The 72,089-nt window shown below is 44.9% G+C and overlaps 1 protein-coding gene across 1 annotated transcript; it reads left to right on the top strand.

The window, feature by feature from the left end:
* The first annotated feature begins 13,694 nt into the window (after positions 1-13,694).
* LOC117530551 (basic proline-rich protein-like) lies at positions 13,695-58,258 on the top strand. The gene is made up of 5 exons (XM_034193445.1): positions 13,695-14,247; positions 33,540-33,682; positions 52,884-52,997; positions 57,612-57,666; positions 58,200-58,258. The coding sequence occupies exons 1-5, from the start codon at positions 13,695-13,697 to the stop codon at positions 58,256-58,258; spliced, it is 924 nt and encodes a 307-aa protein (XP_034049336.1).
* The last annotated feature ends 13,831 nt before the right edge of the window (positions 58,259-72,089 follow it).

The following is a 72,089-nucleotide window of genomic DNA, read 5'->3' as shown; positions in this document are numbered from 1 at the left end:
TCATTAAAGGTTTGTTTGGGAGCTAACTGGCTGTGCGGATCTCTCCTTCGTTTTTTTTGTGCTATTCCTTTTTTGATCCTGCACGCCAGTACGGACTGTGATGTGCGTGTCATTTCATTATTTACAGCCTAAAATATACCAGATTTTATGAAGTATAAGCAGTGGTGGGCATAGTTCTGCTAATCCGCTAACCACTAATTAATGAAGCTAATGTTTTCATTATTGGATTAGCTTTTCAGATAACTTTGAAAACCATCATCGGACTAATTCTTCCGATAAATTTTGGTCTGATAATTTTTAGATCGCTAACGTGTTTTTGCAGGCATAATGAATAAAGCTTTAACAGTTGTAAACATTTGTTAAGTCTGATATCCTTTATTTAGTGCCTGCCTGTTAAATCTTTTGTAACAGATAAACAGCTCTATTCTCTTTAAACAGAGGAGAGCTGGTTTCAGAAGAAACCGCTTTATCTTCTGCAGTCAGAGGAAAACTAGCCACAAGACAATTGCTCTTGACACCATATTAACTTACCTGCAATATCACCCAAGTCATCCAGAGGCATACAATTTTAACTTATGGTTAAAATTTTAACCAAACTAATTCCGGACATGTTGTTTAAATTAACGTCACTTCTGAAGTTTTATACAGTGAAAATATCACCTATATGTTTAGTTTTAAAGTATTGCACTGATTTTTAAGGTTTTAGTGTGGACATGCCTTGACGGTGCTAGTACATTATGGGTAAAAGCTCACGACAGGAGAAATACATTTGAGATCTGATCAGGCTCCACACAGACAACAGCATTAAACTCTTTGTATATTGTGCGGTAAAACTCTCTGGGTTTATAGATGTTGTTATTAAGTTTGTTTTATGTAAAAATGCCAGAAGAAGCTCAGGTTGCTTCTCCATTATTTTCAATTAAAATCACTGTGAGTTGCAATCGCTTCCTGTTTGCTCTGTAACATTGTGCTTATTGTCCTTTACAACACTGTTTGTCGTCTTTGTTCCAGAGTAATATATATAAGATGTCTGAAATTTGGTTTTGTGTGTGTGTGTGTGTGTGTGTGTGTGTGTGTGTGTGTGTGTGTGTGTGTGTGTGTGTGAGCTGAGCTCCTCTCAACTGCTTCACTGCTGCAAAATATGTAGTAAACAGGAGCTTCCAGCAGGGGGCAGGACGCACAAAGACAGAAGTGCTGACTAATTGTTTGGGTCTGTGGTCGCAGAAGCGATCGTGGTGTTAAAACTCAAAATCAGCTTGTTAGTCGTTGCAAGTGTACCGGAGACAATACTGACAGTTATTGGTTAGCTGTTGGGAAAGTGTAGTGACACCGACCCACAACAGGGGGCGTAAATGAATGGACAATGAATGAGCCGAAAATAGAACACTTTACTGTTGTGAATGTGCACAACGAAATACAGACGATTACAGAATTTTGTATGTAGTTAATCTACAAAGGTGACGTGTGGGCAGGCTCGAGGATAGAAGACGTCCGTCCAGAGAGGAGACGGAACCCACACGATTTCCACCGACACCGAACCTGGAGAATACTGGAGCCGCCAAGTCCCGAGTCCCCAGGTGGTCACTGTCTCCGGCTGTCGGATCTGGTACTGCTGGCAGGAAGCAGAAACAATCAAAGGTGGGTGTGAGCACACACCCAGCAAACAGTCAGCAAAAACTAGTCTTTAGTTTCCAACGGAGGAAAAACCTCCACCTCCAATCCAGAAACCCAGCACGTGCAGTATCAGTGAGTTACTTAGCGAAGTTTGGCGTGGGTAGCAAAGACGTCAGCCCTCCACGAACCACAAACCCAGCCTCCAGCTGCAAGCACTCACAGAAACGACTGCAAACAATACAGAAGCAAAAACTATATGTGAAAGACTCAAAAATGGCTGAGCAGTTTACCTTCTTGGCTTGAAGATATCTCGGCAGGGAGGTGGAGCTGCTGCCCGGCTTTTATGGAGATGGTGATGAGGTGGTGATGAGTGACAGCTGTCAGGTGGTGATGAGAGACAGCTGTCATTCCCGGCTGCTCCCGTGAGGCAGCTGCACCCTCTCCTGCCTGAAGCCCGCACTTCAGGCAGGGCACCCTCTGGTGGTGGGCCAGCAGTACCTCCTCTTCAGCGGCCCACACAACAGGACTCCCCCCTCAAGAGTAGTGTCGAGAGTAGAAGTCGGCCAGGAGGGTCGGGTCCAGGATGAAGCTCCTTTTCACCCAGGAGCATTCCTCAGGTCCATACCCCTCCCAGTCCACCAAGTACTGGAACCCCCGGCCCTTCCGACGGACGTCCAGGAGCCGGCGGACCATCCAATCCAGCTCCCCGTCGATGATCCGGGCAGGAGCGGCGCCGGTCCAGGAGCACAGAGGGGTGAGGTGTGGTGTGACTTGATCCTGGAAACATGAAAAACTGGGTGGACCCGCAGTGAAGCGCCAGACTGAGGACTTTGAGGATCTTGAATGGACCGATGTACCTGTCCTTTAGTTTGGGTGAGTCCACTTGGAGGGGGATGTCCTTCGTAGAAAGACACCTCCTGCCTGGGCTGGTATGCAGGGGCCGGGGAGCGCCGGCGGTCTGCATGGGCCTTAGCCCTCATCCGGGCTTTCAGCAAGGCAGAACGGGCGGTGCGCGACACCAGACGGAATCTGCGCAGATGGGCCTGGACCGAGGGCACACCGACCTCTCCCTCCACCACGGGAAACAATGGGGGCTGGTACCCCAGACACACCTCAAACGGGGAGAGGCCGGTGGCAGAGGACACCTGGCTGTTATGCGCGTACTCGATCCAGGCCAGATGGGCAACCCAGGCCGTCAGGTGCGCGGATGTTACACAACGTAGGGCTTGTTCCAGTTCCTGGTTAGCCCACCACTGAGCATAAGTCACTTTTTTAATATTTTGGGAGGTCCTGTAACTTCTCCTTCAGTATGACTTGTATTCCGAAAAGTCACACGTTCATTAATAAGAATAATAACTATTTTTACTGGGCTTTTCCAAGAATCACCATGAAGCAAAATACACTCCAATAACAAAATGGTATATGTCAATAAAAAGTACACCACGAGATGTATAAAAATGGGAAATTAAAGACATTAAGCCAGAAAAAGGTGTGACTTATATTCCAGAAAAATACAGTATGCATGATACATGTTACAACCCCAATTCCAATGAACTTGGGACATTGTTTAAAATGCAAATAAAACAGAATACAATGATTTGCAAATCCTCTTCAACCTATATTCAATTGAATACACCACAGAACTTTATTGTTTTTATGCAAATGTTTGCTCATTTTGAAATGGATGCCTGCAACACGTATCAAAAAGCTGGGGACAGTGGTATGTTTACCACTGTGTTACATCAACTTTCCTTCTAACAACACTCAATAAGCATTTGGGAACTGAGGACACTAATTGTTGAAACTTTGTAGGTGGAATTCTTTCCCATTCTTGCTTGATGTACAGCTTCAATTGTTCAACAGTCTGGGGTTGTCGTATTTTGTGCTTCATAATCCGCCACACATTTTCAATGGGCGGCAGTTCTGCAGGCAGGCCAGTCTAGTACCTGCATTATTTTACTATGAAGCCACGCTGTTGTAACATGTGCAGAATGTGGCTTGACATTGTCTTGCTACATGTTTATGTTCCTTAGGTGTTGTTCAGATGTCCCATTCATATTGGATTTAAAGTACATCTGACCTCACTATCTGTTCAGCAAGTAACCATATCCAATTTCTGTGTCCTTACTGCAGACCTCACCTGCCAGCAAATCCACATTAGTTGCTGTAATCTATCTATCTATCTATCTATCTATCTATCTATCTATCTATCTATCTATCTATCTATCTATCTATCTATCTATCTATCTATCTATCTATCTATCTATCTATCTATCTATCTATCTATCTATCTATCTATCTATCTATCTATCTATCTATCTATCTATCTATCTATCTATCTATCTATCTATCTATCTATCTATCTATCTATCTATCTATCATTATGGTCACTCATCATGGGCATGAATGTCATGGTAATTTTGGGCTCTTGATGTCTTTGAACTTCTTTTATCACGGTGTAATAATTGTACATCATTAATGACTTTAATGAATTGGTGTCACAAGTTTGAATTGCTTTTGCTAATCCACCCAGGGATAAAATTATACATACAGGCTCCACTATATATGCATACATTCCCTTAAAGTGGATATGACACTTAAAGACAACATAGTCTTATTACATGTAACAAAGGTTATATAATTTAGTCAACCTAAGCGTTTTGGGAAAATGGACGCGATTATCCCATTATGTATAACATTTGAACGTCCCGTCACTGAAAAATCTGCACACCCCGTGACCAGCTTCTCGCTGAGCACCAAGCCTAAAATATGTCACTACGTTATAGACCGTATCGGCTTGCACGCCTGGTGGCCGTTGTTTACACTTTTTTTAGCGGCAGAAACTTTGATTAAACACAGCTCTTAGGGACTTGTTTGTCGATATGCCTGACCAGTGTGTCACAGCATGTTGCACAAACACAAGGGCGAAAGGTTTTAGCCTTTTCAAGTCCAGGCAGATTGATCGAAAGCCACGGTGGTGTGTGATGCACGAAATGTCAGGCTGCCGCTCGCTCCGCTCGTACACACGCATTTACTCCCGACAGCAGACACTTTCCTCTACCGTCTCCATATTCTCGCACTGCTCACAGGAACACATAAAATGTCAACCCCAAATAATATGTTCACAATAATCTTGAAATGGTCAAGGAACTTATGGAGTAAACACGGTGGTGGCATGTTCACTGTTGTTTTCGTTGGTCTTTTTTGAAACTTTCGCCATTTATTTCCTATTCTTTCATGAAAATAATGTAACTAAACACGGATGAATGCAATGCCAGGCACTTGAAAACGGCAAAAACCCAAAGGTAATGACGGTGGTCCACAAGTAATAGCTACACTATCACGGCTCCGGAACAATAACAAAGGCAGTAAACAGACACTCGAATTGAAAATGCTATACAGTAATTAGAGTGTTATAAACAGCAGCAACAAAAATCAAAGCCTCCCTTACCATTCCATATTCTGCAGCCTTTCAAAATCCATCAGAATTGGCACATCTCTTGCCTTTGCTTCGGTTCTGCCATAAACACTGTCAGCATTATTTTCGCTGCCATAATGCTCCTGGTTTGAATGTTCGTCTGAAAGATACGGCTCCAATCTGTAGGGTCTAATCACTGCTGCGATATCCTCAGGATCTGAGTCAGAAATAATCCACACTTGAAGAGGAGTCAGAAAAGTTCTTGATCTCGTCACTGTCCATGCTGAGGTCCATCTGTTCCTGTTGTTAATCTAACAAACAAAGACGGGACTCTACACGCTGTGACATCACGGCATCACGTGACCGCTGATGGAACGCTACCAGCGCGCTTTTCAAGAAACACACTTTTGAGAAACTGTACAAACTTTATTTCTCAGTGATAATAATTAAAACCACTTTCAACTTACTATACTGTATGTATATTTTGATATTTATATCAGTTTTACCAAATTTTTTAGGTGTCACTTTTAGTAAGTGATACTGAAGGCTATACAAGGGAGCCAGTCTGCTCTGTGCAAGCCGAATCCTGTCTAAGAAGTGGGGCCTAGTTAGTACTTGAGTGGGAGACCTCTCCAGAACGCCAGTGGCTGTGTGTGTTTCTCCAGGTAAAACTGGAGTTGCACCAGAAAGGTCATCTAGCGTAAAAGTTGTGCCAAATGCCAATGTGGCTCTGGCTGTATCCATTAAGGCAATCCCGAACAAACCAGGAGAGCTCTGTCCCTATGGTCCGGTCTGATGCAGGAGTTCCTCTCAGAGTTCCTTCCAGTGTCCGATTACCTCCTCAGTTGAGGGCAACAGAGTCCCATCCTTACTGTAGACAGCTTGGATGGTTCCCCGTTTTCCCCTCCTGAGGTGCCTCACAGTCCACCAGAAGCACAGTGGTGCCGACCGAATATCCTTCTCCATGGTTACTCCAAACTCCTCCCACACCCTCTGCTTTGTCTCCCTCACAGCAGAGACTGCCGCCCTTCAGGACTGTCGGTACCTGCAACTGCTCAGGAGTCGTCCAAGATAACATATCCCAGAAGGACTCTTTCTTCAGTCAGACGGCTTCATTCCTCACCTGCTATCTAATCCACATTAGTTGCTATAATCTATCTATCTATCTATCTATCTATCTATCTATCTATCTATCTATCTATCTATCTATCTATCTATCTATCTATCTATTAGGCATGTGAATCTCATCACTGACAATGATTTGATACGCATCTCGATACACTACCAGCAATATGATATATATCGTGATACATGACAATACTGATGATATGATGCAATACGATTCACCCCTGTTCCCGATTCGATGCGATTTGATATGTATTTGATGGCGACTGAAATCCTCACAATGCGATACGATGCAACTGAACATGATGCAAAGAAATTATACCAAAAATTTAAATAGAAAATAAGAAGCTGCAATTCAGTATGGTACTATGGTATTCTTCTTCTTCTGATTCTACTAGAGGCAGAGAATTTGTTTCACTCCTTATACGCAGCAAATTTACCAGATTCAACATTAAGGAACAAGAATCAGTTCCGTCATATTTGGAACCTGTTTCATCACACTGTCAGAACTTAAACAGTAAACAGTAAAACAACATCACTGTCAATGAGTGACTTAAAGTGAGTCACTCACTGACAGAGTACCGCCTTGGCAAAAGTCATCTGAGATACTTTTCTCACCAGCTTTACTGAGTTATGGGTGCAGTGGCAGCCACAAGCATTTTTCCAAATGACCTGCATCTAGTCACGTTTCCCAACTTTATAAAAAAAAAAAAAAAAGCCCAAAATATCTCCAAACGCCTGATTTGTATGTTTAGGTGCGTCAGAATCTCCTAAAATTGCTTGCACCGTTTCGCGGGACTCCATTTTGAAATAGGTTTGTTGCGGTAGAAATGTGCTTTCAGGCTTCCGTCCGTGGTACATTCAATGTGCGTCAGAAAAAAAAACCATCAATGCAAGCATCGCATTTCATCCATCAATTGAATCGATACAATCGCATTGCACGCATTTGTATCTACATACCGATTTGTATTGATTAATCTCCACATTGTTGTGAAAGTGACGTGACACGGACCCACAACAGGGGGCGTTAATGAACGGACAATGGATAAGCCAAAAGTAACAATTTAATGTTGTGAATCGCACAACAATGTACAGACAATAACAATATGGTGACTGTCAATCATACACCAGGTGACGTGTGGGCAGGCTCGACGATAGAAGACGCCTGGAGAGAGAAGAGCTGGATCCCACACAGCTTCCACCACCAACGGAGCTGAAGAACACCGGAGCCGCCAAGCCCTGCGCCCCAGGTGGCCGCTGTCTTCAGCAGTCAGACCCGGTACTGCTGGCAGAAAACAGAGACAGTCCAGATGAGTGTGAGTTCGCACACTCAGTAATCCACAGTCTGTCTTAAGTAAAGGAGGGGAAAACCTCCACCTCCAATCACACACACTCGTGCAGCTCCTGGTCAACCACTTATCTGAGTTGGGGTGTGAGGCGAAGCCGTCGCTGTCACAACCAAACGCCAATCCTCCAGATAAGGAAACACTCCAGGAAAACGGCTGCAAATAGAAGTTCAGGTTAACACAACACAGTGTCAGGCAGCAAAGAAATTACCTGAATGGTAGTTGATTCTCGGCGGAGGGAGGTGGAGTTGCAGTCCGGTCTTGTAGTGGTGATGATGGGTGACAGCTTGTGTTGATTGTTGACAGCTGTCACCTCCAGCAAAGCCGACGCCCTCTCGTGCTTGAAGCCCGCACTTCAAGCAGGCGCCATCTTGTGGTGGTGGGCCAGCAGTACCTCCTCTTCAGCGGGCCCACACAACACACATCCCTATTATCTAGTAGTATTATCTAGTAAATGTGCAGAGTAAAATATACTGTTGTGAAAGTGTAGTGACACGGACCCACAACAGGGGGCCGCAAATGAACGGACAATAGAAGGAGTCAAATTTGAACACTTTACTGTTGTGAATGCCACAACCATACACAGCAGATTATAGAATGACACAAAGTCAATGGATAAAGGTGTCGTGTGGGCAGGCTCGACGATAGGAGACATCCGTCTAAAGAAGAACCGGAACCACACGATTTCCTCCGCCACCGAACCCGAAGGATACTGGAGCCGCCAGGTCCCGAATCCCCCAGGTGGCCACCGTCTCCGCGTGTCGGATCTGGTACTGCTGGCGAAGAGCAAAGACAGTCAAGTGTGGGTGTGTGTACACCTAGTAACAACAACGGTGGGAATTCCACCTCCACCTCAAATCACACACTCGTGCAGCTCCTGTTTCAGCACTTATCTGAAAGAGTGAGAGGGCGAAGACATCGGCACTCTCACAAACCACCAATCAGCTGACAGGCTCCACAGAAAGCGGCTGCAAAAAGAGTTCAGACTAAGATACAGTTTAGTTTTATGGCTGAGAATATTACCTCCTTAGAAGAACGATATCTCGGCGACGTGGTGGAGGTGTCATCCTGCTTTATCTGGGGTAGGGTGCAGATGATCGGTGACGGCAAGCGCCCCTCTCGTGCCTGAAGCCCGCACTTCAGGCAGGGCGCCCTCTGGTGGTGGGCCAGCAGTACCTCCTCTTCTGGCGGCCCAAACAACAGGACCCCCCCCCCCCCTCAACGGGCGCCAGGGAGATCAGGCTTGTCCGGGTAGCGACGGTAAAAATCGGCCAGGAGGGCCGGGTCCAGGATGAAGCTCCTCTTCACCCAGGAGCATTCTTCGGGTCCATATCCCTCCCAGTCCACCAAATATTGGAAACCCCAGCCCATTCGACGGACGTCCAGGAGCCGGCGCACTGTCCAAGCTGGCTCCCCGTCGATGATACGGGCAGGAGGCGGCGCCGGACCGGGTGCACAGGGGGGTGAGGTGAAGACGTGTTTCAACCTTGAAAACGTGGAATACTGGATGAATCCGCAGTGAGGCCGGGAGTTGGAGCCTCACTGTGGCGGGACTGAGGACCTTGAGGATCTTGAAGGGCCAATGTACCGGTCCTTCAGTTTGGGGGAATCCACCTGGAGGGGAATGTCCCTTGTGGATAGCCACACCTCTCATTTTGGCCCTGTGCGTCTCCCTAGCAATGTCAGCAGGGGGAGCTGTTGCCCCACGGAGCACTGCGGCTGTGGAGCGTGGGGAGGGCGGAACCTTTTTGAACCCGGAAGGGAGAGGGACGGCGCGTGCCCAGCCACGTCCTTCGCCTCGCTCCCGACGGCGTTCCTCCAACCGATTGTCTAACCGTATAACGAGATCGATAAGCCCATCTAAATCCCATGGTTCTTCCTTAGCTACCAGGTGCTCCTTCAGGACCGGCGACAGTCCGTTTATGAAGGCGGCGCAGAGCGCAACGTTATTCCAGCCGGACCTCGCAGCCGCGATGCGGAAGTCGACTGCATATTTGGCTGCGCGCCGGCGCTCCTGTCGCATTGACAGCAGCACTGTTGAAGCGGTTCTCTCCTCTGTTAGGGTGATCAAACACTGTTCTGAACTCCCTCACAAACCCAGTATAAGAGGTAAGGAGCCGTGAGTTTTGCTCCCAAAGCGCTGTAGCCCAAGCGCGTGCCTCACCACGAAGCAAGATAATAACATAAGCCACCTTGCTGGCGTCAGACGCGTACATGACAGGACGTTGTGCAAAGACGAGCGAACACTGCATCAGAAAGTCCGCGCACGTCTCCACACAACCTCCGTATGGCTCTGGGGGGCTTATGTATGCTTCAGGGGATGGTGGGAGGGGTTTTTGAACGACCACTGGAACATTCATATCTTGCACAGGGTCGGCAGGAGGAGGAGTCGCAGCAGCGCCCTGAGTGCTCGCTGCCACCTGTGCGGAGAGAGTCTCCACCCTGCGGTTCAGGAGGATGTTTTGCTCGGTCATCTGATCCAACTGAGCCATAAAGGCGGTGAGAATGTGCTGCAACTCACCAATCACGCCTCCTGCAGACGCCTGTGCACCCTGCTCTCCCATTGGCCGTTCACTCGCTGGGTGACGCCCCTCGGAGTCCATGACGCTGGCCGAGATATCCTGTTGTGAAAGTGTAGTGACACGGACCCACAACAGGGGGCGCAAATGAACGGAAAATAGAAGGAGTCAAATTTGAACACTTTACTGTTGTGAATGCCACAACCATACACAGCAGATTATAGAATGATACAAAGTCAATGGATAAAGGTGTCGTGTGGGCAGGCTCGACGATAGGAGACTCCGTCTAAAGAAGAACCGGAACCACACGATTTCCTCCACCACCGAACCCGAAGGATACTGGAGCCGCCAGGTCCCGAATCCCCCAGGGGCCACCGACTCCGCGTGTCGGATCTGGTACTGCTGGCAAAGAGCAAAGACAGTCAAGTGTGGGTGTGTGTACACCCAGTAACAACAACGGTGGGAATTCCACCTCCACTTCAATTCACACACTCGTGCAGCTCCTGTTTCAGCACTTATCTGGAAAGAGTGAGAGGCGATGTCGTCGGCACTCTCACAAACCACCAATCAGCTGACAAGGCTCCACAGGAAAGCGGCTGCAAAAAGAGTTCAGACTAAGATACAGTTTAGTTTATGGCTGAGAATATTACCTCCTTAGAAGAACAATATCTCGGCGATGTGGTGGAGGTGTCATCCTGCTTTTATCTGGGGTGAAGTGCAGATGATCGGTGACGGCTGCATAGCTGATGAGTGACAGCTGTCACCTTGGCTGTTCCTGTGAGGCGGGCAGCGCCCTCTCGTGTCTGAAGCCCGCACTTCAGGCAGGGCGCCCTCTGGTGGTGGGCCAGCAGTACCTCCTCTTCAGCGGCCCACACAACAGGACTCCCCCCTCAAGAGTAGTGTCGAGAGTAGAAGTCGGCCAGGAGGGTCGGGTCCAGGATGAAGCTCCTTTTCACCCAGGAGCATTCCTCAGGTCCATACCCCTCCCAGTCCACCAAGTACTGGAACCCCCGGTCCTTCCGACGGACATCCAGGAGCCGGCGGACCATCCAAGCCAGCTCCCCGTCGATGATCCGGGCAGGAGGCGGCGCCGGTCTGGGAGCACAGAGGGGTGAGGTGTGGTGTGACTTGATCCTGGAAACATGAAAAACTGGGTGGACCCGCAGTGAAGCTGGGAGCTGGAGCTTCACTCCACTGCGGCCCACACAACATATACCCTGCCAGGAAAACAATTGTTCCCAGTCCAAACAGAGTTAACACCTCTGGGGTCTGAGGGCATTTTTTGGACAGTTCACTCGCCTGGCATAAATGTTTTATTATGGCTGTTAACAGCTCTCCCTGCATCCCACAATCAAGTTTTATGTCTCTTTTTTCAGGACAACCTGTTCTTTCATAATATATATGCTTTTGTTGTGTTTTATAAGTGTAATAAAGGTTTACAATCAAAAATAAAGGAAAAGTAAAGTGAAAAATAATTTTCCATGCACATTTATTCAAAACACACAGTAAAACTATAATAAACAACTGTTTTGACACTTATAAAGGTAATTTGAGGTCTTGTGTGAAAGACTGTACAACAAAAAGTTCAAACAATAAACACAAATGCACATTTTGAACAATATATACAAATGGTCTATGTGTTATTGCTCCAGTCTGAGGAGCGGCCCCTCTCCCTCACCCCATTGATATGGTAAACAGTGCTTTACCGCCAGAGGGAAAAGAGCCACAGAGTTATCCAGTAACATTCAAATGCACACTAGTGGAGCAATCCTGATAGTTACACACCCTTTGTTTGAGCACTTGAGATTGCCATACGAGGCTTTCCGTCTGCTTTCACTTTCACTGTGCGTAATGGCGCAGGGCGCATTGGAGGAGTTAGGGGGCTATTCAAATGGGCCAACTAGTAACATATCACTCCTGAAAACAATTTTTTGGTTTATTCACGTGAGGTAAATCTGCCCTACGATTGGATATTGGAAAACCATGTGACGGTGAACCAATTCCGATTGGACACTCACATTGTGCACGTCATCACATAGCTTCTATGAGGAGTACAAAGATGGCCGACGGTGGATCGAAAGTCTGCGAAGTTAACTGTTCAGCAAAAAAAGTATGTTTTTATCTCATATCATTAAAAAGCTTTTGATAATTTAGTAAAGCTGGTCCCCCGCCGTCGTATATGACAGCATCGGCCACAGAGGGTTAAATATACTCTGTTATAGAGTGAAATCAGCTGTACCATCTTGTCAAGTTTGTCAACTCCAATGACAGCCATTAACAAAATGATAGAGTGGATTTACACTGAATTGATAGAACAATCCCTTTAAATACAGATCAGACACTTGTTAGCACATACACACTGAATACACCCTGCTTTTTGGCTGTTTTAATCACAACTCAGCAGTCACATCATCATTTGTTAATAGTGATTATTTGAAGTGTTCATACTTCCTGTACCCTTTCATTGATGATGTGCTGATTGATGAGTTTGTTAATGCTTCACTGCATAAAGGCTCTGAGTCAGCGCTCATGTCCACCTTCTTGAGAGTAAATTACTTTCCCCATCTTGCTCGGGTGAGGCACTACAGTATAACAGTCCACATCAGGAAGACAGAGGTGTCAGTGGATAATTGAGTTGCCAGCGTGTTATAATTCTCTCTGTCAGCTCAAGTCATTCTTTTAACAGCTGAATGTTTCTACTCTGAATGCGAAACATGGCACATTTCTATTCAGATCAAAGGAATAACTTGTAAAGTGAGACTGTGACAAATGACGGAGTGTATCATGTTGATTACGTCCTGTCATTCATCACCTTGGAAGGACTTTACGGTACTTTTTTTCCCCTGTCTGCATATATAGTGATGGTAAATGCCACACTGGCAGAACCATTTATGAACATTAATACACATGTAGGCATTTATTCTTGCAGACAGAAGGTATGTAGTGCATGAGTGAATGTGGTGTGCGTGTGTGACCCCCAGCCGCCCTTTCCGATCAGGCTACAACATCCTACTCAAACGCGACTGACAACTTCTATCAGGAGGGACCGACCACCAAAACAACACGAAGACAGACAAGAACGAGAGACAAGTGGTGAAGATGATACCTATGAAGTGGGACATCGAGGAGATGGGTCCCCAACATAAAACATGCCAGGACAAACCACCGCACATGAACAACCAGTGACAGCAACAGTCTGTTGTCTAGTTAGTGAGCATTCATACCCTAATCTAGGACACCAGAGTCTTGATCCCCTTGAGAGCACCCAAAACAGAATTGTGGTGTCGGCCACCAACACGTAACCATCCACACACACAGACCCAGATCACAGCTATATATTCAGTCACTACTGTAGCTGGTGTGTTGCGCCAAGATAAAAGTACAGAACCCTACCATATGGCATGGACCACTCCGGCGTGTCGGAAGCCACACGGCTGACCGTAAGCGACGACGGAAATGCGTCCAGGACGCAGGGCCCCAGGAAGAACTAGGCGAAAAAGGACAGCGGAAGGGCACAGGGGCCAGGAAGGGCAGCCAGCAGAGCCACTGAGGCAGCATGACGGACCAACAGGGGAGCGGCCTGACAACACCGGAACACACCCCGGCACCCCCCCTCCCAACGGAGGCACAGGAAGCAACTCCATACCCAAGGGAAGCACACAGGGCGCCAGCATGGGCCCACCAAGGGGGGGGGGGGCAAAACCACACCACCCCGGCCATGGCCCCAAGAGGGAGAAGCGAGCGGTGGCGGGGAGCAAAGGAGCCACTGCAACTGAACCCAGAGCACGGGCAGGGACCACCGGCATACAAGGGTGGGTCCGGCCCCCGGGGAAGAGGCAAGGCCCACCCCCCTGGGCCAGTAAGCACACGAGACCCCCTAGACACCCGAGAACCCCCCCCAGAGCAGCCTGCAGGACCCCCCTAAACTCCTCCCCAGGCCCCAATCCACCCCATCCCGGACCCCACCCCAGACACCAAGCCCAAGAACGGGAGACCGCCAAAGCAAAAACAGGGCAACACCCCACCCCACGGAAACTGCGGCCCCAAACCCACAGCAGCCATCCGCCCCCCAGTGCCAACACTCGCGTCCCACCACCACCACCCATCCCTCCAACGAGCCACAGGACTCCAGGCCCCATGAGCCCCAGAGCAGGGCCCCGAGACCACATCAGAACCGGCGAGGCAGACCACCCCCCATCCCAGAGCCCCAGACATCCACAGCCAGGTGATATGTGGGTACTCCCTTGGCTTTTTCCAGCTACTAGTTTCTTTAGCACTGAAAGACCTCAACAAGTAATGTGTCTCTTGGCCAAAATGCCACAGCTGATGTTCCCCTCATGATGCAAGTGATAATTCTCATCTAAAACCTCCCTAAGTGGCTGCTCATTTTCCATAAAGTCATTTCAGTGGTACCCACTTTTCCCCTAAACAGACTTAGAACTTGTTTAGACTGCCAGTAAAAATCCAATTTATTTGCATATCTGATTTGAATTTGATTCCATGCTTGTGACGTTTCCCAATGTGAGCTGATGGGGGAGCTTTACGTGGTGAGACCTGCATTAAGAATTGTCACCTTACTCTCTGCTCGCTTTGATCAGTTTTCACACAGCTCCAATAACTGCTGCTTTCACAAAAGAAAGAAAGAAAGAAAGAAAAAAAAAAACGTTAACAAAATGCTTGATGTGAAATGTGTTTGATGTGTTGTCAGGTCACAGCCCACAGCTGTAACCATTGTACAGCTGAACAAGAAGAGGGAGGGACAGAGAGTGTGGTGTGTGACATACAGAGAGAGAGAGAGAGAGAGGTGGGGGGGGGGGGGGAAATGCACATAGTCACACGCACACACAAAAACCCAAACTAACTTGTAAATGCACATAGTCAGACACTCCAGGTCATGCTTTAGATGTATGATTGATGTGGTTCTGCTGTGGTATGGGAAAATGGAGCAAGAGATTAATGGTGACAGATAAAGACCACCACCACCAAATAATGCTGTTCCACACTCTGCCCACATGCCCTGCTGGACATTGTGTCATTCCAATAGCAACCGATGTGGATCAGAGCTGTAAGACACACAAATGACATAGATCTTGTCACTTGCTACATACACTCACTGGCCAAAGTATTACACAAACCTTGCGGGTACCGGGTTGGACCCTTTTTTGCCTTCAGAGCTGCCTTAATTCTTCGTGGCATAGATTCAGCAAGGTGGTGTAAACATTCCTCAGAGATGTTGGTCCATGTTGACATGATGGTATCATTCAGTTGCCCATTCAACCAGTCTGTCCATTCTCCTTTGATCTCTGACATCAACAAGACATTATCATCTGCACAACTGCCGCTCACTGGATATCTTCTCTTTTCCAGGCCTCTCTCTGTAAACCATAGAGATGGTTCTACATGAAAATCTCAGTCGAGCAGCAGTTTCTGAAATACTCAGACCAGCCCATCTGGCACCAGCAACCATGACTGGCTTAGTGGTTAGCACTGTTGCCTCACAGGAAGAAGGTCATGGGTTCGATTCCCACCTGTGGCCTTTCTGTGTAGAGTTTGCATGTTCTCCCCATGTTTGCGTGGGTTCCCTCCGGGTGCTCCAGTTTCCTCCCACATTTAAAGACATGCAGGTTAGGTGAGTTGGAAACTGTATAATTTCCCAGGTCTCCCTTGCAAAGAGAGCTCCATCTCAATGGGACTAAGCAGGTTAAATAAAGGTTAAATTAAATGCCACGTTCAAAGTCACTTAAATCCCCTTTCTTCCCCATCCTGATGCTAACTTTGAATTTAAACAAGTCAACTTCAGCACATCTAGATGCCAAAATGTGTTGAGTTGCTGCCATGTGATTGGTTAATTTGCTGTTTGTGTTGACAAGCAACTGAACAGGTGTATCTAATAAAGTGGAGAGTGGTGTATAATGTAACAGATTTGAATCAGATTTGTAAAAAATCTGATTTGAATTAACAGTCTGAACAAAGTCTTAGTTTCAAAGCTATCCATTTGTTGCCTTGGGCCACTGGTCGCATCCAAGTCATGTGAACAAACTCACTGGTATCTTGTATCTAGTATCTCACTGATACACAACTGGTGCAGAGGAAGGAGAGACACAAAATGCACAAAAACAGGCGAAAAGGCAATAGCGTTCTCATGTGAAATCTGACTGAAGCGGTCCTCCCGACACGTGTGCACACGACAGCAGACTGTCTGCTGAATGCTGTCCAGAGTGGTGGTAGAAATACGGCCACAGATCTCAAGCAGTCTGCACACATACCATGTGAGAGCCACGCAGCACATATTCAAAAGTCGAGCGGCAGTAGTGCGATCTTTGCAGGCCCAAGGATTTACATGTGAATACCACGCGGCATTCTTACGGATGTTCAGTGCCACTGGTGCGGCTGAAATGACCCCGTTTCCACGCACAGTGCTCCGGATGGCTGTGGACTATTATGGGCCTTTCACACTGAATACGTCAGATGCGTCAAATGCATCAAAAATCAGTCTAAAAAGCATTATTTTCAATGAGATGCGTTGCTTTTTAGATGCGTCAGAAGGGTTGCATCAAAAGCCGAGCTAAACCGACACTTCTGACGGGAGCGCGCATTGCCGCTTGTCAGCAGGCTGACGCAGTCAAAGTTCAATCCATCCAACTTTCGATGCTCTGAGCTTTGACGTACCTTTGCATTGTCCAATAGGAACGACGCGTCGGGCCAAAACACGGAAGACTAGTGGCAGAAACCACTGATCTCTACAAAACAGATCGGTGCAGAAACCACTGATCTGTGCAAAACATACGTGTCACAGGACTGCTCATTTATGGAGCAGTTTTCTAAAGGAAAATCCTTCAAAATGTTTTTGTTGTTTGTTACCTCAGAATTTCTGATTACTGTTACAAAATGTTGAGAACACTTGTAATTAAAATAGCTAAATCAATAAATGGTTCTTAAGAAACCTTTCATCTGTAAATTAAAACCACCTGTTATTTCAGATTAGATAATTTCTTGTTTAACATAAGGAACCTCAGACATTTATTTTTACACAAAATAACATGGAAATTTGTACATTTTTTTTAAGTCTGGTAGATTATTTATATCTCATTTCAACCAGAAAAACAGACACTGTAAATAAATACAAATGTTTATTATAAATGCAACAGGAAATAATTTAACAATGACTGCAGTGTGATTGTAAAATAGGATTTCTGTGACATAAACCTCATGATGAATTTTTTTGTATAGTCATTTAAACTTGTAATTTTGCCAAAATATGTAATTGCCCTTAATGTTGTTATCAGGACAGAGTCATTTCTAAAATATGAATTTGAGCACAGTAAGTGGAGAGCTTCTACCTGTGCAAATGTCTTTTGACTTTGATTCGTGGACATTTTTAATGATCCGTTCATTTATTGTTAAAATATAAAATGAAACAGCTTTTTAAAAAATAATAAAATAGTTGCTGTTGAAAGAGCCTTTTATTTAGAAGCAGATGATGTTCTGCTGGATTCTTGAGACCAGATGAAGGTCTCTTCTGCAGCTCCGAACTCTGGTGGTGTTGCTGAAGACACTTTTCTCCTTTTTGAAGAGCAGAGATGTTTTCTTTCGACTGGACTTTGTGGTGTTCAGCTCATTAATGGAAGTTTGGTTGTCTACACAGCAAATGTTCCTGATTGTGACAAATAAAAATATTTCTTTAAATATAAAGAAACACTAAACAGTTTATATATAAAAAAGGGGAAAAAAATGGGGGAAAAAAACAATGGAAAAAAACGCCCAAAAAAATAAGTTATTTACAGTTGAGCTTTTGTGGTGTGTGAAAAAAGCTGTAGCTTTATTTGGTAAAAATAAAAAAGACTGAACCATTTACAAATTAAAATGCTCACTCAGATCAACTGTGCTAAAAGGCTACGCTAACGTTAGCTGATCATTAAACCTTCACAGCAGTTCAGTAAATGTCACATTTTATTTTTACATTATTCTCACCTCGATAAAGCTGCAGAACTAAACTCCGTTGGGCAAACTGGGACTTTGCATATATCCAAAAAGTGGGAGATTTCGGACTGAGTGGGTTTGCCCAGTGATGATGCCTGAAGGCCGGCTTCTCCGTGCGGGTCGGCCCGCTGTCGCAGTTCAATCGATATCCCACCAAGTCGTCAGTCCTCCCTCGGATGGAGTCACTCCAAAAAGTAGCTGAAAAAAGCTTCTCCCAGCAGCGTGATAGGAGAATCGTTCTACTGCTGTTTTTTAAAGCTTTTTTTGTGGTTCAGGCGATGCAAATTCAAGATGGCGATCGCTGAACTTTTTTCAGGTTGTGGAAACAGCCAGAGTGTGACATAGCTGCAATCTCCGCCCCCTTGCTGCTTCCGAAGCGACACATCTGACATCATGCGTCGGATGAGTTAAAAACACATCGGACGGATTGGGACACGTTGACGGGTTGGCCTGAAGTATTCAGTGTGAAAGGCCCTTTACAGTGTGATTATGTTGAAAGACGCTATGAAAAGTCACCCGACTTTAGGCAGAAAATAATAATATAATAGTCAATAAATGAATAATTTAAAAAAAGAAGAAAGTGTGAAAAACCTCTCATGGACTTACAGAATGATGTCTACTGAGCTCCCATCTCTGGATGGAGCTGCACCTTAAACAGAGAAAAAACAGAATCAGGCATCAGAAAGACAAAAAATACTGTATAATTTGCCAGCATTAATCAACAAGAAAAACAGAAGCAATACTAAGGTGATCGCCGGCCACTAGCCCTAAGCTTCACTAAAAGACCCAGAATTTAGGTGAAGTTGAGGCCGCGGCCCGCTCCATTTACTAATAACATGAATTAAAAGAGTAAAAAGTGTAAAACAAAACGGCACCAGTATGCTAGCCATATGAAAGGGAAAATAAGTGCGTCTTAAGTCTGGGCTTGAAAGTCTCTACAGAATCTGATTGTTTTATTGACGCAGGGAGATCATTACACAGAACAGGGGCACGATAAGAGAAAGCTCTGTGACCGGCAGACTTCTTATTCACCTTAGGGACACAAAGTAGTCCTGCACCCTGAGAACGTAAAGCCCGGGCTGGTACGTAAGGTTTAATTTGGTCAGCTAGGTAGGGAGGTGCCAGTCCATGAATAATTTTATAGGTTAGTAGCAGAACCTTAAAATCTGATCTCACTGGGACAGGAAGCCAGTGAAGAGATGCCAAATGGGTGTAATGTGGTCGAACTTTCTGCTTCGTGTCAAAAGTCTGGCTGCAGCATTCTGAACCAATTGGAGATCCTTAATGCTAGACTGCAGTAAACCAGAAAATAGAACATTGCAGTAGTCCAATATAGAATAGATGAACGCATGGATCAGGGTCTCAGCATCAGCCATAGACAGGATGGGACAAATCTTCACTATATTTTGCAGGTGGAAGAAAGCAGTCCTAGTAATATTTCTAATATGGAGACCAAAGGACAACGAAAGATCAAAAATTACCCCAAGGTTCCTCACTTTGTCAGTGTGATGTATGACACACGAGCCTAGACTGAGTGTTAACTGGTCAAATTGATGCCGATGTCTCGCTGGACCAAGAACCATCATTTCAGTCTTTTCAGAGTTTAAAAGTAGGAAGTTTCTAGACATCCAACTTCTCACTGATGCAAGGCAATCTTCTAAGGATTTTATGTGAACAAGATTACCAGCAATTATCGGCATATATAACTGAGTATCATCTGCATAGCAGTGAAAGGTAATCCCAAAATGCCGCAATATGTTGTGTGGGCCGCCAGAAGAGGAGGTACTGCTGGCCCACCACCAGAGGGTGCCCTGCCTGAAGTGCGGGCTTCAGGCACGGGAGGGCGCTGCCGCCACGGACACAGCCAGGGGTGACAGCTGTCACTCATTATCTCTTGACAGCTGTCACCCATCTACACTTCATCAGCCCACTCCATAAAGACCGGACGTCATCTCCACCTCGTTGCCGAGATATCATCTACCTTAGGAGGTAACCTTCTCAGTCTGCATATCCAGATAAGTGGTTACTCAGACACTGCACGAGTGTGTGTTAGAGGTGGAGGTGGAATTCCCACCGTTGTTGTTACTGGGTGTTCACACACCCACATCTGATTGTCTCTGCTCCTCGCCAGCAGTACCAGATCTGACACGCAGAGACAGTGGCCACCTGGGGTGTTCGGGATTTGGCGGCTCCAGTATTCTCCAGGTTCGGTGGCTTAGGAAATCGTGTGGTTCCGGTTCTTCTCAGGACAGACGTCCTCTATCCTCGAGCCTGCCCACACGTCACCTTTGCTAATTGACTATTGTACATATTCTGTAATCTGCTGTGTTTGGTTGTGCTTTTCACAACAGTAAAGTGTTCATATTTGACTCTTTCATTGTCCGTTCATTTACGCCCCCTGTTGTGGGTCCGTGTCACTACACTTTCACAACAGGATATCTCGGCCAGCGTCATGGACTCCGAGGGGCGTCACCCAGCCATTGAACGGCCAATGGGAGAGCAGGGTGCACAGGCGTCTGCAGGAGGCGTGATTGATGAGTTGCAGCACATCCTCACCGCCTTTACGGCTCGGTTGGATCAGATGACCGAGCAAAACATCCTCCTGAACCGCAGGGTGGAGGCTCTCTCCGCACAGGTGGCAGCGAGCGCTCAGGGCGCTGCTGCAGCTCCTCCTCCTGCCGACCCTGTGCAGGATATGAATGTTCCAGTGGTCGTTCAACAAACCCTCCCACCATCCCCTGAAGCATACATAAGCCCCCCAGAGCCGTACGGAGGTTGTGTGGAGACGTGCGCGGACTTTCTCATGCAGTGTTCGCTCGTCTTTGCACAACGTCCCATCATGTACGCGTCTGATGCTAGTAAAGTAGCTGATGTAATTAATCTGCTTCGAGGAGAGGCACGCGCTTGGGCTACGGCGCTTTGGGAGCAAAATTCACGGCTCCTTCATATGTACACTGGGTTTGTGAGGGAGTTCAAAACCGTGTTTGACCACCCTAACAGGGGAGAGACCGCTTCAACTGTGCTGCTGTCAATGAGACAGGGACGCCGGCGCGCAGCCGCTTATGCAGTCGACTTCCGCATTGTGGCTGCGAGGTCCGGCTGGAATAACGCTGCGCTCCGCGTCGCCTTCATAAACGGACTGTCGTCGGTCCTGAAGGAGCACCTGGTGGCCAAGGACGAACCGCGGGATTTGGATGGACTTATTGATCTCGTTATACGGTTAGACAATCGGTTAGAGGAACGCCGTCGGGAGCGAGACGAAGGACGTGGCCGGGCACGCGCCGTCCCTCTCCCTTCCAGGTCTGAAAAGGTTCCGCCCTCCCCACGCTCCACAGAAGCAGCGCTCCGTGGGGCAACAGCACCCCCTGCTGGTGTTGCTAGGGAAACGCGCAGGGCCAATATAAGATCAAATGACAGAATGAGGAGGCTGGTCCACGGGGAGTGTTTTTTCTGCAGCTCAAAGGAGCATATACAGAGAAACTGCCCCAAACGGCCAAAACGACAACACTCGCCTTTAGAGACTGGGCTAAAGGGGGGTCATAACATGCACGTGGGACACACACGTATTGCCACACGACTCCCAGTTACAATCCTGAGTGGGGATTTAACCCTTCAAGCCCCAGCACTGGTGGACACGGGGTCAGAAGGGAATCTGCTGGATAGCAGATGGGCTAGGGAAGCAGGGCTCCCTCTGGTGGCGCTTCCTTCACCATTGCAGGTGCGGGCACTAGATGGCACCCTTCTCCCTTTAATCATGCACAAGACACAACCAGTAACTCTGGTAGTGTCTGGGAATCATCGGGAGGAGATCGATTTTTTTGTGACTCCTTCTACCTCCCGCGTGATTTTGGGCTTCCTTTGGATGTTGAAACACAATCCCCGGATTGATTGGCCGTCTGGGGTGGTGGTTCAGTGGAGCAAAACCTGCCATCGGGTGTGTTTAGGATCCTCGGTTCCTCCCGGTTTACAGGCTAAGGAGGAGGTCAAAGTCCCTCCCAATCTGACAGCGGTGCCGGTTGAGTACCACGATCTTGCTGACGTCTTCAGCAAGGATCTGGCACTCACCCTTCCTCCGCACCGTCCGTACGATTGTGCCATTGATTTGATACCAGGCGTGGAGTTCCCGTCCAGCAGGCTGTACAACCTCTCACGACCTGAACGCGAATCAATGGAGACCTACATCCGGGACTCATTAGCTGCCGGGTTGATCCGAAATTCCACCTCCCTGATGGGTGCAGGTTTCTTTTTTGTGGGCAAGAAAGATGGCGGACTCCGTCCATGCATCGATTACAGGGGGCTGAATGAGATTATGGTTCGCAATCGATACCAGTTGCCCTTGTTGGATTCCGTGTTCACCCCCCTGCATGGAGCCAAAATCTTTACAAAATTGGATCTTCGGAATGCGTATCACCTGGTTCGGGTCCGGAAGGGAGATGAATGGAAGACGGCATTTAACACCCCGTTAGGTCACTTTGAGTACTTGGTCATGCCGTTCGGCCTCACTAACGCCCCCGCAACGTTCCAAGCTTTGGTAAACGATGTCTTGCGGGACTTCCTGCACCGATTCGTCTTCATATATCTGGACGATATTCTCATTTTTTCCTCGGACCCTGAGACTCATGTCCAGCATGTACGTCAGGTCCTGCAGCGGTTGTTGGAGAACCGGCTGTTTGTGATGGGCGAGAAGTGTGAGTTTCACCGCACTTCTTTGTCCTTCCTGGGGTTTATCATCTCCTCTAACTCCGTCGCCCCTGATCCGGCTAAGGTTGCAGCGGTGAGAGATTGGCCCCAACCTACAAGCCGGAGGAAGCTGCAACAGTTCCTCGGCTTTGCAAATTTCTACAGGAGGTTCATAAAGGGCTATAGCCAGGTAGTTAGCCCCCTGACAGCCCTGACCTCTCCTAAAGTCCCCTTCACCTGGTCGGATTGGTGCGAAGCCGCATTCAAGGAGTTGAAACGACGGTTCTCGACTGCACCAGTGCTGGTGCAGCCCGACCTTAGCTGCCAGTTTGTGGTTGAAGTGGACGCCTCTGACTCAGGGATAGGAGCCGTGCTATCCCAGAGCGGAGAGACCGATAAGGTCCTTCACCCGTGTGCCTATTTTTCCCGCAGGTTGACCCCAGCTGAACGGAACTATGACGTCGGCAATCGAGAACTCCTTGCGGTGAAAGAGGCTCTTGAGGAGTGGAGACACCTGTTGGAGGGAGCGTCTGTGCCGTTCGCGGTTTTCACTGACCATCGGAACCTGGAGTATATCAGGACCGCCAGGCGGCTGAACCCCAGGCAAGCCCGCTGGTCACTGTTCTTCGGGCGTTTTGACATCCGGATCACCTACCGCCCCAGGACCAAGAACCAGAGATCGGATGCCTTGTCCCGGGTGCATGAAGATGAAGTCAAGACTGAGCTGTCGGATCCACCGGAGCCCATCATTCCGGAGTCCACTATCGTGGCCACCCTCACCTGGGACGTGGAGAAGACTGTCCGGGAGGCCCTGGCACGGAGCCCGGACCCCGGAACAGGGCCGAAGAACAGACTCTACGTCCCACCAGAGGCAAGAGCTGCTGTCTTGGATTTCTGTCACGGTTCTAAGCTCTCCTGTCATCCTGGGTTGCAAAGGACCGTGGCAGCGGTCCGGCAGCGCTTCTGGTGGGCGTCCCTGGAGGCCGACATCCGGGAATATATCCAGGCCTGCACCACCTGTGCCAGGGGCAAGGCAGACCACCAGAAGGCACAGGACTTCTTCAGCCACTTCCTGTGCCTCATCGCCCCTGGTCCCACATCAGTCTGGATTTTGTCACGGGCCTCCCGCCGTCCCAGGGCATGACAACCATCTTCACGATAGTGGACCGATTCTCCAAGGCGGCCCACTTCGTGGCCCTCCCGAAGCTCCCCACGGCCCAGGAGACTGCAAACCTCCTGGTCCACCACGTCGTCCGTCTGCATGGGATACCTACCGACATCGTCTCTGATCGTGGTCCCCAGTTTTCCTCACACGTGTGGAGGAGCTTCTGCCGGGAACTGGGGGCCACTGTGAGCCTCTCGTCCGGGTATCACCCGCAGACCAATGGACAGGCAGAACGGGCCAATCAGAAATTGGAGCAAGCCCTGCGCTGTGTGACGTCCGCCCACCCGACGGCCTGGAGTGAACATCTGGCCTGGATCGAGTACGCACATAACAGCCAGGTGTCCTCTGCCACCGGCCTCTCACCATTTGAGGTGTGTTTGGGGTATCAGCCCCCGTTGTTTCCCGTGGTGGAGGGAGAGGTTGGTGTGCCCTCGGTCCAGGCCCACCTGCGGAAGTGCCATCGGGTGTGGCGCTCCGCCCGTTCTGCCTTGTTAAAGGCCCGGACGAGGGCGAAGACCCATGCAGACCGCCGGCGGTCCCCGGCCCCTGCTTACCAGCCGGGCAGAAGGTGTGGCTATCCACAAAGGACATCCCCCTCCAGGTGGACTCTCCAAAGCTCAAGGACAGGTACATTGGACCGTATGAAATCCTCAAAATCCTCAGTCCTCCCAGAAGCTGGGAGTCGGAGCTTCATGCGGATCCACCCGGTTTTTCACGTGTCAGAATCAAACCCCACCACACCTCACCCCTCTGTGCTCCCGGACCGGCGCCGCCTCCTGCCCGGATCATCGACGGGGAGCCGGCTTGGACAGTGCACTGGCTCCTGGACGTCCGTCGGATGGGCTGGGGGTTACAGATTTGTGGACTGGGAGGGGTATGGACCCGAAGAACCCTCCTGGGTGAAGGGGAGCTTCATCCTGGACCCGGCCCTCCTGGCTGATTTCTACCGCCGTCACCCGGACAAGCCTGGTCGGGCGCCAGGAGGCGCCCATTGAGGGGAGGGTCCTGTTGTGTGGGCCGCCAGAAGAGGAGGTACTGCTGGCCCACCACCAGAGGGCACCCTGCCTGAAGTGCGGGCTTCAGGCACGAGAGGGCGCTGCCGCCATGGACACAGCCGGGGGTGACAGCTGTCACTCATTATCTCTTGACAGCTGTCACCCATCTACACTTCATCATCCCACTCCATAAAGACTGGACGTCATCTCCACCTCGTTGCCGAGATATTGTCTACCTTAGGAGGTAACCTTCTCAGCCTGCATATCCAGATAAGTGGTTACTCAGACACTGCACGAGTGTGTGTTAGAGGTGGAGGTGGAATTCCCACCGTTGTTGTTACTGGGTGTTCACACACCCACATCTGATTGTCTCTGCTCCTCGCCAGCAGTACCAGATCCGACACGCGGAGACAGTGGCCACCTGGGGTGTTCGGGATTTGGCGGCTCCAGTATTCTCCAGGTTCGGTGGCGGAGGGAAATCGTGTGGTTCCGGTTCTTCTCAGGACATACGTCCTCTATCCTCGAGCCTGCCCACACGTCACCTTTGCTATTGACTATTGTACATATTCGGTAATCTGCTGTGTTTGGTTGTGCTTTTCACAACAGTAAAGTGTTCATATTTGACTCTTCATTGTCCCGTTCATTTACGACCCTGTTTGTGGGTCCGTGTCACTACACTTTCACAACACAATATTGGCCCAAGGGGTGCTATATAAAGGGAGAAAAGCAGGGGGCCTAGACAGACCCCTGAGGAACCTCAAATTTCATGTCACTAAGGTTAGAGGTAGTGTTACTGTACAAAACACAGTGAGAACGACTGGTCAAGTATGACGTCAGCCTAGCAAGGGCACTCCCAGTAATCCCAAAATGATTTTCCAGCCTATCAAGTAGAATATGATGATCCACTGTATCAAATGCAGCACTGAGATCTAACAGCAACAGAACCGTAGTGGTGTCCGAATCCATTGTAAGCAGTAGATCATTCACCACTTTAGTGAGAGCGATTTCTTGTGGAATGATATTTTCTAAAAGCAGACTGCAGCAGCTCAAAGAGGTTATTCTCAGTAAGATAGTCTACAAGCTGCCGTGACACCACTTTTTCCAGAATTTTAGAGCAAAATGATAGATTTGATATCGGCCGATAGTTTTTCAATACACTAGGGTCAAGATTAGGTTTCTTAAGTAATGGTTTAATCACTGCATATTTGAAACGTTTAGGAACAGATCCAGAAGTTAAGAAAAGATTAATAATTTCCAGCACAATTGGCCCAAGAGTGGGCCACAGGTCCTTAAACAGTTGAGTTTGGTATAGGATCAAATAAACAGGTTTGTGCTTTTTATTGACGTTGAGTTTCGTCAGCATGTCTAGAGAGATACCATCAAATTCTGTAAATCTACACTCACAAAATATTAACGCAACACTTTGGTTTTGCTCCCATTTGTATGAGATGAACTCAAAGATCTAAAACTTTTCCACATACACAATATCACCATTTCCTCAAATATTGTTCACAAACCAGTCTAAATCTGTGATAGTGAGCACTTCTCCTTTGCTGAGATAATCCATCCCACCTCACAGGTGTGCCATATCAAGATGCTGATTAGACACCATGATTAGTGCAACAGGTGTGCCTTAGACTGTCCACAATAAAAGGCCACTCTGAAAGGTGCAGTTTTATCACACAGCACAATGCCACAGATGTCGCAAGATTTGAGGGAGCGCGCAATTGGCATGCTGACAGCAGGAATGTCAACCAGAGCTGTTGCTCGTGTATTGAATGTTCATTTCTCTACCATAAAGCCGTCTCCAAAGGCGTTTCAGAGAATTTGGGCAGTACATCCAACCAGCCTCACAACCGCAGACCACGTGTAACCACACCAGCCCAGGACCTCCACATCCAGCATGCTCACCTCCAAGATCGTCTGAGACCAGCCACTCGGACAGCTGCTGAAACAATCGGTTTGCATAACCAAAGAATTTCTGCACAAACTGTCAGAAACCGTCTCAGGGAAGCTCATCTGCATGCTCGTCGTCCTCATCGGGTCTCGACCTGACTCCAGTTTCGTCATCGTAACCGACTTGAGTGGGCAAATGCTCACATTCGCTGGTGTTTGGCACGTTGGAGAGGTGTTCTCTTCACGGATGAATTCCGGTTCACACTGTCCCAGGGCAGATGCAGACAGCGTGTGTGGCGTCGTGTGGGTGAGCGGTTTTTCTGATGTCAATGTTGTGGATCAAGTGGCCCATGGTGGCGGTGGGGTTATGGTATGGGCAGGCATCTGTTATGGACGAAGAACACAGGTGCATTTTATTGATGGCATTTTGAATGCACAGAGATACCGTGACGAGATCCTGAGGCCCATTGTTGTGCCATACATCCAAGAACATCACCTCATGTTGCAGCAGGATAATGCACGGCCCCATGTTGCAAGGATCTATACACAATTCTTGGAAGCTGAAAATGTCCCAGTTCTTGCATGGCCGGCATACTCACCGGACATGTCACCCATTGAGCATGTATACGACAGCGTGGTACCAGTTTCCTGCCAATATCCAGCAACTTTGCACAGCCATTGAAGAGGAGTGGACCAACATTCCACAGGCCACAATTGACCAACCTGATCAACTCTATGTGAAGGATATGTGTTGCACACTGCATGAGGCAAATGTGGTCACACCAGATACTGACTGGTATCCCCCCAATAAAACAAAACTGCACCTTTCAGAGTGGCCTTTTATTGTGGGCAGTCTAAGGCACACCTGTGCACTAATCATGGTGTCTAATCAGCATCCTGGTATGGCACACCTGTGAGGTGGGATGGATTATCTCAGCAAAGAAGTGCTCACTATCACAGATTTAGTGTTGTATGGCTGGGGGGCCTGGCTGCCTTTTTGTTTCTGTCTTTTGTTTTTCCTTCCAGGTGGCTTGCATTTGGGACTGAGTGGCTGTGTTGCTGAGGTTATCAGGACCTCACCCTGATCACCTGCGGCTCGTCAGGACTCACAGCTGAGGTGCATCTATATGGATTGGAACATGGTGGCATTTAAGACTGGAGTATACAGTGTGTATTTGCCAGAGACTCGACCTTGTGACCAGATGGGTGAGATCGTCGTCTCGGGAGCCATCTCATCATCAGTGGATGCAGAGAACGTCCAGGGTTTGATGCACGGTCTGTGAAAAAGGAGGGGGTGAGGTCTCACGCTCGTCAGCACACTTCCTGAGGTACGTTAGATTTTGTGACTAACATTTATACAGTCAGTAAATGTGGTGTCCCTCACACCTTTTTATATTGAGCTGTATGTTAGTCATGTATCGGCTTCCACTGCAGTGGAGTTTTGTGAACTGGATGTTCCATGCCTGCAGGTTGGGAAGTTGATTAGTAATCAAGCCAGGAAGTGTTTGCTGTTTGTACACCTTTAAGTGTTCTCTCTGTGTGTAGAGTGTGGACTCACATAATGGCTCCGGACCGTTAGCGCTGCTGGGAGCTCACCACGCCAGACCGCACTTTCTGTTATTTTTGTATCACTGTTATGTATTAAATTCAGTTAGCCTTTGTACCGTGCTCTGCTTATTTCATACTGGGTCCTTCAAACGCTGGTCGGTTCTCCGAGCTGCGTCCGACACATAACATTTAGACTGGTTTGTGAACAGTATTTGAGGGAAATGGTGATATTGTGTATGTGGAAAAAGTTTTAGATCTTTGAGTTCATCTCATACAAAATGGGAGCAAATCCAAAAGTGTTGCGTTTATATTTTTGTTGAGTGTAGGTAATACCTCAGTAATGGCAGGGTGTAGTGGCTGGGTTACGGCATGCTGGGATATGTTCAACCTAATGTTATCTATTTTCTTCTCAAAGTAATCCAGGAAATCTTGTGCTGTAAAAGGAAAGCAAACTACAGGTGGTTGTCCATGAATAAGTGTTGCCACCGTGTTGAACAAGAACTTTGAGTTATACTTGTTTTTGTTGATCAAATCATAGTAATAGGTCCGCTTTCTAGCCAATAGTGCATGCTTATAGTCTAAGATAGCATCACGCCATGCAAGGTGGAATACTTCTAATTTTGAACGACGCCATTTCCGTTCTAGACCTCTTGCTTTATGCTTGAGGTCACGCAGGTAATCATTGAACCAAGGTGACTGCGATTTGGGGAAGCGCGGTTTCAACACAGGTGGTGCAATCATATCGAGTGTAGTTTGAGCACTGAGTTTAAATCCACAAGTCTGTCTACTGACTTGGTATTTGTCAAAAGTGAGGCTAAGACATCAGGCAATCTAGCTTCTAGTTCAGTCTTAGTTGAGGAGTTGATGCATCACCGTAATGATAATAAGGTTGTTGCTCCACTTAACCGGCAGTGAAACTGTAAACTTAATAAGTGAGTGATCAGAGACCACTGATGTAAGAGGCATGATGTCAATATCATGACAGCAATACCACGTGTGAGAACCAGATCCAGGGTATTTCCACTAATGTGCATTGAATCCTGAATGCATTGCCGAAATCCTAATGCATCCACAATTTCCATAAATGATTTGCAGAGGGGATCAGAAGGCTTATTTATATGAACGTTAAAGTCACCAATGATCAGAATGTTATCTGCTCTCGTTGACAAGTTAGAAATGAATGCACCAAATTCATCTAAGAATTCAGAATATGGGCCAGGAGGCCTATATACAGTGACAAAGTGATACGGCTGATTTTTATTCTTCTGACCTTGGCAATGCGTAATATCCTGAGCAGATATCCAACAAATATCCAACCGCTAATAAGCTAAACCTAGATTTATAAATAAGAGCTACACCCCCGCCTTGCTTCGCATCACGAGGGATGTGACTAAATGTATATACTGGTGGGCAGGCCTCATTTAAGGGGAGGACAGCTGTAGGTTTAAGCCAGGTTTCACATAACTCAATCATATCTAAGTGATGATCAATAATTAAATCATTAATCTTCAATGATTTTGAGGACATTGATCTTATGTTAATGAGACCCAGTCTAAGGACCTCAGTGGGGTTGTCAGTTGAGCTGTTTGGGTTTAGGGGTGGTTCCAGAGTGGCATATATAAGATGCCTAGAAGTAGGTTTAGGTTTGAGACATTCCACACGCATTGTAGGTAGCAGACATGAAATCTTTGATATTGCTGGAACAACCATTGGGCCATCCTCAATTTCAAACTGATCCAATATAGTAATGGGTATTAAGTTTGCAAAGCATATTCCTCTATGATTTTTATGGACACGTCTACGGGAGCATGATTTGGAAAGACACACACCTGTCTACATATAAGGTCTCACAGTTGACAGTGCATGTCAGAGCACAAACCAAGCATGAAGTCAAAGGAATTGCCTGTAGACTTCTGAGACAGGACTGTCTCAAGGCACAAATCTGGGGAAGGGTACAGAAACATTTCTGCTGCTTTGAAGGCTCAATGAGCACGGTGGCCTCCATCATCTATAAATGGAAGAAGTTCAGATCCACCTGGACTCCTTCTAGAGCTGGCTGCCTGTCTAAACTGAGCACTCCGGGGAGAAGGGCCTTAGTCAAGGAGGTGACCAAGAACCCAATAATCACTCTGTGAGAGCTCCAGCATTCTTCTCTAGAGAGAGGAGAACCTTACAAAAGGACAACCATCTCTGCAGCAATCCACCAATCAGGTCTGTATGGTAGAGTGGCCAGACTGAAGCCACTCCTTAGTTAAAGGCAGATGGCAGCCCACCTGGAGTTTGCCAAAAGGCACCTGAAGACCATGAGAAACAAATTCCTGATATGATTAGACAAAGATTGAACACTTTGGCATGAATGATAGGTGTCATGTTTGGAGGAACTGAGAGACTAGTCAGGATTGAGGGAAATATTAATGCTGCAATGTACAGAAACATCCTGGATGAAAACCTGCTCCAGAGTGCTCTTGACCTCAGACTGGGGTGACCGTTCATCTTTCAGCAGAACAATGACCCTAAACACACAGCCAAGATATCAAAGGAGTGGCTTCAGGACAACTCTGTGAATGTCCTTGAGTGGCCCAGCCAGAGCCCAGACATGAATCTGATTGAAAATCTCTGGAGAGAGCTGAAAATCGCTGTGCACCGATGCTCCCCATCCAGCCTGATGGAGCTTAAGAGGTGCTACAAAGAGGCATGGACAAAACTGCCCAAAGATAGGTGCACCAAGCTTGTGGCATCATGTTCAAAAAGACTTGAGGCTGTAATTGCTGCCAAAGGTGCATCAACTTATTGAGGAAAGGGCGTGAATACTTTCGTCTTTTTTTAATAATTATTTTTAACAAATTTGCAAAAATTTCAAAAAAGCTTTTTTGTGTTGTCATTATGGGGTGTTGCGTGTGGAATTTTGAGGGAAACATTAATTTATTCCATTTTGGAATAAGGCTGTAACATAAACTGTGGAAAAATGACTTTTGCATTCAAGCGAGTGATTAAAAAATGGAAAAAGCTATTCCTAAGTTGTTTGGCTTTGAGTTTGTACATATTTCCAGGTCATTTATAGATGCAGCTCACAGGTCAACGCTTTGCTTCTTACTTCCTAAAGCAATGGCATTTCTTTTGTCTCATATTGGGTACCTGCCATTTAACATCCTCTTCTTTTAGACCATTGTTCATTAGAACTTCCTGTTCTGGATTCAGTTTGTGTCCTCTTTCCATTAATTGCCTAATATGAGCTGTGCATCAGTTACTAAATGGTGAGTTGAGTAGTTCATTTAACAAAGCACATGGCACGGAATACAGAGGGGAGTTCAACAGTTTGTTTGATTCAGTGCTACTGTCAAAAACACCATGTAAATAAACGAGGACTGCCAAGGAATGTTTGGCAGTGGAGAGTTTTTGTTCACTTTCGAGATTAGTTTATTGAGATTCATGCCGTCACAAACAATCCATCACTCATCAGAGAATTATGGTTGCCTCATTTGTTTTATTGCTCTATGATGAACAAATCAGATTAGATGCAAGAGGACTTTAGAAGTTTAGCGATAATGAAGAACCTTCAAGTAAGGGCCTGATTATCTGTCGTGGTTGACCCAGGAACTGACAAATAGGACCCAGAATGTAGACACAACCTGAAGACAGAACAGTTTTTACAGTTTATTTTGGTGAGATGTCGGCAGGCTTGGCTAGAATGGTCCCACAGTGGAAGACAGGAACAGCTGAAGACTGAAGCAAAGCAGATGGCAACTAGGATTCTGGGGGATCTGAGGCAGAGTGAAAACAGGTACACCTTGTGTTTTAAGAAGACACCACCAAAAAACACAAAACATGAAAACATCCTCTCAGAGATTAGGCCTAGACATTGGTACCACAGTGGAGGCCAAAAGATCTGGCAGCGTTTGGATGTTTGAGCCACGGTTAAATACTCAGTGGCTTGATTGGAGATAAGTTGCAGGTGAGCAGACTCAGCAGCAAGCCCAGCAACACAGAGACACACCAGGGAGGGAAATCGACAAGACACATAAGGAAAGAGAAAGGCAAAGTCTAACCGTTACATTATCTCTATGGAGGAGGAAGAAGATCCATTCATTGAGCATCTCTACTTGTGGATGACACTCATACCTCTCTACCGAAGACCATATCAAGAGAACACTCACCAAGTAGCAGAACAACCCTACAACTCGAAGCAGCTGTCCAGTGCTTCTGATCCACAGTTGTCCTACGCCCATCATTGGGGTCAATGTTGAAGGCTGTTGATTTTGTTCATACAGTCCTTGAAAACCTTTTTTGGCCTTCCATCAATTCAGAGAAGAGGACTTGTTTTGGGAGTCAGTCACATTTTTGAGTTGGGGAAAAGCCACCGTAGCTCTCCACTTAGACAAGACTGGATCTCAGGAGCACTTTGATGTTTGAGATGTTTGAGTTCAACCAAAATATGTATTTAGGTGTTTAACTAAGATAATTGTGAGTCTTTAATGTGAGTTTTATATACATATATATATATATATATATATATATATATATATATATACGAGGTATATATATAAAAAGCATGTTCTTGTTAGGGTTGCATGTCGGGAACCGGTTCTTTTCGGGTGTCCTTAAGAAATGATTCAACCCATCGACATCAATTACCTTTTTCCTTCACGATTCCCTTATCGGTCCTTCAGAGTGGCCTAGATAGTTAACTGGAAATTAACTATGGACAATCATGTGACTCCTTGCAATTAAATATTTTAATCAATTGATAGCGCCAATATCTACTGTATCTATCTATCTACAGTATACTATAAACACACAGTCATTTTCTGGTGACGTTGTTTCTGGCTGTGACTCACACTGCTGTGGCATTCGACAACTCCTGCCTTTATTGTAATCAGCTTTCAGCCCTGCTCCTTTGATCCTTTGCTTTCTTTTGTGCGGCACACCTCATCACCTTTATTTTCTGCCATAATTGCATGGGAAAGATCTTCCCTTTGATATTGTCTGCATGCCAAATCACAATCGGGGAAAGGGTGTTGAAAAGTGTCATGTGCACTGTCTGCCGGGAGAAAAAAGGGTTCATACACCTGTGGAAGACAAACAGGGTTTTCACAGAAATGACATATCTATCAACCCAGCACAGGATATGAACTGTTCTGTCATCTTAATGGTGAAGGGGTTTTGCTTAGCGGAACAGTGGGTGCTGACAGACATGTGTTGCACACGCTGAACCGTCTGGCAGCTGGCATCCCCTCTGTGCCTCTTCTCTTCCAGGCCCCTTGTCTCATCTCCTGGCTCTAATCTGCAGACAGTCGTCCTCCGGGCTCATCACACAGCTGCTGAGTGGAGCTGAACAGGATCCACTAACCCTACCTCCCCGCCCGCATCACCCGCCTCCGCCCTACCAGCAGTGTCAGGTGAGGTTGTCCACAGTCTCCTGCTAACACAGCTCCAAACTATCCACGGAAGCGAACATGCAACAACTTTGAAGTTAAGGCAGAACGTGTTCACCTTATCGCAGTCTTGCTCGCTTGTAGATTAGATTGCTAGAACTTTAATGATCCCTTGGGAAGGCTCGCTCAGGGAAATTGAGGTTTCAGCAGCATTGTATAGCAGCACACAGGATAAGAAGCACACAGAGCATCAAAGTGAAGTAAACAAAAAAAAAACAGTTTGCAAATATAAATATAAATACACAATATAAATACCAGACATACTGATCATACAGGTGTCGCAGACCGAACGGTCCGCCCCTAAAAATCAGTCCGCCTTTTGCATCTGCGCATGTGTCATTTCGGACCACAGCAGCACATCTGAGTCTCTTCACCAAAAGTGATCAAATGGATGATTGGGATATATAACCATCAGATGATAAAGGTAAACACTCTTAAATCATTCTGAAGTCAGTTTTAAGCAGAAACAAGGTGAAATCCGTGATGCATTGAAATATGACCGACGTGCAGTGAATGCTCAGCTAGCAGCTCATTTAGCCGCAGTGCTCTGATCGCTTCCGCCGCTTTTTATGATGAGAATAATGCTGAATTTATGCGGAAAATGTTTGTCGTACAAAAGCTTCACACTATCTGTCACTGAGACAGATGATTACTGGAGTGCAGTTTGCAGAAACGAGGTTTTCATCGTGAACCGGGCTAATGACGCATGCGTAGATGCAAAGGCGGGCCGATTTTAGGGGGAGACCATTTGGTTGGTGCCACTGGTATACTGGCTACCCGACAGTAGATTTTGCTGAGTTAAATATACTCTATTATAGAGTAAAATCAGCTCTACCGTCTTGTTCAATCTAGTGTTTCTACTCCAATAAGAGTAGATTTTATACTGTGACAGAGTTGAGTGAGCACTAGAGTATATTTAACTCCATTTGGACTGGCACCAAATGTATCCCAGCAGAGTAACTTTACTCTGCAAAATTTCCCGTCCCTCGTCTTCCTGTTACTCCTCCTCCCCCTGAGTGAGGAGTTGTACAGTCTGATGGCCTGAGGGACAAAGGCGTTTTTCAGTCTGTTGTCCTGCACTTGGGAAGAAAGCAGTCTGTAGCAGGATTTTACCACCCAAGAGCTCTTGGTATCATTACATTTTGTTCTGCTTTTAAAGGTTAGGGGTCCAGACGGAACCGTCTGGACCGTTACAAGGAGATGGACTCAAATGCTAGGGAGCAAGAACCAGAACAGGTTGTTGAATAAAAAGAGCTTTAATTACAAAAAACAAATAACTGAGGTGCTTTCAGGAAGCCTGCTGAGCCGAGATGGGCCCATATATAGTTGGTGGAAGTCGGGAGCCGCAGAGCACACATGGCCAGACTTGGGAGGTCTGAGACCGAGCTGGAGTCCTGGAGCATTTAGAGCTGGAACCAGGACCAGGTGGGACGCAGAGAGCCGAGGACGAGGAACAAAGAGGATGGAGAACAGAGGGTGAGTGATTGCACTCGTAACACTGACAGCCTTAACCAAAAACAGTTCACTGATGGGTTAAACAGGAATGTTCTTGGGTCCAAAAATAAAGTTCACTGTCTAGGAAATAAGGTTCTGTGTTCAGGAATTGTAAGTAAGTAAGTAAGTAAGTAAGTAAACTTTATTTATATAGCGCTTTTCACAGACAGGGGTCACAAAGCGCTTTACAAGGTAAAACAATAAAAATATACAGTAAAACACTCAGTACTAAAAGATTATTGGCCATGAAAAGCCTGTTTAAAAAGTAGAGTCTTTAGTTGCTTTTTGAACATCTCAACAGAGTCCAGGGATTGCAGGGACAGAGGGAGTTCGTTCCAGAGACGAGGCGCTACGGCTTTAAAAGATCGGTCTCCTCGAGTTTTAAAGGAGGTTCGAGGAACCATCAACAGGTTCTGACCTAAAGATCTGAGGCTGCGGGCTGAGGTGTAAGGCTGAATCAAGTCAGCAATGTAATCAGGAGCCTGACCATGTAGTGCTCTGAAAGTCAAAACCAAGATTTTAAAATTAATTCTGGAGGCAACAGGGAGCCAGTGGAGGGATTCAAGATAGGCGTGATGTGGGCTCTCCTGTTGGTGCGGGTCAGAAGCCTCGCAGCAGAGTTCTGGACATACTGCAACTGATTTATCTCCTTCTTACCCAGGCAAGTGAACAGGCTGTTGCAATAGTCCAACCGCGTGGAGACAAAGGCATGGATGATTTCCTCTAATTCTTTCTGTGACACCAATTGTTTAAGTTTGGCGATATTTCGCAGTTGAAAGAAGCAATTCTTCACAAGCTTGCTTGCGTGCTGAGCAAGAGACATTCCTTCATCAAAAATAGCCAAGGTTTCTAAGGCTTGTTTTTGCCGTTAAGCCCAAGTCACCAAGGAGGCTCCTGATAACAGGAACAGCACTGTCAGGGCAACAATAAGTGTCTCAGTTTTTTCAGAGTTCGTTGCAGACGGTTTCCATTAAGCCACTTCTTCACCTGTGACAGGCAGTCAAATAAAGAGTTCAATTTGTGACTTCTGAAATCTTAAAGGAACAGTAAGTTGTAAGTCGTCCGCAAACAGGTGGTAGGAAATATCCCTGAAGTCCTGAATCAACTGGCCGAGGGGAAGGACATACAATTGAAACAGCAGTGGCCCCAAAACAGAACCTTGCGGGACACTACTGTAAAGCAGCTGTTTTCATAGTTTATGGCCAGCCAACACACTAAAGGTCCTCTCCTCCAAGTATGAGGCAAACCACTTCAGCACAGACCCCGACAACCCTACCAGATCGCGCAGCCGGTTGACCATAATGCTATGGTCGACGGTGTCGAAGGCTGCGGACAGGTCTAGCAGGACTAGGACCGTGCATCTTCCTGCGTCAGCGGCCATCATGATATCACTAGACACTCTCAGTAGTGCGGTCTCGGTGGAGTGGTGTTTCCGAAAGCCTGACTGAAAAGTGTCATAGATGTTGTGCATCTCAAGGAAAGACGTTAGTTGTTTTGCGACCACTTTTTCCAGTATTTTTGCTAGAAAGGGGAGCTTCAATATTGGCCGAAATTCTTAAGCTCAGACTGGTCCAAGTTAGGCTTTTTGAGTCTTGGTTCCACCACAGCATGTTTAAATGAGCTCGGAAAGAGACCGGATGACAGGGACATGTTGAACATTTTCATGACCCATGGCCCGATTGAGTCAAAAGTATCTAAAAAAAAGCTTGGAGGGAAGGACATCAAATGGGCATGAGGTCAGGTTCATTTTAGTTGCAACTGCTGCAATGTCTTCTAGTGACACTCGGTTGAAAGACGACCAGACCTGTAGTGGCAGTTCAGGCCGGACTGGGCCAGACCACAAGGGGTCAGTAAAGGCATTTTTTATGTGTCTGACCTTATCAACAAAGAACTCCAAGAGGTCAGTGCCATCTGCTTTACAAAACTCAGAGGTTGCAGAGGCAGCATGGGACACGAGAGAGTTAATTGTGTTAAAAAGCACCTTCGGATTTCCCTTATTGGACATTATCAGGCGATGGAAATATTTAGATCTTGCCTCTCTTAATGCATCATTTAACGTGGAAATAAGGTCCCTGAGATGTAACCTATGGACCTCAAGGTGCGTGGATTTCCACAAGCGCTCCGTTTTCCGACACAGTCTTCTTAACTCCAAGATACTGTCATTTATCCATGACAGTATCCATGACTTCTCACGGACATTATTTTTTTGAAAGGGGCCACCAAGTCCAATAATGTGGCACAGTGAGAGTTAAAATGATGCATAAGATCATTGACATCCATACAGTCATTAAAAGCACTGGGATGAAATAAGGCACAAAATCTGTCAGCTGTAGTTTGTGTAATGATCCTCCTTTCTGCCCTTTTAGAGACAGGCCTAGGCTCAGGGGGAACATCACAGGGGGAATTGTTCACAGTTCATGAATTATCTCCAGATGTCAGAGGTCAGGTGCTGCACAACTTGTGACACAGTTCCAACTAAGCAGGACTTGACTTTAGAAACGACTTGAAAAGTTCTAGGTACTAGTTCTTGGATACAGTTCTTGGAAACAGTTCTTGGATACAGTTCTTATTCATGCACATTCATAATCAGGAGCAGCATGGAGAATGGGATCTCACATATTTGCAGGAACATAACTGAAGCATGGCAAAGCTACGCGCTCTGCAGCTTAGAGACATGGTGCAGATAGTCATGGAGCCAGGAGCATATGAGACATGGAAGTCGCACAGGAGAGTGTCTGGAATCACCAGAGAAAACAATGAGCTCCAGTATGGAAAATATAGTCAGCCAGGTTACCTTGGAATGAGCTGCGGAAAGCCCAGACATCAGAGCGCATGGAAGCGGCAGGATTGACGACGTGTAGAATCTGGCATGGTCAGGGTCACGGAGTCATGGAAGACCCATAATATGGAGATAATGCAGGTGAGAGGACATGATAAGCTGCAGCTCGCCACCTGGAGGGAAAACAGACAAACTACACACAAGGTTAAAAAAGGGCAAAGCATAGATTATTCTCGAAAGGAAACTGATTTGTGATTGCACTATTTTTGAAATTCTGACACATACAGCATGGTCACCACGTGTCACCTCCCTGCTCTATGCTCATTGGCTATGCCAAGAAAGGTAAAAGTTCATTATATTTGGACTTCAGCTCAATAAACAGCTTCAGTCATGTACCAGTATCAGTCTCCTGTACTGACTATTTACCATGTAAAGAATCCACATCCAACCCACCCTCCACCCCACTCACTATTTTCTAGGAGGAGCCTTTTTTGTCAGTTTTATTCCCTTTCTTGAAGGTAAACTAACAGACAAAAAAAAGTGACAGGAGGTACATTCAGTAAAGGTTCAGGAAAGGATACAAAAAAGGGGGATGCTGCAGACCACAATACATCGTGGGAATGGTGGCGCTTTGGCCACTCGACTGACACATTTACTTCTTGATTGATTGGTGGTGGAGGAGATGGGCAAGGGTTAGTCTCCATCACAGTGATAAATGAAATATATCTGGTGTGGGTTTGCAGTGTGAGAAGTTTGTCTTGACTTTGGACTGTTATTCAATAGCACTGAAGAGCTAATGTCTGCTGCCTGGTGGGACGGTTTTACTGCAGCCCTTCTGACCCTGAGTACCCACCTTTCTTCCATCATCCATAGGGTGGCAGGATGGCTTTGATGTGTCCTGCATCAGCCTGACCCTTCCAGTGGGAGCCTAGGGTTGGGGTGGGTCAAGGGGTGTTTGTTCCCTTATTCATACATTTTCTATGGCTTATCTGGGTCTGGGTTGCAGCGACAGTAGACCAAGCAGCATGTCCCAGGTCTTCCCTGGGGCCTCGTTCCAGTTGGATGGGCCTGGAAGACCTCCCACCTGGCTAGAAAGATGACCAGGGTCATCCTTGCTACATGCCAGAACATCTCATCCAGTTCCTTTTGATGTGAAGAACCAGTGGCTCTAATCCAAGTCTAATAATCAAGCTCCTCACCCAGTCCCCGAGTATATGCCCAGATACTCAGCCACGTGGATCTGTGACTTTGTTGTTTCCATCGTTACCCAAAGTTCACGACCATAGGTGACGATAGGAGCGTAAATGGTCTGGTAAATTGAGAGTCTTGCGTTTTGGCTCAGCTCTTTCATCACCATGAAGGTCTAGTACAGTGTCTGCAAGACCTCAGGTTTGTACCTGAGGTCTTGCAGGTCAATCTCACAGAGTTGTTTGTGATTTTTGCAGATTTCAATGTTCTGAGACTAATAAAGCAATCTCTCTCTCTCACTCTTTCTGTCTCTCTCTCACTCTCCTCACACACACACACACACACACACACACACACACACACACACACACACACACACACACACACACACACACACACACACACACACACACACACTCATCTTCAACCACTTATTTAAGATCAGGACTTGGGGGACTGGAGCCTATCCCAGCAGTCATGAGGTGTGAGGCAGGATCCACCCTGGACAGGATGCCAGTCTGTCGCAGGGCCACATACAGACAGACAAACGCATTCACACCTACGGTCAATTTAAAGTTCCCACTTGACCTAACCTGCATATCTTTGGATGTGGGAAGAAGCTGGAGCACCCGGAAAGAACCCACACAAACACGGAGAGAACCTACAAACTCCACACAGAAAGGCCACAGGTGAGAATCAAACCCATGACGCTCTCACTGTGAGGCAACATTGTTATCATAAACTAGAGCTCTTGGCAAAATTCTTATTGTACCTGCAATAATGGCAAATGTCCACCAGGTGGAGATATTTTCCATTTCAAGAACCTTGAATGTGGGCTGTTATGTGATACTGCCAACGAAGACCAACTTGTTACTCATCATCACCTTCCTAAAATAATGGCTTCAGCTATGTTTTGGAAAATATGACTTAAGCCATTATTTTAGGAAGGTGACATTATATTAGTAGATAATTTATGTTATCAGAGTATACAAATTTATTTAGAATTATACTACCTATTATATACTGGACCTGACTAGCAGAGCATTTGCAAGAGTGTCAGAGTTTTGTCTTCAGAATGCTGTCGGATTGTAGTGCCATTTAATGTTTTGACATTAATGATGCTTTAAAAATTGTATGTGTCACAGAGCCAACTATATCTTCAGCCACTAGGGGCAGAGAAAACCAACTTTCTTTAAACTTGATAAAGGGGTGGGCCATGGAAGAAACCATTAACATTTAGAGTCAATGACATTGAGATCATTTAAGTGAATTCCTCAAGAGATAAGGCACATAACTTCATTTTAAAAAATCATGCATATACAGAGTGTTATTACCTACACCAATCAAATTAATATTTTTTTTTTTTTTGTCCATACCCCATCATAGTGTCTGTGTAATCCTGCTACGTGCATAGATATGTGAAATAGTACTATGTGCTCTGGGATCAATCTCAAGTTGAATTTAAATTTATTGCTTGAACTGTCAGCAAAACTGTGTAAATATGTGTTTTGAATAATGTTCCCAACCAGCTCTTCAAAGAACATGTGCAGTGCATCTCCCCGCACTGAAAGGCAGCCTCGGCCTGACGACACAGCAGTCAGATAAGCAGGATGGATGGCACTGAGAGAATGTTTATCGGGGATGGTGCTGTGCACTGACATTAAGGATAATCATATCTATCAGCGCTCTGCCAAACATCCCCCCTGAGCTTGGCGGAGAACAAAGCCCGTGCCGTCTCTCAAAGCTAAGGTTACAGGCAGATGATGATGTACTTGTCACCGGGTGCAAATGATCCACTGTCCGGGCACTTCAGAGCGCAATGAATAGAATCCACACAATGATATGGATATCAGCCGCACAAGATATTGGCTCATTCCTCTGCTTGATAGCCACAGCTTGCTCGCTTGTTGCAGTTCTGAACTATGTGGACCCTCCAGCACCACGTAATGAGCTGCCTGCAGATAAAACACTAAAAGTGCAGGAAGAAAAAAGGCAGCTGGATAATGCAGTCCTTCATCACCTCCGCAGACATGCCCGTCTGGGCTCTGTCTCCTCAAAGTCACGGCTTGTTCAGGATTATCTCACTCTTATTACACACACCATTTAAAATCATCCTTTGTGTATGTTTGGAGTGATGTCTACACTATTAATGCTCAGAAAGAATTTGTTATTTTTACAAAAGTTCTGTGAGACTACTACAAAAGAGTATGTGGTGAGTGTGTGTGCTGTAAACTACCTACTTCAAAGCTGCAGTGTGTAGGATATCTAATGGTGAGTTTGGATAATGCCTTTTTTATCTGAGGCCATCAGATAGCATAAAGGGCCTTTCACACTGAACGCATCAGACGCGTCAGAAGCGTCAAAAGTCGATCTAAAAAGCATTATTGTCAACGAGACGCTTTGCATTTTAGATGCGTCAGAAGCGTCGCATCAAAAGCCAAGCTAAACCGATGTTTCTGACGGGAGTGCGCATTGCCGCTTGTCGGCAGGCTGACGCGTCAAAGTTCAATCCAATCCAACTTTCGACACTCTGAGCTGTGACGTACCTTTGCGTTGTCCAAAAGCAACGACGCGTTGGGCCAAAACATGGAAGACTAGTGGCAGAAACCACTGATCTCTACAAAATGGATCGGTGCAGAAACCACTGATCTATACAAAACGGATCGGTGCAGAAACCACTGATCTCTACAAAATGGATCGGTGCAGAAACCAATGATCTATACAAAACGGTTCGGTGCAGAAACCACTGATTTATACAAAATGGATCGGTGCAGAAACCACTGATCTATACAAATTAACGTGTGACAGGACTGCTCGGTTATAGAGCAGTTTTCTGAAGAAAATTCATTGGAAATGTTTTTTTGTTGTTGTTTGTTATCTCAAAATTTCTGATTACTGTTAAAAAGTTTAGAACACTTGTAATTAAAATAGCTAAATAAACCAATAAATCGTTCTTTAGAAACCTTTCATCTGTAAATTAAAACCACCTGTTATTTCAGATTAGATAATTTCTTGTTTAACATAAGGAACCTTGGATATTTATTTTTAGACAAATAAAATAACATGGAAACTTGTACATTTTTTTAAGTCTGGTAGATTTTATATCTCATTTCAACCAGAAAAACACACACTGTAAATAAATACAAATGGTTATTATAAATGCAACAGGAAATAACTTAACAATGCTGCAGTGTGATTGTAAAGTACGATTTCTGTGACATAAACCTCATGAATTTTTTTATAGCCATTTAAACTTGTAATTTCATCAAAATATGTAATTGACTTTAATGTTGTTATCAGGACAGAATCATTTCTAAAATATGAATTTGAGCACAATAAGTGGAGAGCTTCTATCTGTGCAAATGTCTTTTGACTTTGATTTATAGACATTTTTAATCATCTTTTATAGACATTTTTTGATCCATTCATTTATTGTTAAATATAAAATAAAAATGACACAGCTTTTAAAAATAAAAGTTGCTGTTGAAAGAGCCTTTTATTTAGAAGCAGGTGATGTTCTGCTGGATTCTCGGGACAAGATGAAGGTCTTCTGCAGCTTTGAACTCTGGTGGTGTTGCTGGAAAGCAGAGATGTTTCTTTCGACTGGACTTCATGGTGTTCAGCTCATCACTGGAAGTTTGGTTGTCTACACAGCAAATGTTCCTGATTGGGACAAATAAAATATTTCTTTAAATATAAAGAAACACTAAACAGTTTATATATAAAAAAGGAGAAAAAAAAAACGGCAAAAAACGCCCAAAAATAAGTTATTTAAAGTTGAGCTTTTGTGGTGTCCGAAAAAAGCTGTAGCTTTATTTGGTAAAAATAAGAAAGACTGAACCATTTTACAAATTAAAGCGTTCACTCAGATCAACTGTGCTAAAAGGCTACACTAACGTTAGCCGATCATGAAACCTTCACAGCAGTGCAGAAACGTCACGTTTTACTTTTATTTTATCCTCACCTCGATAAAGCTGCAGAACTAACCTCCGTTGGGCAAACTGGGACTTCGCATATATTCAAAAGTGCGAGATTTCGGATTGAGTGGGTTTGCTCCATCCCCCCGGCTGCCTGCCTCGCTCTGCCCAGTGATGATGCCTGAAGGCCGGCTTCTCCGTGCGGCTTGATATCCCACCAAGTCGTCAGTCCTCCCTCGGTCGGCGTCACTCTAAAAAGTAGCTGAAAAAACTTCTCCCAGCAGGGTGATGGGAGAATCGTTCTACTGCTGTTTTTAAAGCTTTTTTTGGTTCAGGCGACGCAAATTCAAGATGGCGATTGCTGAACTTTTTTCAGGTTGTGGAAACAGCCAGAGTGTGACATAGCTGCAATCTCCGCACCCTTGCCGCTTCCGAAGCGACACGTCTGACGTCACAACTGTTTTTTGGAACCAAATAACACTTTTGACCTTATTTGCAAGGTTTTTCATGGAAGTAGCATGATAACACCACAGACTCGTAGCTAGCTGCAAAACTCTGTTTTGTTTGTGTGTAAATATAACCTGTCATATATTATGTAAAAGCTACCAAGAAACAACCCTTCCAAACTATCCACAAAGGACATCCCCTCCAGGTGGACTCTCCAAAGCTCAAGGACAGGTACATTGGACCGTATGAAATCCTCAAAATCCTCAGTCCTCCCAGAAGCTGGGAGTCGGAGCTTCACTGCGGATCCACCCGGTTTTTCACGTGTCAAGAATCAAACCCCACCACACCTCACCCCTCTGTGCTCCCGGACCGGCGCCGCCTCCTGCCCGGATCATCGACGGGGAGCCGGCTTGGACAGTGCACTGGCTCCTGGACGTCCGTCGGATGGGCTGGGGGTTACAGTATTTGGTGGACTGGGAGGGGTATGGACCCGAAGAACCCTCCTGGGTGAAGGGGAGCTTCATCCTGGACCCGGCCCTCCTGGCTGATTTCTACCGCCGTCACCCGGACAAGCCTGGTCGGGCGCCAGGAGGCGCCCATTGAGGGGAGGGTCCTGTTGTGTGGGCCGCCAGAAGAGGAGGTACTGCTGGCCCACCACCAGAGGGCACCCTGCCTGAAGTGCGGGCTTCAGGCACGAGAGGGCGCTGCCGCCATGGACACAGCCGGGGGGTGACAGCTGTCACTCATTATCTCTTGACAGCTGTCACCCATCTACACTTCATCATCCCACTCCATAAAGACTGGACGTCATCTCCACCTCGTTGCCGAGATATTGTCTACCTTAGGAGGTAACCTTCTCAGCCTGCATATCCAGATAAGTGGTTACTCAGACACTGCACGAGTGTGTTAGAGGTGGAGTGGAATTCCCACCGTTGTTGTTACTGGGTGTTCACACACCCACATCTGATTGTCTCTGCTCCTCGCCAGCAGTACCAGATCCGACACGCGGAGACAGTGGCCACCTGGGGTGTTCGGGATTTGGCGGCTCCAGTATTCTCCAGGTTCGGTGGCGGAGGAAATCGTGTGGTTCCGGTTCTTCTCAGGACATACGTCCTCTATCCTCGAGCCTGCCCACACGTCACCTTTGCTAATTGACTATTGTACATATTCTGTAATCTGCTGTGTTTGGTTGTGCTTTTCACAACAGTAAAGTGTTCATATTTGACTCTTTCATTGTCCGTTCATTTACGACCCTGTTGTGGGTCCGTGTCACTACACTTTCACAACACAATATGTGCCCAAGGGGTGCTATATAAAGGGAGAAAAGCAGGGGGCCTAAGACAGACCCCTGAGGAACCTCAAATTTCATGTCACTAAGGTTAGAGGTAGTGTTACTGTACAAAACACAGTGAGAACGACTGGTCAAGTATGACGTCAGCCTAGCAAGGGCACTCCCAGTAATCCCAAAATGATTTTCCAGCCTATCAAGTAGAATATGATGATCCACTGTATCAAATGCAGCACTGAGATCTAACAGCAACAGAACCGTAGTGGTGTCCGAATCCATTGTAAGCAGTAGATCATTCACCACTTTAGTGAGAGCGATTTCTGTGGAATGATATTTTCTAAAAGCAGACTGCAGCAGCTCAAAGAGGTTATTCTCAGTAAGATAGTCTACAAGCTGCCGTGACACCACTTTTTCCAGAATTTTAGAGCAAAATGATAGATTTGATATCGGCCGATAGTTTTTCAATACACTAGGGTCAAGATTAGGTTTCTTAAGTAATGGTTTAATCACTGCATATTTGAAACGTTTAGGAACAGATCCAGAAGTTAAAGAAAGATTAATAATTTCCAGCACAATTGGCCCAAGAGTGGGCCACAGGTCCTTAAACAGTTGAGTTGGTATAGGATCAAATAAACAGGTTGTGCTTTTTATTGACGTTGAGTTTCGTCAGCATGTCTAGAGAGATACCATCAAATTCTGTAAATCTACACTCAACAAAAATATTAACGCAACACTTTTGGTTTTGCTCCCATTTTGTATGAGATGAACTCAAAGATCTAAAACTTTTTCCACATACACAATATCACCATTTCCCTCAAATATTGTTCACAAACCAGTCTAAATCTGTGATAGTGAGCACTTCTCCTTTGCTGAGATAATCCATCCCACCTCACAGGTGTGCCATATCAAGATGCTGATTAGACACCATGATTAGTGCACAGGTGTGCCTTAGACTGTCCACAATAAAAGGCCACTCTGAAAGGTGCAGTTTTATCACACAGCACAATGCCACAGATGTCGCAAGATTTGAGGGAGCGCGCAATTGGCATGCTGACAGCAGGAATGTCAACCAGAGCTGTTGCTCGTGTATTGAATGTTCATTTCTCTACCATAAGCCGTCTCCAAAGGCGTTTCAGAGAATTTGGCAGTACATCCAACCAGCCTCACAACCGCAGACCACGTGTAACCACACCAGCCCAGGACCTCCACATCCAGCATGTTCACCTCCAAGATCGTCTGAGACCAGCCACTCGGACAGCTGCTGAAACAATCGGTTTGCATAACCAAAGAATTTCTGCACAAACTGTCAGAAACCGTCTCAGGGAAGCTCATCTGCATGCTCGTCGTCCTCATCGGGGTCTCGACCTGACTCCAGTTCGTCATCGTAACCGACTTGAGTGGGCAAATGCTCACATTCGCTGGTGTTTGGCACGTTGGAGAGGTGTTCTCTTCACGGATGAATTCCGGTTCACACTGTCCAGGGCAGATGGCAGACAGCGTGTGTGGCGTCGTGTGGGTGAGCGGTTTTCTGATGTCAATGTTGTGGATCAAGTGGCCCATGGTGGCGGTGGGGTTATGGTATGGGCAGGCATCTGTTATGGACGAAGAACACAGGTGCATTTTATTGATGGCATTTTGAATGCACAGAGATACCGTGACGAGATCCTGAGGCCCATTGTTGTGCCATACATCCAAGAACATCACCTCATGTTGCAGCAGGATAATGCACGGCCCCATGTTGCAAGGATCTATACACAATTCTTGGAAGCTGAAAATGTCCCAGTTCTTGCATGGCCGGCATACTCACCGGACATGTCACCCATTGAGCATGTATACGACAGCGTGTACCAGTTCCTGCCAATATCCAGCAACTTTGCACAGCCATTGAAGAGGAGTGGACCAACATTCCACAGGCCACAATTGACAAACCTGAATCAACTCTATGTGAAGGATATGTGTTGCACTGCATGAGGCAATGGTTGGTCACACCAGATACTGACTGGTATCCCCCCAATAAAACAAAACTGCACCTTTCAGAGTGGCCTTTATTGTGGGCAGTCTAAGGCACACCTGTGCACTAATCATGGTGTCTAATCAGCATCCTGGTATGGCACACCTGTGAGGTGGGATGGATTATCTCAGCAAAGAAGTGCTCACTATCACAGATTTAGTGTTGTATGGCTGGGGGGCCTGGCTGCCTTTTTGTTTCTGTCTTTTGTTTTTCCTTCCAGGTGGCTTGCATTTGGGACTGAGTGGCTGTGTTGCTGAGGTTATCAGGACCTCACCCTGATCACCTGCGGCTCGTCAGGACTCACAGCTGAGGTGGTATCTATATGGATTGGAACATGGTGGCATTTAAGACTGGAGTATACAGTGTGTATTGCCAGAGGCTCGACCTTGTGACCAGATGGGTGAGATCGTCGTCTCGGGAGCCATCTCATCATCAGTGGATGCAGAGAACGTCCAGGGTTTTGATGCACGGTACTGTGAAAAAGGAGGGGGTGAGGTCTCACGCTCGTCAGCACACTTCCTGAGGTACGTTAGATTTGTGACTAACATTTATACAGTCAGTAAATGTGGTGTCCCTCACACCTTTTTATATTGAGCTGTATGTAGTCATGTATCGGCTTCCACTTGCAGTGGAGTTTTGTGACGGATGTTCCATGCCTGCAGGTTGGAAGTTGATTAGTAATCAAGCCAGGAAGTGTTGCTGTTTGTACACCTTTAAGTGTTCTACTCTGTGTGTAGAGTGTGACTCACATAATGGCTCCGGGACCGTTAGCGCTGCTGTGGAGCTCACCACGCCAGACCGCACTTTCTGTTATTTTGTATCACTGTTATGTATTAAATTCAGTTAGCCTTTGTACCGTGCTCTGTTATTTCATTACTGGGTCCTTCAAACGCTGGTCGGTCTTCCGAGCTGCGTCCGACACATAACATTTAGACTGGTTTGTGAACAAGTATTTGAGGGAAATGGTGATATTGTGTATGTGGAAAAAGTTTTAGATCTTTGAGTTCATTCTCATACAAAATGGGAGCAATCCAAAAGTGTTGCGTTTATTTTTGTTGAGTGTAGGTAATCCCTCAGTAATGGCAGGGTTGTAGTGGCTGGGTTCCGGCATGCTGGGATATGTTCAACCTAATGTTATCTATTTTCTTCTCAAGTAATCCAGGAAATCTTGTGCTGTAAAAGGAAAGCAAACTACAGGTGGTTGTCCATGAATAAGTGTTGCCACCGTGTTGAACAAGAACTTTGAGTTATACTGGTTTTTGTTGATCAAATCATAGTAATAGGTCCGCTTTCTAGCCAATAGTGCATGCTTATAGTCTAAGATAGCATCACGCCATGCAAGGTGGAATACTTCTAATTTTGAACGACGCCATTTCCGTTCTAGACCTCTTGCTTTATGCTTGAGGTCACGCAGGTAATCATTGAACCAAGGTGACTGCGATTTGGGGAAGCGCGGTTTCAACACAGGTGGTGCAATCATATCGAGTGTAGTTTTGAGCACTGAGTTTAAATCCACAAGTCTGTCTACTGACTTGGTATTTGTCAAAAGTGAGGCTAAGACATCAGGCAATCTAGCTTCTAGTTCAGTCTTAGTTGAGGAGTTGATGCATCACCGTAATGATAAATAAGGTTGTTGCTCCACTTAACACGGCAGTGAAACTGTAAACTTAATAAGTGAGTGATCAGAGACCACTGATGTAAGAGGCATGATGTCAATATTCATGACAGCAATACCACGTGTGAGAACCAGATCCAGGGTATTTCCACTAATGTGCATTGAATCCTGAATGCATTGCCGAAATCCTAATGCATCCACAATTTCCATAAATGATTTGCAGAGGGGATCAGAAGGCTTATTTATATGAACGTTAAAGTCACCAATGATCAGAATGTTATCTGCTCTCGTTGACAAGTTAGAAATGAATGCACCAAATTCATCTAAGAATTCAGAATATGGGCCAGGAGGCCTATATACAGTGACAAAGTGATACGGCTGATTTTTATTCTTCTGACCTTGGCAATGCGTAATATCCTGAGCAGATATCCAACAAATATCCAACCGCTAATAAGCTAAACCTAGATTTATAAATAAGAGCTACACCCCCGCCTTGCTTCGCATCACGAGGGATGTGACTAAATGTATATACTGGTGGGCAGGCCTCATTAAGGGGAGGACAGCTGTAGGTTTAAGCCAGGTTTCACATAACTCAATCATATCTAAGTGATGATCAATAATTAAATCATTAATCTTCAATGATTTTGAGGGACATTGATCTATGTTAATGAGACCCAGTCTAAGGACCTCAGTGGGGTTTGTCAGTGAGCTGTTTTGGGTTTAGGGGTGGTTCCAGAGTGGCATATATAAGATGCCTAGAAGTAGGTTTAGGTTTGAGACATTCCACACGCATTGTAGGTAGCAGACATGAAATCTTTGATATTGCTGGAACAACCATTGGGCCATCCTCAATTTCAACTGATCCAATATAGTAATGGGTATTAAGTTTGCAAAGCATATTCCTCTATGATTTTTATGGACACGTCTACGGGAGCATGATTTGGAAAGACCCACACCCTGTCTACATATAAGGTCTCACAGTTGACAGTGCATGTCAGAGCACAAACCAAGCATGAAGTCAAAGGAATTGCCTGTAGACTTCTGAGACAGGACTGTCTCAAGGCACAAATCTGGGGAAGGGTACAGAAACATTTCTGCTGCTTTGAAGGGCTCAATGCGCACGGTGGCCTCCATCATCTATAAATGGAAGAAGTTCAGATCCACTGGACTCCTTCTAGAGCTGGCTGCCTGTCTAACACTGAGCACTCCGGGGAGAAGGGCCTTAGTCAAGGAGGTGACCAAGAACCCAAATATCACTCTGTGAGAGCTCCAGCATTCTTCTCTAGAGAGAGGAGAACCTTACAAAAGGACAACCATCTCTGCAGCAATCACCAATCAGGTCTGTATGGTAGAGTGGCCAGACTGAAGCCACTCCTTCGTTAAAGGCAGATGGCAGCCCACCTGGAGTTTGCCAAAAGGCACCTGAAGACCATGAGAAACAAAATTCTCTGATATGATTAGACAAAGATTGAACACTTTGGCATGAATGATAGGTGTCATGTTTGGAGGAACTGAGAGACTAGTCAGGATTGAGGGAAATATTAATGCTGCAATGTACAGAAACATCCTGGATGAAAACCTGCTCCAGAGTGCTCTTGACCTCAGACTGGGGTGACCGTTCATCTTTCAGCAGAACAATGGACCCTAAACACACAGCCAAGATATCCAAAGGAGTGGCTTCAGGACAACTCTGTGAATGTCCTTGAGTGGCCCAGCCAGAGCCCAGACATGAATCTGATTGAAAATCTCTGGAGAGAGCTGAAAATCGCTGTGCACCGATGCTCCCCATCCAGCCTGATGGAGCTTACGAGGTGCTACAAAGAGGCATGGACAAAACTGCCCAAAGATAGGTGCACCAAGCTTGTGGCATCATGTTCAAAAAGACTTGAGGCTGTAATTGCTGCCAAAGGTGCATCAACTTATGAGAAAGGGCGTGAATACTTTCGTCTTTTTTTAATAATTATTTTTAACAAATTGCAAAATTTCAAAAAAGCTTTTTTGTGTTGTCATTATGGGGTGTTGCGTGTGGAATTTTGAGGGAAACATTAATTTATTCCATTTTGGAATAAGGCTGTAACATAAACTGTGGAAAAAGTGACTTTTGCATTCAAGCGAGTGATTAAAAAATTGAAAAAGCTATTCCTAAGTTGTTTGGCTTTGAGTTTGTACATATTTCCAGGTCATTTATAGATGCAGCTCACAGGTCAACGCTTTGCTTCTTACTTCCTAAAGCAATGGCATTTCTTTTGTCTCATATTGGGTACCTGCCATTTAACATCCTCTTCTTTTAGACCATTGTTCATTAGAACTTCCTGTTCTGGATTCAGTTTGTGTCCTCTTTCCATTAATTGCCTAATATGAGCTGTGCATCAGTTACTAAATGGTGAGTTGAGTAGTTCATTTAACAAAGCACATGGCACGGAATACAGAGGGGAGTTCAACAGTTTGTTTGATTCAGTGCTACTGTCAAAAACACCATGTAAATAAACGAGGACTGCCAAGGAATGTTTGGCAGTGGAGAGTTTTGTTCACTTTCGAGATTAGTTTATTGAGATTCATGCCGTCACAAACAATCCATCACTCATCAGAGAATTATGGTTGCCTCATTTGTTTTATTGCTCTATGATGAACAAATCAGATTAGATGCAAGAGGACTTTAGAAGTTTAGCGATAATGAAGAACCTTCAAGTAGGGCCTGATTATCTGTCGTGGTTGACCCAGGAACTGACAAATAGGACCCAGAATGTAGACACAACCTGAAGACCGAACAGTTTTTACAGTTTATTTTTGGTGAGATGTCGGCAGGCTTGGCTAGAATGGTCCCACAGTGGAAGACAGGAACAGCTGAAGACTGAAGCAAAGCAGATGGCAACTAGGATTCTGGGGGATCTGAGGCAGAGTGAAAACAGGTACACCTTGTGTTTTAAGAAGACACCACCAAAAAACACAAAACATGAAAACATCCTCTCAGAGATTAGGCCTAGACATTGGTACCACAGTGGAGGCCAAAAGATCTGGCAGCGTTTGGATGTTTGAGCCACGGTTAAATACTCAGTGGCTTGATTGGAGATAAGTTGCAGGTGAGCAGACTCAGCAGCAAGCCCAGCAACACAGAGACACACCAGGGAGGGAAATCGACAAGACACATAAGGAAAGAGAAAGGCAAAGTCTAACCGTTACATTATCTCTATGGAGGAGGAAGAAGAATCCATTCATTGAGCATCTCTACTTGTGGATGACACTCATACCTCTCTACCGAAGACCATATCAAGAGAACACTCACCACAAGTAGCAGAACAACCCTACAACTCGAAGCAGCTGTCCAGTGCTTCTGATCCACAGTTGTCCTACGCCCATCATTGGGGTCAATGTTGAAGGCTGTTATGATTTGTTTCATACAGTCCTTGAAAACCTTTTTTGGCCTTCCATCAATTCAGAGAAGAGGACTTGTTTTGGGAGTCAGTCAATCTCACATTTTTTGAGTTGGGGAAAAGCCACCGTAGCTCTCCACTTAGACAAGACTGGATCTCAGGAGCACTTTGATGTTTGAGATGTTTGAGTTCAACCAAAATATGTATTTAGGTGTTTAACTAAGATAATTGTGAGTCTTTAATGTGAGTTTTATATACATATATATATATATATATATATATATATATATATACGAGGTATATATATATAAAAAGCATGTTCTTGTTAGGGTTGCATGTCGGGAACCGGTTCTTTTCGGGTGTCCTTAAGAAATGATTCAACCCATCGACATCAATTACCTTTTTCCTTCACGATTCCCTTATCGGTCCTTCAGAGTGGCCTAGATAGTTAACTGGAAATTAACTATGGACAATCATGTGACTCCTTGCAATTAAATATTTTAATCAATTGATAGCGCCAATATCTACTGTATCTATCTATCTACAGTATACTATAAACACACAGTCATTTTCTGGTGACGTTGTTTCTGGCTGTGACTCACACTGCTGTGGCATTCGACAACTCCTGCCTTTATTGTAATCAGCTTTCAGCCCTGCTCCTTTGATCCTTTGCTTTCTTTTGTGCGGCACACCTCATCACCTTTATTTTCTGCCATAATTGCATGGGAAAGATCTTCCCTTTGATATTGTCTGCATGCCAAATCACAATCGGGGAAAGGGTGTTGAAAAGTGTCATGTGCACTGTCTGCGGGAGAAAAAGGGTTCATACACCTGTGGAAGACAAACAGGGTTTTCACAGAAATGACATATCTATCAACCCAGCACAGGATATGAACTGTTCTGTCATCTTAATGGTGAAGGGGTTTTGCTTAGCGGAACAGTGGGTGCTGACAGACATGTGTTGCACACGCTGAACCGTCTGGCAGCTGGCATCCCCGGCTCTGTGCCTCTTCTCTTCCAGGCCCCTTGTCTCATCTCCTGGCTCTAATCTGCAGACAGTCGTCTCCTCCGGGCTCATCACACAGCTGCTGAGTGGAGCTGAACAGGATCCACTAACCCTACCTCCCCCGCCCGTCATCACCCGGCCTCCGCCCTACCAGCAGTGTCAGGTGAGGTTGTCCACAGTCTCCTGCTAACACAGCTCCAAACTATCCACGGAAGCGAACATGCAACAACTTTGAAGTTAAGGCAGAACGTGTTCACCTTATCGCAGTCTTGCTCGCTTGTAGATTAGATTAGCTAGAACTTTAATGATCCCTTGGGAAGGCTCGCTCAGGGAAATTGAGGTTTCAGCAGCATTGTATAGCAGCACACAGGATAAGAAGCACACAGAGCATCAAAGTGAAGTAAACAAAAAAAAAACAGTTTGCAAATATAAATATAAATACACAATATAAATACCAGACATACTGATCAATACAGGTGTCGCAGACCGAACGGTCCGCCCCTAAAAATCAGTCCGCCTTTTGCATCTGCGCATGTGTCATTTCGGACCACAGCAGCACATCTGAGTCTCTTCACCAAAAGTGATCAAATGGATGATTGGGATTATTAACCATCAGATGATAAAGGTAAAACCTCTTAAATCATTCTGAAGTCAGTTTTAAGCAGAAACAAGGTGAAATTCCGTGATGCATTGAAATGACCGACGTGCAGTGAATGCATCAGCTAGCAGCTCATTTAGCCGCAGTGCTCTGATCGCTTCCGCCGCTTTTTATGATGAAATAATGCTGAATTTATGCGGAAATGTTTGTCGTACAAAAGCTTCACATATCTGTCACTGAGACAGATGATTACTGGAGTGCAGTTTGAAGAAACGAGGTTTTCATCTGTGAACCGCGGCTAATGACGCATGCGTAGATGCAAAAGGCGGGCCGATTTTTAGGGGGAGACCATTTGGTTGGTGACACTGGTATACTGGCTACCCGACAGTAGATTTTGCTGAGTTAAATATACTCTATTATAGAGTAAAATCAGCTCTACCGTCTTGTCAAATCTAGTGTTTCTACTCCAATAAGAGTAGATTTTATACTGTGACAGAGTTGATTGAGCACTAGAGTATATTTAACTCCATTTGGACTGGCACCAAATGTTATCCCAGCAGAGTAACTTTTACTCTGCAAAATTTCCCGTCCTCTGTCTTCCTGTTACTCCTCCTCCCCCTGAGTGAGGAGTTGTACAGTCTGATGGCCTGAGGGACAAAGGCGTTTTTCAGTCTGTTGGTCCTGCACTTGGGAAGAAGCAGTCTGTAGCAGGATTTTACCACCCAAGAGCTCTTGGTATCATTACATTTTGTTCTGCTTTTAAAGGTTAGGGGTCCAGACGGAACCGTCTGGACCGTTACAAGGAGATGGACTCAAATGCTAGGGAGCAAGAACCAGAACAGGTTGTGAATAAAAAGAGCTTTAATTACAAAAAACAAATAACTGAGGTGCTTCAGGAAGCCTGCTGAGCCGAGATGGGCCCATATATAGTGGTGGAAGTCGGGAGCCGCAGAGCACACATGGCCAGACTTGGGAGTCTGAGACCGAGCTGGAGTCCTGGAGCATTTAGAGCTGGAACCAGGACCAGGTGGGACGCAGAGAGCCGAGGACGAGGAACAAAGAGGATGGAGAACAGAGGTGAGTGATTGCACTCGTAACACTGAAAGCCTTAACCAAAAAACAGTTCACTGATGGGTTAAACAGGAATGTTCTTGGGTCCAAAAATAAAGTTCACTGTCTAGGAAATAAGGTTCTGTGTTCAGGAATTGTAAGTAAGTAAGTAAGTAAGTAAGTAAGTAAACTTTATTTATATAGCGCTTTTCACAGACAGGGGTCACAAAGCGCTTTACAAGGTAAAACAATAAAAATATACAGTAAAACACTCAGTACTAAAAGATTATTGGCCATGAAAAGCCTGTTTAAAAAGTAGAGTCTTTAGTTGCTTTTTGAACATCTCAACAGAGTCCAGGGATTGCAGGGACAGAGGGAGTTCGTTCCAGAGACGAGGCGCTACGGCTTTAAAAGATCGGTCTCCTCGAGTTTTAAAGGAGGTTCGAGGAACCATCAACAGGTTCTGACCTAAAGATCTGAGGCTGCGGGCTGAGGTGTAAGGCTGAATCAAGTCAGCAATGTAATCAGGAGCCTGACCATGTAGTGCTCTGAAAGTCAAAACCAAGACTTTAAAATTAATTCTGGAGGCAACAGGGAGCCAGTGGAGGGATTTCAAGATAGGCGTGATGTGGGCTCTCCTGTTGGTGCGGGTCAGAAGCCTCGCAGCAGAGTTCTGGACATACTGCAACTGATTTATCTCCTTCTTACCCAGGCAAGTGAACAGGCTGTTGCAATAGTCCAACCGCGTGGAGACAAAGGCATGGATGATTTCCTCTAATTCTTTCTGTGACACCAATTGTTTAAGTTTGGCGATATTTCGCAGTTGAAAGAAGCAATTCTTCACAAGCTTGCTTGCGTGCTGAGCAAGAGACATTCCTTCATCAAAAATAATGCCAAGGTTTCTAAGGCTTGTTTTTGCCGTTAAGCCCAAGTCACCAAGGAGGCTCCTGATAACAGGAACAGCACTGTCAGTGGCAACAATAAGTGTCTCAGTTTTTTCAGAGTTCCGTTGCAGACGGTTTCCATTAAGCCACTTCTTCACCTGTGACAGGCAGTCAAATAAAGAGTTCAATTTGTGAACTTCTGAAATCTTAAAGGAACAGTATAGTTGTAAGTCGTCCGCAAACAGGTGGTAGGAAATATCCCTGAAGTCCTGAATCAACTGGCCGAGGGGAAGGACATACAATTGAAACAGCAGTGGCCCCAAAACAGAACCTTGCGGGACACTATACTGTAAAGCAGCTGTTTTCAATAGTTTATGGCCAGCCAACACACTAAAGGTCCTCTCCTCCAAGTATGAGGCAAACCACTTCAGCACAGACCCCGACAACCCTACCAGATCGCGCAGCCGGTTGACCATAATGCTATGGTTGACGGTGTCGAAGGCTGCGGACAGGTCTAGCAGGACTAGGACCGTGCATCTTCCTGCGTCAGCGGCCATCATGATATCACTAGACACTCTCAGTAGTGCGGTCTCGGTGGAGTGGTGTTTCCGAAAGCCTGACTGAAAAGTGTCATAGATGTTGTGCATCTCAAGGAAAGACGTTAGTTGTTTTGCGACCACTTTTTCCAGTATTTTTGCTAGAAAGGGGAGCTCCAATATTGGCCGTAAATTCTTAAGCTCAGACTGGTCCAAGTTAGGCTTTTTGAGTCTTGGTTCCACCACAGCATGTTTAAATGAGCTCGGAAAGAGACCGGATGACAGGGACATGTTGAACATTTTCATGACCCATGGCCCGATTGAGTCAAAAGTATCTAAAAAAAAAGCTTTGAGGGAAGGACATCAAATGGGCATGAGGTCAGGTTCATTTTAGTTGCAACTGCTGCAATGTCTTCTAGTGACACTCGGTTGAAAGACGACCAGACCTGTAGTGGCAGTTCAGGCCGGACTGGGCCAGACCACAAGGGGTCAGTAAAGGCATTTTTTATGTGTCTGACCTTATCAACAAAGAACTCCAAGAGGTCAGTGCCATCTGCTTTACAAAACTCAGAGGTTGCAGAGGCAGCATGGGACACGAGAGAGTTAATTGTGTTAAAAAGCACCTTTGGATTTCCCTTATTGGACATTATCAGGCGATGGAAATATTTAGATCTTGCCTCTCTTAATGCATCATTTAACGTGGAAATAAGGTCCCTGAGATGTAACCTATGGACCTCAAGGTGCGTGGATTTCCACAAGCGCTCCGTTTTCCGACACAGTCTTCTTAACTCCAAGATACTGTCATTTATCCATGACAGTATCCATGACTTCTCACGGACATTATTTGTTTTGAAAGGGGCCACCAAGTCCAATAATGTGGCACAGTGAGAGTTAAAATGATGCATAAGATCATTGACATCCATACAGTCATTAAAAGCACTGGGATGAAATAAGGCACAAAATCTGTCAGCTGTAGTTTGTGTAATGATCCTCCTTTCTGCCCTTTTAGAGACAGGCCTAGGCTCAGGGGGAACATCACAGGGGGAATTGTTCACAGTTCATGAATTATCTCCAGATGTCAGAGGTCAGGTGCTGCACAACTTGTGACACAGTTCCAACTAAGCAGGACTTGACTTTAGAAACGACTTGAAAAGTTCTAGGTACTAGTTCTTGGATACAGTTCTTGGAAACAGTTCTTGGATACAGTTCTTATTCATGCACATTCATAATCAGGAGCAGCATGGAGAATGGGATCTCACATATTTGCAGGAACATAACTGAAGCATGGCAAAGCTACGCGCTCTGCAGCTTAGAGACATGGTGCAGATAGTCATGGAGCCAGGAGCATATGAGACATGGAAGTCGCACAGGAGAGTGTCTGGAATCACCAGAGAAAACAATGAGCTCCAATATGGAAAATATAGTCAGCCAGGTTACCTTGGAATGAGCTGCGGAAAGCCCAGACATCAGAGCGCATGGAAGCGGCAGGATTGACGACGTGTAGAATCTGGCATGGTCAGGGTCACGGAGTCATGGAAGACCCATAATATGGAGATAATGCAGGTGAGAGGACATGATAAGCTGCAGCTCGCCACCTGGAGGGAAAACAGACAAACTACACACAAGGTTAAAAAAGGGCAAAGCATAGATTATTCTCAAAAGGAAACTGATTTGTGATTGCACTATTTTTGAAATTCTGACACATACAGCATGGTCACCACGTGTCACCTCCCTGCTCTATGCTCATTGGCTATGCCAAGAAAGGTAAAAGTTCATTATATTTGGACTTCAGCTCAATAAACAGCTTCAGTCATGTACCAGTATCAGTCTCCTGTACTGACTATTTACCATGTAAAGAATCCACATCCAACCCACCCTCCACCCCACTCACTATTTTCTAGGAGGAGCCTTTTTTGTCAGTTTTATTTCCCTTTCTTGAAGGTAAACTAACAGACAAAAAAAAGTGACAGGAGGTACATTCAGTAAAGGTTCAGGAAAGGATACAAAAAAGGGGGATGCTGCAGACCACAATACATCGTGGGAATGGTGGCGCTTTGGCCACTCGACTGACACATTTACTTCTTGATTGATTGGTGGTGGAGGAGATGGGCAAGGGTTAGTCTCCATCACAGTGATAAATGAAATATATCTGGTGTGGGTTTGCAGTGTGAGAAGTTTGTCTTGACTTTGGACTGTTATTCAATAGCACTGAAGAGCTAATGTCTGCTGCCTGGTGGGACGGTTATTACTGCAGCCCTTCTGACCCTGAGTACCCACCTTTCTTCCATCATCCATAGGGTGGCAGGATGGCTTTGATGTGTCCTGCATCAGCCTGACCCTTCCAGTGGGAGCCTAGGGTTGGGGTGGGTCAAGGGGTGTTTGTTCCCTTATTCATACATTTTCTATGGCTTATCTGGGTCTGGGTTGCAGCGACAGTAGACCAAGCAGCATGTCCCAGGTCTTCCCTGGGGCCTCGTTCCAGTTGGATGGGCCTGGAAGACCTCCCACCTGGCTAGAAAGATGACCAGGGTCATCCTTGCTACATGCCAGAACATCTCACCCAGTTCCTTTTGATGTGAAGAACCAGTGGCTCTAATCCAAGTCTAATAATCAAGCTCCTCACCCAGTCCCCGAGTATATGCCCAGATACTCAGCCACGTGGATCTGTGACTTTGTTGTTTCCATCGTTACCCAAAGTTCACGACCATAGGTGACGATAGGAGCGTAAATGGTCTGGTAAATTGAGAGTCTTGCGTTTTGGCTCAGCTCTTTCATCACCATGAAGGTCTAGTACAGTGTCTGCAAAACCTCAGGTTTGTACCTGAGGTCTTGCAGGTCAATCTCACAGAGTTGTTTGTGATTTTTGCAGATTTCAATGTTCTGAGACTAATAAAGCAATCTCTCTCTCTCACTCTTTCTGTCTCTCTCTCACACACACACACACACACACACACACACACACACACACACACACACACACACACACACACACACACACACACACTCATCTTCAACCACTTATTTAAGATCAGGACTTGGGGGACTGGAGCCTATCCCAGCAGTCATGAGGTGTGAGGCAGGATCCACCCTGGACAGGATGCCAGTCTGTCGCAGGGCCACATACAGACAGACAAACGCATTCACACCTACGGTCAATTTAAAGTTCCCACTTGACCTAACCTGCATATCTTTGGATGTGGGAAGAAGCTGGAGCACCCGGAAAGAACCCACACAAACACGGAGAGAACCTACAAACTCCACACAGAAAGGCCACAGGTGAGAATCAAACCCATGACGCTCTCACTGTGAGGCAACATTGTTATCATAAACTAGAGCTCTTGGCAAAATTCTTATTGTACCTGCAATAATGGCAAATGTCCACCAGGTGGAGATATTGTTCCATTTCAAGAACCTTGAATGTGGGCTGTTATGTGATACTGCCAACGAAGACCAACTTGTTACTCATCATCACCTTCCTAAAATAATGGCTTCAGCTATGTTTTGGAAAATATGACTTAAGCCATTATTTTAGGAAGGTGACATTATATTAGTAGATAATTTATGTTATCAGAGTATACAAATTTATTTAGAATTATACTACCTATTATATACTGGACCTGACTAGCAGAGCATTTGCAAAAGTGTCAGAGTTTTGTCTTCAGAATGCTGTCGGATTGTAGTGCCATTTAATGTTTTGACATTAATGATGCTTTAAAAATTGTATGTGTCACAGAGCCAACTATATCTTCAGCCACTAGGGGCAGAGAAAACCAACTTTCTTTAAACTTGATAAAGGGGTGGGCCATGGAAGAAACCATTAACATTTAGAGTCAATGACATTGAGATCATTTAAGTGAATTCCTCAAGAGATAAGGCACATAACTTCATTTTAAAAAATCATGCATATACAGAGTGTTATTACCTACACCAATCAAATTAATATTTTTTTTTTTTTTTTGTCCATACCCCATCATAGTGTCTGTGTAATCCTGCTACGTGCATAGATATGTGTGAAATAGAGGTACTATGTGCTCTGGGATCAATCTCAAGTTGAATTTAAATTTATTGCTTGAACTGTCAGCAAAACTGTGTAAATATGTGTTTTGAATAATGTTCCCAACCAGCTCTTCAAAGAACATGTGCAGTGCATCTCCCCGCACTGAAAGGCAGCCTCGGCCTGACGACACAGCAGTCAGATAAGCAGGATGGATGGCACTGAGAGAATGTGTTATCGGGGATGGTGCTGTGCACTGACATTAAGGATAATCATATCTATCAGCGCTCTGCCAAACATCCCCCAGTGAGCTTGGCGGAGAACAAAGCCCGTGCCGTCTCTCAAAGCTAAGGTTACAGGCAGATGATGATGTACTTGTCACCGGGGTGCAAATGATCCACTGTCCGGGCACTTCAGAGCGCAATGAATAGAATCCACACAATGATATGGATATCAGCCGCACAAGATATTGGCTCATTCCTCTGCTTGATAGCCACAGCTTGCTCGCTTGTTGCAGTTCTGAACTATGTGGACCCTCCAGCACCACGTAATGAGCTGCCTGCAGATAAAACACTAAAAGAAGTGCAGGAAGAAAAAAGGCAGCTGGATAATGCAGTCCTTCATCACCTCCGCAGACATGCCCGTCTGGGCTCTGTCTCCTCAAAGTCACGGCTTGTTCAGGATTATCTCACTCTTATTACACACACCATTTAAAAATCATCCTTTGTGTATGTTTGGAGTGATGTCTACACTATTAATGCTCAGAAAGAATTTGTTATTTTTACAAAAGTTCTGTGAGACTACTACAAAAGAGTATGTGGTGAGTGTGTGTGCTGTAAACTACCTACTTCAAAGCTGCAGTGTGTAGGATATCTAATGGTGAGTTTGGATAATGCCTTTTTTATCTGAGGCCATCAGATAGCATAAAGGGCCTTTCACACTGAACGCATCAGACGCGTCAGAAGCGTCAAAAGTCGATCTAAAAAGCATTATTGTCAACGAGACGCTTTGCATTTTAGATGCGTCAGAAGCGTCGCATCAAAAGCCAAGCTAAACCGATGTTTCTGACGGGAGTGCGCATTGCCGCTTGTCGGCAGGCTGACGCGGTCAAAGTTCAATCCAATCCAACTTTCGACACTCTGAGCTGTGACGTACCTTTGCGTTGTCCAAAAGCAACGACGCGTTGGGCCAAAACATGGAAGACTAGTGGCAGAAACCACTGATCTCTACAAAATGGATCGGTGCAGAAACCACTGATCTATACAAAACGGATCGGTGCAGAAACCACTGATCTCTACAAAATGGATCGGTGCAGAAACCAATGATCTATACAAAACGGTTCGGTGCAGAAACCACTGATTTATACAAAATGGATCGGTGCAGAAACCACTGATCTATACAAAACATTAACGTGTGACAGGACTGCTCGGTTATAGAGCAGTTTTCTGAAGAAAATTCATTGGAAATGTTTTTTTGTTGTTGTTTGTTATCTCAAAATTTCTGATTACTGTTAAAAAGTTTAGAACACTTGTAATTAAAATAGCTAAATAAACCAATAAATCGTTCTTTAGAAACCTTTCATCTGTAAATTAAAACCACCTGTTATTTCAGATTAGATAATTTCTTGTTTAACATAAGGAACCTTGGATATTTATTTTTAGACAAATAAAATAACATGGAAACTTGTACATTTTTTTAAGTCTGGTAGATTATTTATATCTCATTTCAACCAGAAAAACACACACTGTAAATAAATACAAATGGTTATTATAAATGCAACAGGAAATAACTTAACAATGACTGCAGTGTGATTGTAAAGTACGATTTCTGTGACATAAACCTCATGATGAATTTTTTTTATATAGCCATTTAAACTTGTAATTTCATCAAAATATGTAATTGACTTTAATGTTGTTATCAGGACAGAATCATTTCTAAAATATGAATTTGAGCACAATAAGTGGAGAGCTTCTATCTGTGCAAATGTCTTTTGACTTTGATTTATAGACATTTTTAATCATCTTTTATAGACATTTTTTGATCCATTCATTTATTGTTAAAATATAAAATATAAAATGACACAGCTTTTAAAAAATAAAATAGTTGCTGTTGAAAGAGCCTTTTATTTAGAAGCAGGTGATGTTCTGCTGGATTCTCGGGACAAGATGAAGGTCTTCTGCAGCTTTGAACTCTGGTGGTGTTGCTGGAAAGCAGAGATGTTTTCTTTCGACTGGACTTCATGGTGTTCAGCTCATCACTGGAAGTTTGGTTGTCTACACAGCAAATGTTCCTGATTGGGACAAATAAAAATATTTCTTTAAATATAAAGAAACACTAAACAGTTTATATATTAAAAAAGGAGAAAAAAAAAACGGCAAAAAACGCCCAAAAAATAAGTTATTTAAAGTTGAGCTTTTGTGGTGTCCGAAAAAAGCTGTAGCTTTATTTGGTAAAAATAAGAAAGACTGAACCATTTACAAATTAAAGCGTTCACTCAGATCAACTGTGCTAAAAGGCTACACTAACGTTAGCCGATCATGAAACCTTCACAGCAGTGCAGAAACGTCACGTTTTACTTTTATTTTATCCTCACCTCGATAAAGCTGCAGAACTAACCTCCGTTGGGCAAACTGGGACTTCGCATATATTCAAAAAGTGCGAGATTTCGGATTGAGTGGGTTTGCTCCATCCCCCCGGCTGCCTGCCTCGCTCTGCCCAGTGATGATGCCTGAAGGCCGGCTTCTCCGTGCGGCTTGATATCCCACCAAGTCGTCAGTCCTCCCTCGGTCGGCGTCACTCTAAAAAGTAGCTGAAAAAAAGCTTCTCCCAGCAGGGTGATGGGAGAATCGTTCTACTGCTGTTTTTAAAGCTTTTTTTGTGGTTCAGGCGACGCAAATTCAAGATGGCGATTGCTGAACTTTTTTCAGGTTGTGGAAACAGCCAGAGTGTGACATAGCTGCAATCTCCGCACCCTTGCCGCTTCCGAAGCGACACGTCTGACGTCACAACTGTTTTTTGGAACCAAATAACACTTTTGACCTTATTTGCAAGGTTTTTCATGGAAGTTAGCATGATAACACCACAGACTCGTAGCTAGCTGCAAAACTCTGTTTTGTTTGTGTGTAAATATAACCTGTGTCATATATTATGTAAAAGCTACCAAGAAACAAACCCTTCCAAAACTGAAAACGCTGTTTTTTTGGAACTGAATAACACTTTACAAGGCTTTTTGTGGATGTTAGCATGATAACACCACAGACTCGTAGCTAGCTGCAAAACTCTCTTTTGTTTGTGTGTAAATATAACCTGTGTCATATATTATGTAAAAGCTACCAAGAAACAAACACTTCCAAAACTGAAAATGCTGTTTTTTGGAACCAAATAACACCTTTGACCTTATTTACAAGCCATTCCGCAGATGTTACCATGATAACATCACAGGCTGGTTGCTAGCTGCAAAACTCTGTTTTGTTTGTGTGCATATATAACCTCTGTGTCATATATTATCTAAAAGCTACCGAGAAACAAACACTTCTAAAACTGAAAACATTGTTTTTTGGAACCATATAACACCTTTGACCTTCACAAGCCTTTTCGTGGATGTTAGCATGATAACACAACAGGCTGGTAGCTAGCTGCAAAACTCTGTTTTGTTTGTGTGGAAATATAACCTCTGTGTTTATTAAATGGAATAGTTTTGACTGTGTTGAATATTTGGTCTCCAAAGTAAAGGTCAAACAAGGTCAACGTCCATTGGCTTTTATGACATGTGACATATGTTACCCCGTAACATGATAACTAAGCATGATACATGGTCCAAACTATTCCTTTTTAAAACCTTGTTACCTCAACTAATAATTTGCATCATTTTTTACCAAAATTGGAGCAATTTCAACTTTTGACCCCTGTACAAACTGAAACTGACCTTTGTCACCATTTTTGCTGTTTTTACCCTATAACTCCTGATCATTCAGTGACAGATAGTCCAAACTATACCTTTTTGGAATCTTTACGATCAGACAAATAATGTGGTGTAGTTTTCAAAATGATTTGAGCATTTTTAATTTTGACCTCTGTGTAATTCTTCAACTGACCCCGACCTGGCCGCCTATTGAAAATTCAAGTGGCCAATCGGTTTGTTCAAAAGAGTAATGTCTAAGAAGTATTTGTGCCAACCTTGGTGCTTGTATCCCCATTTGCATGATTTTGCTCTAAATATTCTCTTAGCCGCTGCACTATTTTTAGTTCTACAACTTCTATCCATGTTTGTGCTGTTTCCATAGAGGTGCATGACTTGCAGGTGCAGTGAAAAACAAGACCACGGTGAGTCAAAATGTGATGGTGAATCCACTCCAACAAACTGCTTTGGGTTCAGAAGGTTAAGGAATTACTCTTTTTTACAGACGTACTGAAAAAAACAAGACCAGTTTTATTTCTCTATAACGTTGCACTCTGAACATCTAATTACTGACAAGGCGGGGAGCAAAAACAAAACCCGAATGACTGGTATGCTTTGGCAGCCGCGGCAGTTGTTGCCAGTAAATGCATATCCCATATTTTGTCCACGGCCGTGAGAATGCTACCACAAAAAGCGTTGGCAAGACAATTTTAGTCTGACAAAGTAGTTGAGGATAAGTCAGTGAATGAATCACTGTCAATATCACAGAGAAAAGCACAGCTTTTGGACAGAAATCCAGCAGGGAAGCACTTTGCTGGCAGTGATAAATGGCCTTTTCTATGCAGTTTCTTCCACATGGTTCACATCAATACCTCATTCATTATGACATACAGATTCACATCACAGGTATGTGTAATACGCATTTTAAGACATTTCCAACTGATTTACACAGGTGTGGTTCCAAACCAGGCAAAGCGAGGAAACTAATTATCCAAAACTGACACGTGTTGTATCTTGCTGAATATACACAAAGCATTTGCATCTTTATGACCGTCAACCCCCACCAGAGCAAGAACTTATTGTTTTGATTTTAACTTTTTAGTTTGATAGTTGATGTTGTGAAAAGTGAAGCTTGCATAACTCCAAGGGGATTAAAGTAATATTGAAAACAGTTACGATAGCTTGTAAGTCTGCCCAGGTCAACGAAGGCCTCTGAGGATGTTTCCAAACCTTGTTGATTCTATGCCAACAAGAACTGTGCTAGGTAAGGTACGAGGTCTGTCAATAAAGTAACGGTCCTTTTTATTTTTTTCAAAAAGTATATGGATTTCATTCATATATTTTCACGTCAGACAAGCTTGAACCCTTGTGCGCATGCGTGAGTTTTTCCACGCCTGTTAGTTACGTCATTCGCCTGTGAGCACGCTTTGGGAAGGAGTGGTCCCGCCAATGACATCAGCCATTTTCTGGCAGATTTCACAGATTTCACACCTCCGTTTCGGCGTGTCAGAGGACAAGTTTGGACATGTCCAGCTCTCCACAATTTCTCTGATACTTACTGGACTGGTAAGCATTGAAAGCTGAGATAGGCATGTCCAAACTTGTCCCATGACACGCCAAAACGGAGGTGTTCCTTTGTCTCGCTTCCAAAGCGAATCGGTCGTTACGCACGAAGCCTCCGCATGGCTTTCCATGACAAAATCTCTTGTTAAAAGTGAAATCTGCCGGAAAATGGCTGATGTCCAGCTCTTGTGATAACCAGAGAAAGAGCACACGACGGTCTCGTATCCACAGAGCCATCCGTTTAGAAATGGTCCGATGGCTTGTGCCGCATCGTTGCAGCTCGGAGCGCGGCGCACCGAGTGTCCTTAAAGGGGTCCTTAAAGCTGTAGTAACAGTCCTTACTCTCTGTGAAGCCCGTAAAATTTTCACCGAAAGCCAGATAAATTTTTCAAATGGTTTCCAGGTGCCAGTCTCTAACAGTTTCTGAAAAAATTCTGATGGAAAAAAAGTCCTTTTCATTCCGCCATTTCCAGACAATGAAAATCCGACGAGGGGGCGGGACCACTCCTTCCCAAGGCGTGCTCACAGGCGAATGACGTAACCGACAGGCGTGGAAAAACTCACACATGTGCACGAGGGTTCAAGCATGTCTGACGTAAAAACATATGAATCAAATCCATATAGTTTTTGAAAAAAATAAAAAGGGCCGTTACTTTATTGACAGACCTCATAGCTATAGAAGACTGCCTCTTGATCGATTCCCAGATGTGATCGTGGGCCATTCTCGACACACACGCTTTCTGACAGACACTGCACTCGGTTCTTGCGGGAAGCTTCTGCCGATCAGGATCTTGCGCCTTCGCCTCACTCCTTTGTCTTTCTCCACTTCACCTCTACGTTGTTCATCTGCATGTTTTTTGAGACTTCTACTTCCACTTGAATCAATCCTTGTCAGTTGGCTTGGTCCCTCGAGCATTTTTCCCAGGTCTTCCAGTGTTTCAGGAGTAGGGATAGGTATTGATAAGATTTTATCGATATCGATGTCATCGATTCTGCTTATCAATACGATTCCTTATCAATTAATTTTCTTTGTACTAAAAGTAGGCTTTACAGATTTTCTATGTCAACAACATTTTATTGAGTCTTAAAGTAAATAAATATGAAATTGGTCACCGGATCCTTTTATCTCAAGACATAAATAGAAATAAACAAAATCTGTAGTTTTTCTCAAAAGCATTTCCTTTCAGATATTAATGACATGAATGTCATGAGCTCAGCCAGCTGCGTTGCATGTCAACATCAATGTAATTCATAAAAAAAAAAAACGCAGGACGTCTCATTTTGGGACAAAACAATGTTTTAGTCGATTGTAGTTTGTTGTTTGTGTTACAATGTTTGGAAAGACGTATCATTTGATTTAAAACAGCAATTCGCTTTGAAGTTATTAATTCTGACCAGACTCTAATGTGACTCGGCAGAGAGTGGCACAGTGCTTGGAGCTGTACGAACGGAACGGGGGATGATTCTCCTTTCTTACACGCAACAAGACAAGAGTCCCAGTTAGTGACCTTATTCAGTACAAAAGTGACTCATGATTGACATCTTTAAATTGCTTTGAGAGGCGATAAGAAGCGGACTTGTTCTGAAAAGCAACAAGGCAAAGAACCAATGAAGCAGTGGGTCAGAGAACTGCTTCAAAACGGAGCCTTGACAGAAGCTGTTGATTACAGACCCGCTGCAGGGTCTGTAATCAATGTAGAGAAATGATAGATTTCCCAACAAACACCCTCAAAAACAACAGGCGCTGTGAGAACCGATAAGGGAATCGTTAAGCAAAAAGACTGTTGATGTCGGTGGATTGAATAATTTCTTAACGATTCTCAAAAAGAACCGGTTCTCGATACCCATCTCTATTCAGGAGTAGAATACAATAGAGAATAGATTAGAGCCTTTATTGTCATTGTACATATACATACAATGAAATTTGTCCTCTGCATTTAACCCATCCAAATTACAGTTAGACACAATCCAACCACTAGGAGAAGTGGGCAGCCACACTCCGGTGCCTGGGGACCAACTCCAGACATAGACGCTGCCTTGGCCAGGGGCAGAGAAAGGAGGGAGCAGACCCTAAATAAGCATGTTTTGATTGTGGGAGGAAACTGGAGTGCTGGAGGAAACCCACGCAGGTCCTCGTAATGTGTCTTTTGCCCACCTTTGGACTGTTTTTTACACTCAGTTGGAAGTAGACGATCTTCTTGGGATGTGACCCACCCAACAAAGCTGGTAAAGCTCATAAAGGATGACACGCTGTTACTGTCGGCATACTGGAAGCCCATGAGCAAAGTGGTTATGATTTCTTTCTTGAGTCTCACTCAACCTAGGTGAAGAGCTTTCCCTCCATTCTGTACACGATGTCAATTAATGGTGGTGCCTTGTCCTTGATCAGGTGGAGGATTGTTACTATGAAGATGATGAAGAGTGTAGGATCAATGATGCAGCCCTGCTTTACTCCTGATTTAACACTGAAGACTTTAGTTTTTGTGCCATTTGCCAGAACTGTGGCAGGCATGTCATTATGGAGAAGCCTCAGGATCTTAATGGATTTCTCCAGACAGCCTGTTTTACTCAGGATCCTCCACAGAAGTGGGTGTGACATGCTGTCAGCTGCCTTTGTCAAGTCAACAAAGGTGAGGTACAACGGTTGGTGTTGCTCTCGATACTTTTCTTGCAACTGGCTGACAGGGAAAATCATGTCTGTTCTCCCTCTTGATGGTTGGAAGCCACATTGGGTTTCAGGAAAGATGTTTTCTGCTTGTGGACACAGGTGGTTGTTGGCAATCCTTGCAAGATCCTTCCCTGCAGTAGATAAGAAGGATATTCCACGATGGTTTACACAGGCAGACTTGTCTCCTTTCCGCTTGTTGATGGTGACAATCATTGAGTCTTTCAGGTGTGCCTGAATTTCTTTTTGAGTCTAGATTTTGATTATGAGTTGGTGCAGTTGGCACCGGAATGAGGGACCTCCTTCTTTAAAGACTATAACAGGAATGTTGTCCTCCCTCGGTGTTTTGTTGTTTTTCATGCCACGAGAGTTTCTACGAGAGTTGGGGTTCCGCTGAGTTCTTCAATAATATCTTGGTAAATGACTGAGCCACTTCCTCCTCCTCAATGATTGGTTTGGTGTTCAAAAGGTCTTCAAAGCATTCTTTCCATCAAGCACTGATGTCATTACCTCCATCAACGAAGTTGGGGGGAGGTTATATTTTCTCCCATTTATTTGTTTGTTTGTGAACAGTCTGGAACCCACAATTTTTCATATATTGTTTTGACATTTTTACAGAGGATTCATATCCTGACTGGCAAGGACTGATTCAATTTTCAAAGTCATAGGTCTAAGTCAGGAAAAATATTGGAAAAACTGAACTGCATACCTTGAGCATTGGGTGACCACCAGTCTGAAGTAGCTGCTAAGGAGCATGGCGCTGTAGTGGCAGCAACAAGAGGAACTGACGCGCACACGCTTCCCCACTAACAGATTGGTAAAACTCATGCATTGAGGTGAAAAGCAGGTGATTTTTATGTCAGTCGCAACGACACAGGGAGAAGCTTTAGGCTACAAGTTGGCTAGGCCTGACAGTGGGTAATTTAGAGGTTAGCTTTGTGCCATCACACCTAATGATTGATGAAACTGAAGTATTCAGTGACTTAGAAATGTATCCATCCCTTGACTTGTCTGAAGAACGCTAGCTCTAAAAGTGATGATTTATGTAGATAATTATACTCACAATAAGTTTATCCACGATAAGGAAGAAACCACAAGCAGACCAGACTCAAAGGGGTGACCCTCTGCTTGGGCCATGATACCGACACAATTTACAAAACATATATACAGGAAATTTTGGGAGTCCAGGCTGGTGCACAGGACAGTAAAGGTAAATGATGCCTCCCTATTTCAGTGGGTAGAGTGCACAAAGACAGAAGCGTTGACTCATTGGATGTGTTTGGGTTTCTGATCGCCTTTGATTCTATCAGAAGCGTTGGCGGTGTTTAACCCTCTGGGGATAGAAACTGACTTTTTTTTGCTGAAAAGTTAACTCTGCGGACTTTTGAGCCAGCCATCGGCCATCTTTGTGCTCATCATAGAAGCTGTGTGATGACGTGCGCAATGTGAGTGTCCAATCGGAATTGGTTCACCGTCACATGGTTTTCTAAAATCCAATCGTAGGGCAGATTTACCTAATGTGAAAAGCCAAAGATCGTTTTCAGGAGTGATATGTTACTAGTTGTCCCGTTTGAAGAGCCACCTGGGTGCTCCAATGAGTACATACTATTGGTCTCCATGCACCCTGCACCATTACGCACAGCGATCAGTGAAGTAGACGGAGTAGACGCAGAGCCTCAGATGACAATCTCACATGCTCAAACAAAGAGTGTGTAACTATTAGGATTGCTCCATTAGTTTGCATGTGAATGTTACTGGATAAATCTGTTGCTTTCTCGGTGTAAAGCACTTGTTTACCATATCAATGCAGCGGTCCTCAGACTGTAAGGAGCCAAAGTGGGCCAAAGTGTTAATGAAAACTGCTTTGAGCAGCACAGAACACTCCAAAACACAGTAGAAGTAGAAGTTTGTGAGGTAACCTTTGTGTAATAGCAGACAGAAATTGCTTTGAGATGAAGACAACAAAACGCATAGACCGTTTTGTATATATTGTTCAAAATGTGCATTTGTGTTTATTGTTTGAACCTTTTTGTTGTACAGTCTTTCACACAAGACCTCAAATTACCTTTATAAAGTGTCAAAACAGTTGTTATTATAGTTTGCTGTGTTTTGAATAAATGTGTGTGGAAAATTATTTTTCGCTTTACTTTTTCCTTTCTTATTTTTGATTGTAAACCTTTATTACACTTATAAAACATAACAAAAGCATATGTATTATGAAAGCACAGGTTGTCCTGAAAAAAAGAGACACAAAACTTGATTGTGGGATGCAGGGAGAGCTGTTAACAGCAATAATAAAACATTTATGCCAGGCGAGTGAACTGTCCAAAAAATGCCCTCAGACGCCAGAGGGTTAAACTTAAAATTGGCTTGTTAGTAGCTGAGAGTGTAACAGAGACAATACTGAGAGTTTTTGGTTAGCGGTTAACTGTAACTTCCGATATCTTTTTTTTTTTTTTTGGTTTATCGGTTTAGCGTTATAAAAGATAACTTTTTAGTTAGCTGATTAGTGGTTATCTAAGCTAACTTTTTGGTTAGCTGTGCCCACCACTGCCAACCCCAAGAGCAAGCACACAGGTGACAGTGGTAAGGAAAATTCCCTCTGATGATTTCAGGAAGAAACCTCAAGCAGACCAGAGTCAAAGGGGTGACCCTCTGCTTGAGCCATGCTACTGACACAATTTACAAAATGAATATACAGGAAATTTTGGGAGTCCATGCCGGTGCACAGGATGGAAGGCTTGCAGAAGAAGACACCACCCCCTATCTCTGTATGGAGTTGCACCTCAAACAGAGAGAAAAAACAGAATCAAGCATCAGAAAAACAACAAACACAGTATAATTTGTCAGCATTAAACGAGAAAAACAGAAGAAATACTAAAGTGATCGCCAGCCAATAGCCCTAAGCTTCACTAAAAGACACAGACTTTAGATGAAGTTGAGACCGTGGCCCGCTCTCTTTACTAATAACTTAATTAAAAGGGTAAAAAGTATAATAACATACATATAATAACATACTATGCCAGCATATGAAAGGGAAAATAAGTGCGTCTTAAGTCTGGACATGAAAGTCTACAGAATCTGACTGTTTTATTGATGCAGGGAGATCATTCCACAGAACAGGGGCTCTGTGACCCGCAGACTTTTTATTCACCCTAGGGACACAAAGTAGTCCTCCACCCTGAGAATGCAAAGCTCGGTCCGGTACGTAGGGTTTAAGCAGGTCAGCTAGGTCAAGTAGAGAGATGCTAGTCCGTGAATAATTTTATAAGTTAGTAACAGAATCTTAAAATCTGATCTCACTGGGACAGGAAACCAGTGAAGAGATGCCAAAATGGGTGTAATGTGGTCAAACTTTCTACATCCTGTCAAAGGTGTGGCAGCAGCATTTTGAACCAGTGCTGGACTGCGGTAAACCAGAAAATAGAACATTGCAGTAGTCCAATCTAGAAGCAACAAAAGCATGAATCAGGGTCTCAGCATCAGCCATTAAGAGGATGGGACAAATCTTCGCTATATTTTGCAGGTGGAAGAAAGTAGTCCTCGTAATATCTCTAATGTGGAGGTCAAAGGACAACGTGGGATTAAATATTACCCCAATTTCCTCACTTTGTCAATGTGATGTATGACACACAAGGCTAGTCTAAGCGTTAGCTGGTCAAATTGATGCTGATGTCCCACTGGACCAAGAACCATCATTTCAGTCTTATCAGAGTTTAAAAGTAGGAAATTGCGAGACATCCTGCTTTTCACTGATGCAAGACAATCTTCTAAGGATTTTATGTGGATGAGATTACCAGCAGTTATCGACATGTATAACTGAGTATCATCAGCATAGCAGTGAAAGGTAATCCCAAAACACCACAATATGTGCGGATGGCATTACCCTGACCTCAAGTAATACTGTGAGAAATCTTGGAGTCATTTTTGATCAGGATATGTCCTTCAATGTGCATATTAAGCAAATATGTAGGACTGCTTTTTTGCATTCGCGCAATATCGCTAAAATTAGAAAGGTCTTGTCTCAGAGTGATGCTGAAAAACTAATTCATGCATTTATTTCCTCT

Source organism: Thalassophryne amazonica, chromosome 18 (genome assembly GCF_902500255.1).
Source record: "Thalassophryne amazonica chromosome 18, fThaAma1.1, whole genome shotgun sequence".
Taxonomy (NCBI): domain Eukaryota; kingdom Metazoa; phylum Chordata; class Actinopteri; order Batrachoidiformes; family Batrachoididae; genus Thalassophryne; species Thalassophryne amazonica.
The sequence above is the reverse complement of the archived record's forward strand: the minus strand, read 5'-3'. Positions and strand labels throughout refer to the sequence as shown.

Excerpts from the sequence above, each read along its gene's own strand:
- LOC117530551 (XM_034193445.1), top strand. The coding sequence starts at position 13,695 with ATGGGCCCACCAAGGGGGGGGGGGGCAAAACCACACCACCCCGGCCAT. Across the intron at positions 14,248-33,539 it reads CCCCAGACATCCACAGCCAG|GCCCCTTGTCTCATCTCCTG; the intron begins GTGATATGTGGG and ends CTTCTCTTCCAG. Across the intron at positions 57,667-58,199 it reads CATTGGCTATGCCAAGAAAG|GGTGGCAGGATGGCTTTGAT; the intron begins GTAAAAGTTCAT and ends CATCATCCATAG.